The sequence below is a fragment of the Lycium ferocissimum genome, chromosome 10, assembly GCF_029784015.1.
Source record: "Lycium ferocissimum isolate CSIRO_LF1 chromosome 10, AGI_CSIRO_Lferr_CH_V1, whole genome shotgun sequence".
Lineage (NCBI taxonomy): Eukaryota > Viridiplantae > Streptophyta > Magnoliopsida > Solanales > Solanaceae > Lycium > Lycium ferocissimum.
In genome coordinates this window covers 44,159,210-44,231,298 of record NC_081351.1, presented here as the reverse complement: position 1 = coordinate 44,231,298, position 72,089 = coordinate 44,159,210, and the positions used below count along the sequence as shown (strand labels likewise).

Genomic DNA, 72,089 nt, shown 5'->3' with positions numbered 1-72,089 from the left:
AACTTCGAAATACCTACACAACACACAAAACACATCAAACTAACACAAACTTGCTCAAAAACAAGTAAAACTTAGAGTTAAAAAGCATTAGATGTGCCATAATTTCTGTTACATCAACACTGACTTAAATTCTTTGCTTGTCCTCGAACAAGTCAATGAGACTCGATCTACAAATGTCTCGTATTACAAAGTAAAATTGTCTACGATGGTTGTGGCAATTAACTTCCGGCATATCATGTGTATCACAATGACCACTCCCATTAAAGACAAAACCAATCAAGGACTGGGTTCAGTAACAATGAGGCTTCAATTTATGACATCTAGTTATCAAAGAAACCATAGCGCACACGAATCAAGACTCACGGCAAACCAGTCAATTAACAAATTCTCATGCCCTCACAAAGACCAAAGAATTTCCCAACATATATGTACACCCAGAATGGGACCAAAGACAAAGGAGAAGAGAAACACTCACACTCACAAAGAAATTCTCTAGCTAAGCATGCAATTACCATAAGCTTGCCCTTATTTTCAGTGCCTCGACTTTGGACAGTTCGGCTGTGATCACACCATGACTTTTTAAGGTTGTAATGTAGGCTTGGGGACGGGTATGATAGATATTTGGATAACTGTGACTCACCCTCCTTGAACACTACATCTTATTCTGTTTTTTTTTTTAAAAACCCTTTTCGCCTTTTGTTTTCTTTCCTTCTTTTTTTTTCTCTTTATTGCCTCTGTGTGGTTTTATTGCTATTCTGCTTCTATATAACTTTTTTTCTTTTTTCTTTTTTGTTTTCTAATTTTTTTTCTTTTTTTTTTTTCTTTTTCTACACTTACCACATTGATATCTTTTACTAGGCAATTCACTTCTACCCCACTTCAGGCTTACACCTCATGTTCCCCTTATTCCACCTATCACCCCGCGTTTAGCCTCAATCTTATTATTTTAGTACCAAGGAGGGACCGGGTGCAAAGATATGGATATTCAAAACGAGTATCGGCTTATTACGGCTAGTCAAAGAATAGGTTTTAAGGCTCAAAATGGCTAACAAGGGATATTAATCTATGGGTAGGTTTATATTTAGGCAAAACAGGGGTTCCTGTAACACCTCAGACCTTTAACTTAAGCCTTGATCATGATCCTAGACTTAGAAAACCAGATAAAGAATGGGGGAAATTGGAAATTTCTCTTCAGCTGTAAGATAGGGATTACGCCTCAGAATATGAACTGGTAAACCAGTATACGGCCCGTATTTTAAGTCCTAAAGTGATACCCAAAATCACTGTGCATTTTGGAATCTGGCATATGGAATTTTATATTGTTAAATACGAACCGTATTTTGAAATACAGCCCGTAAAGTGTGATCGTATTTAGGAAGGAACATAAAACAGTGATGTTGTTTGAAGTATGTTGAAATACGATCCAGATTTATGGACCGTAAATCAATTTACGGATCATATTTTTAGAAAACGTATTCCCGGCCCCGTCCAGAAGCCTATAAATACCAACCTTCAGTTATTTTTTTTCGTTTTTGATAATTCCAAATACAAACGAAGTGTTCTTCTCTAACAATCAAAAAACAGGTAAGTCATTCCAAACTCTTCCAAATTAATTCTATCATATATGCTCTTAATCTAATCATGAAACCATGTTCTTAACATAGGGTTTTGGAACCGGGTAGGAGAGCCAGATAGATTTCTATCCACTGAACTCATCAATCAACCTTGACCTTGACTCTCACTACGTACTCCAACTCTATCTATTAATGAAGACGCTTTATCTAATGAAGCAGCATTGGGAACCCCCATTTTTTTCTTCGGAGCCATTTCTTTTTCTGTCCCCCCGCCCCGGTTGGGAAAGCTTTATTATACGGATATTCTTCTCTACATTCCTTTTTTTCAGCTACTTCATTAGGATAAGGAATGGGACCCGGCCTTATAGCAGTGAAATCTGTCAATAGTAACATAGTTACACTACTCCAATGAAAAAAAATGAAATCAAAATAATGAAAGTCAAATACTCTCTTAAATTAGACATACGTCGACGAACTTGAGACTTCTGAGATGGGCCGGAGAAAACGCACGGAGAGCGAGAACCAAGTATTTCTTCTAGAGAAACAAGAAAACCCAATTAAAGAGCAAAAAGAGCAAAACCTTGAACTCTTTTCCAAGACGGTTATTCAAGTTTAAGAGAGAAATTCCGGGTATGTTAAGCATACTATCTACATGGTAACATTGTTTAATCATCCTGTACCTCGATTATCATAATTCTCGAGAAAACCGGCAGTTCATGATTTTGCCCTAGTTCTTGATTTTCATAACCTAGGGTTAGAGCTCAGTTTTCTGATTATGTTCATACTTGTTATGCATGCTATGAACCATAGCTTAATCTAAAAGACTTGTAATTCAATCTATGAGTCTCAGAATAGAGTCGAAAGTCTCGATCGGAGTTCTACGAACGTTAGTCGGTTTGTTGCTTCATGTTTGATTGGGCCTAAGGCCATAGTTATGATTCATATGCATGTGTAATTATTTTGGGCCTAAGGCCATAGCTTTGAGATCTCATTATTTATTGGGCCTGAGGCCATATTTACGTGATATTTACACATGTGTTTCGGGCATATGTCAAGGATTTTCTTTGCTTAGTTGTGTCTTGGTTGAACGATTTTTTTCCTCCATTTTTCTCATTCGTAAGGTATACAATGCATATCACCATTCCTTTCTGGTCTTTTAGTTGTATATGTGCATGCTTCATTTTGATTTTTTTGTCACAATCATATGAGTTGAATAAGTGTTAATCTTCTTCACTTTCATATCTTTTAACACTTTAAGTGGTGGCACTCTCTATGACTATAATATATGTCTCTTTTTTTTTTTCTTCTATTCTTCATCTTCTTTCTCTGATCTCTTCCCTAACTATTACAATGGTTTAAAGTCAAATATTTGTACCAAAGTCTTATTTCTATTAACGCTGAGGTTTCTCATTTTAACTTCTAAGAAGAAAGTAGCCAATGATAATCAATAGAAAAATAGAGTCGCTTTCATGTTACTAAAGACCCAATGTCCAGAAGATTGGAAAAAACAAGCCATCAGTTGTAGTAATAGTTCAATTAATATTTTTTGAGGATACAAAGTATTGAGAACAATAAAATCAGTATGAAATGCCAAGATGACTGGTCATGGTATATTCTTACCGTAACTTAAATATGAATAGAGTTCACCTTATGAAGAAGTTTGCTAATTTATATTATTATGCCATATAATTTCTACATATATTGCACTATTGATTTGATCTTTATTAATAGTTTTAATTAGTTTTCTAAGTTTCATTTTAATACTGATACATATATCTTCCTTTCTAGAACAGTAATAAACTAAACCCAAAAATTTTTTGTTTTTAACTTTTTGGTTTTATTTATTCTTTTTTTTCCCTTTTTGATTTTCTTCTATTTAAAAATTCCAAATTTTTGGGGGAAAGGCTTTTTTTTCCCTTGTATAAAACATTAGTTTTTTTTCCCTTTTTTTGTATAAATTTTTAAAATTTTCCCGTTTTAAAAAAATTTTAGATGCAAAATTGGGTTTTTATTTAAAAATTTCCCTTTTATTTAATTTAAATTTTTTACTTTCCCCTTTTCGACCAAAAACCCAACCCCCAAAGACAATTTTTTTTTACTTTGGATTATTTTCTAAAAAGGTTTTTTTATTGTGATGATCCATTTTATTTTTTTGGTATTGTTTTTTTTTTTGGGGGAAAGTATTTTTGGGCCCCCGGGAATAAGCTTCTCATTTGTTTCAACTTACCTTACAAAATATCATTTTCAAAATCTCGCGGTAAAATTCACTAGTTTGGTAAATGACAGAAAACTCCCACCTCGTAATGTGCTACTAGTAGGGTTGTCAAATATGGCCCAAAAGATTATGACCCGCCCGACCTGCCCAAAATTTTATGGGTTGGACTCAAGATAATTTCATATTGGGCTGATTTTAGCCCAATCGAACACAGTCCATTTTAAAGTGATCTTCAACTTAGCCCAATTCTAGCTCATTTTAAAATTTTTAATTTGGGTTTATTGTGAGATATAGTTTAGTTTTTATCTATACACTTTTCTTTTATCATAAAACATTTTCCATGGAAAACGTTTTCCCTCAAAATATTTCACTTAGAAAATGCCAAAAAAAAAATATTTTCCACAAAAAATGTTTTTTTAAGAAAACAGACCCTTTAAAAAAACTGGGTCAAGTTGGGCGGGTCATTGACCCAGCCCATTTCATCCCAAGTAACTTTTGGGTCATTGTTAGCCCAAACCATGTATTACCTCGATCCATTTAGTGGGAAAATTCATTAACTCGCCCCGTTTGAGCACCACCCAGCAACTAGTGTCTTTGGGTACATTCTATTTATGTATGTATGTATGTACACACTAAAACAACTTAGGCTCCAAAAGTTGAAGAGTATTTGAAGGTGTTATCCAGGACAAAAGTATTAGTTTTTATAAATCACAATATTAACCATCAAAACATCTTAGGCACCAATAATTTGAAGAAATAGCTAATTACCAGAAAGGCGAAACAACAAACCTGTGTGAAGAACAATGCGAGAAGAAAATAACAGCGAGAGTTTGTAGAGCTGAGAATAGAAGATACACCAAAGTAAGATAAAACTTTATCTTTGAGGGTAGGCTTATAATGATCCTTTAAATATGCACTTATCAGTCTTAGTCCTTTAAGTATTCAAAAACATAAACCGTGTTGTCTCAGGGATTAATTTTGGATGATATGACAGTACTGATAATCGATCCGAGTCATTTCAAATCCTAGTTTGGTCTTGCTAGTTCCCGTCATCCTTAGGATGTTTCGGTTATATACCTCAAAAATTAGCCGCCAATGACCATTCCTATTGATTGTGATCCGGGTTAGATGCCAAATAGAAAATATATGATTCTTTACTTCTTAGAAATTGTCATGTATGAAATAACAACAATAATATAGTTTGGAGATAATGGTCAAAAACACACCTTAGCAAAGCGAGCCAGGATTTTCACTAAAGGGGTTCAAAATATGAAAAATTAAACATACGAAGAAGCCAAAGAGGGTTCAACATCTACTAAATATACATAAAAAAAATAATTTTGACCATGTATAAACAGTACTTTTTTCCCTCTGAAGGGGTTCAGATGAACCTCTTGGCCCCATGTGGCTCCACCCCTGACCTTAAGTATCACTTTTCTGTGAGTTTCCTACCTGAACTGTTAGATGTTTGCATTTCCTACCTCAACTATCCCAAACTACTTATGAAAATACTTTTTGCCAGTTTCCAGCACCATCAGTTACTAGTCGAGGTGTATTTTGATAAATAGTTTGTGATAGTACACGTAGAACGCGTAAACACTTGATAGTTCAGGTGTGTTTTAATAAATAGTTGGTGATAGTTCAAGTAGGAAACGCAAACACCTAATAGTTCAGGTAGAAAACTCACAAAAAGTGATACTTAAGATATCTATTTAATACAAAAGTATTAATGATGACAAGTTTGTGAAATCCAATTTTGAATTGGAGCCACGGGCAAAGTCCATAAAATGGAATTTAGGAAAAAAGGTTCATAGGTGATGTAAGTATCATAATAACTCATATGAGAAAAAAAAAAAAAACTCTTTGCTGAAAAGGTGTGAGACTGTGAGTACAACACCGACCCAACAGAGAAAATACATGAATCTAGTTTATCTTTTCAACAAAGCTGAAAGTGGATCACTGAAAAACAGAACTCACAAAAGAAAAATGAAAATGTTGGCAGAAAATTCATGGCACGCCAATTTTGAGAATATCGATCAATCTAATGCAGGGGTGACTTTTGGGTGAAGCCACTAAAGTCGAGGCTTTAGGCCCCTCATTTTCGGGATCCCCACTTTTCATTAATATAAGCTATATATATTTATTTATTTTGAAAAATTACTGTTATAGTAAATGGAATTAGTTAACTAATTGACGGAAAAGAAGGCCCCAAATTTAGTAAGTAATGTTTACTAATACAAATAAAAGTTAAGACCCCTCATTGAAGTTTGGCTTTAGGCCCCAACAGTATTGAGCCGCCTGATCTAATGGTCTATCTCTCGCCTGCTGGCCTACATCAAAAGTTGTCATTAATAGAACCCTTTGATTGAGTCAGCTTACTACTATGGAAAAGTAAATCGTGTATGTTTTCTTATCACTTCAGTTACCAAAGAGGGAAAGGATTACTCCTATAGTTTTACTTTTCAAACATTCCCATATTATATAAACATAAAATATTGGTGTAGACGGATGGCTAGTAAAAATCTAAGATATCTCAAGTTCAGTTGTAATTGACATGGATTCTAATTTATCTTTCAATTCAAATTTTTAAAAAAGTTTATCCTTTAATTCAAAATTTAATGTTGCTAAATAATTTAATAATTTATTTGTCACATCCCAATTCTGATAGGGCATGATGGGCACCCGACCCTTACTTAGAGCCGAGCGAACCCGCTGGTTCTCGTTATACTCATAATCTTACTGGACTCTTAATCATGAATTTATATGCATAATGAAATCTTTTCAAAACATTCTTTTCGTATTTCTTAAATCGAGTAAAATCTGTAATAATATGAATCCGTAAAGTAATGCAAAATGATATGTCGGCTTACATAGCCGCTTACAAGACTGACATATTGTGTACATGACTCTGTCTGCAAAAGTCTCTAATGTAGAACATGATATCAAAACATAATTTTGGGACAGGGCCCCAACATACCCATAATGCATCTAACTCAAATCATAAAGAAATACTCGACTCGCCATACTCCGAATGAAATGGAGTTTACCAATAAAATTCGATAGCTCGGGAATACCCTACTTGGCCGCCCCGTATAATCTTTCCTACAAAATAACTGTGGCATGAACACGGCGCCCCCTGTGCAAAGGGATGTGACGAACAATGTACCGAGTATGTAAGGCATAAGAACATCAAGTACATATGAATCATGAAAACCAGTCTCAATATTTGAATGCATCTGTGGCTAACATCTGAGAATATATGCGTAACTCTATATGACTGAAACTGAGTCTATGGCATATGACAGGCATAGGTTATAATATAACTGATAGTACTGTGGAACGTACAGCCCGATCCATATATAATATAATAGTGCCGAGGAACGTACGGCTCGATCCATATATAATATAATAGTGCCGAGGAACGTACAGCCCGATTCATAAATAATATAATAGTGCCGAGGAACGTACGGCCCGATCCATATATAATATAATAGTGCCGAGGAACGTACGGCCCGATCCATATATAATATAATAGTGCCGAGGAACGTACGGCCCGATTCATATATAATATAATAGGCCAAACCCATCGATAGACATCTATGGTCGTCCACTTCTTTCACTTGAGCACCTAAAGTGACCCTTGTTCCATTTAAACACTTCAGGTGGGTCATTTCTATTCCACTTAGACACTTTTTGCACCGTTATCGGAGCAAAACCAACACCAAAGGGGGCGCCACCTCATTGCACATCCAACCAGCCCAAAAGCCCCAATTTTTAATGGTCAAAACTCCACGAATTTACAAGTTAGTGAATTTACAATTAAAATGAGTTGACACAATTTAATTGAGTTGGCACAATTTAAAATGCTGACACAATTTAATTGGCTACTTAATCCACGTAGGAGACGATCGGTGTTGGTTTTGCTCCGATAATGCAAAGGCAAAAAAATTGTCTAAGTGGAATAGGAATAGCCCACCTGAAGTGTCTAAATGGAACAAGGGCCACTTTAGGTGCTTAAGTGAAAGAAGTGGATGACCACAGATGTTTGTCGATAGGTTTGGCCAATATAATATGTATAAATGCATGTAAGACTCGGAAAAGGATACTTTGAACTCCTCTGATGACATAAGAAGCTAGTATGATAAGTCTCTGGGAGTTATGGACATAAAACATAGGAGGCCAAGGATACAAATATCTCTACACTATCTAAGAATAGAGTCTTTGGAATTCGCTCGCTCATTGTGTTCGTTCATATGATAAGGATCATGCCAAAATGAAAGAAAGGGATAGCCTTAACATACCTTGTCCGCTTCTTAAGCTAATCCAAACTTAAGTCTCGGGCTTCCCAAGATCTATAACAACATCAGTAGATACCAAACATTAGCTATAGGTACTTAGGAATCCAACCCTAAGCTAGCACGTCATTTATAGAAATTCGGACAACATTTCCTTTATAAATTCAACAAACCCCGAGAATTCAACTCGGCCCAATCATCACCAACAATACCAACAACCATATTAACAACATCAACAATTAATCCCATCAATCCAGCCCCCCAACGATATAAAAATAGTTTCAATAATTCAAACAATAATGCGACGCGAGGCAAGCTCGACTTGTCAATTAAACAATAGTTTTAAACCCCATCTTCATTCCGAAATTTCTCAACAATATTAACAACAAACAACACCTCCGGGTTATTCAATTAATTTCCAGTAATATAATTTCATAAGAACAACCTCCCAAAACAGTCCACCGAACTACAGCACCAATTTATCCGATTTCTGATAAAATTTTCGTATTTCTTTAATCTAGCAATATAGACACGACTTGGATAAATCAAATACATCTAGGAGAGAGGATTTCTTACCTTATATGCCAAGAACTACTATTCTTCCACCTTACTTCACTTTGAAGAAAGTCCAGATCCAACAACATGACAAAATGGAACAACGAGATCGAAGCGGTACGCAAAACCCGTACGTTGTTCTTTGAGAAGGATTACACTTTTCTTCCATGAAATAAATAAAGCACAACATTTTTTGTTACAACATGAAACATTGCTGCACACCAAATGGAAACTATGTTGTACCCTTCTTTATCTTATGCGAAATACCAAAAGCAAATGCGATTAAAACTTAAATGATCTTTTGCCCTTTGCACGTGCCACTTGTTGGCCAAACTTTTGTAGTAATCATCCCTAGACTGCCACAATAGCACTATGTGCATGCCACAAATGAAGCTACAGCCCACTCAGAAGTTGTCTACGTGGACTATGTCCCCCTAGTACTTATCCAAACAAATTCCAATTAATCTATTTCCACTACCATTTTCAATTTAATCAATTACACGCATAACTAATTTCTTGATCACAATTCACTTAAATAGTAATCATTTTTAATACATTTCATATAGTAATTGTCATGATCATGTGATATAGCACTAGTCCATGACCTCATTTACCACACATAAAATATTATTTACAATTATCGTCGTCACCCTTTTCCATCTTAAATCATTTCAGGACTTCATCCCTTGTATACACCGAGTTCTTGATTGTTATGCCTGAATATGACCAAATTCTTCGGGCTCGGATAAATTTGCACATGTTGGATGGTTCAATTTCCTATTCCAAAAATACGGGATGTTATAGCTTGGATCGTACTTCATTCAAATAAATTTCGAACCTTGACGAAACTTATTTTCTTCGATTTGTTTAACTTTTAATCCTTATGATACATATGTACTCACTCTAACCACCTATAAGCTTGGGGAATAACCTCGTTTCCGTTACGAGCGTCATTTAACTCGCACGCTTTCCAACGCATGAAAACACGGGATGTAACATTATTAAACATTTTCCTTAATATTTTTCAAGTGACTCGTTATTAGTTATAATATTATGAAATAATTAATATTAATTATTATTAAATGATTATTTGATTTGACAAAAGATAAGGCAAAAAGAAAAAGAGATAACATCCGAATTTTTTAATTTGAATTTGAATAGAGAAACACTCCTTATTGAAACTCTTTGTTTAATAATCTTTTTTTTTTTCATGTCTCAGGCCTTATGTATTGAATTTTCTTTGCTTGCAGTTGTGCCTTCAGTTGAACGATTTTTTCCTCCACATTTTTCTCATTCGTAAGGTATACAATGCATATCACCATTCCTTTCTGGTCTTTTAGTTGTATATGTGCATGCTTCATTTTGATTTTTTTCTCAATCATATGAGTTGAATAATTGTTAATCTTCTTCATTTTCATATCTTTTGACACTTTAAGTCGTGGCACTCTCTATGACTAGAATATATGTCTCTTTTTTTTTTTTTCTTCTATTCTTCATCTTCTTTCTCTGATCTCTTCCCTAACTATTACAATGGTTTAAAGTCAAATATTTGTACCAAAGTCTTAAATTTCTATTAACATCAGGGTTTCTCTCATTTTAACTTCTAAGAAGGCGGCAACAATGATAAACCGAAAAATGAAGGTCGCTTTCATGTTACTAAAGAGAACTAAGTAATCGAGAAGAGATTGGAAAAAATAAGCCGTAGTTGTGGTAATGATTCCAATTAATATTTTTTGGGGGGGACTTGCAAAAGTGAAAATTCGGAACAATAAAATCTGATAATAGGAAATGTAAAGTCCCCAAGGAAAAATGATCAACAATTCTTACTTTTCTGATAACTTCTAAATGTGAGATAAAGAGATTAACATATAGAAAGAAGTTTTGTTTAGTTTGATAATATTCATGGTAACTCCTTCAAATTCTCCCAATATGTGCACTAACTGATTTGATCTTTGTAATAGTTTAATTAGATTTTAAGTTTCACGTTTAGCACCAATACACATATATCTTCCTTTCTAAGACATGATGTTTAAACTAAACCGAAATTATTTTGCACTTAGCATTTTAGATTCACACTTATTCTCTTTGTTTCTCCTTTGATTTTCTTCTATTTACAGGATTGCACTAATAATTTTGGGGTAAAACAGTTTGTCTTATTTTTCACTTGATATGCAATAATTTATGCTTATATAACCTTTTCTATTTGTATGAATATTTAAATTTCCGTGTTAACTAAATGCTAGATGCAAAATTAGGATTTTAGTTAAGTTTACACTTTAGTGTAATTAATTTTTACATTCCTTTTCGACCGGACAAATCCAATCCAACAAGACAATTATTTTTACTTTGGATTATTTTCTCCAGCATTTTAACTTATTGTGATGATCCATTTTAGTTTTTTGGTATTGTTTGTTAATAGGGGAAAGTAGTTTTGGGTCTAGCAAAATAAGCTTCTCATTTGTTTCAACTTACCTTACAAAAGATCATTTTCAAAATCTCGCGATAAAATTCACTAGTTTGGTAAATGGCGTAAAAACTCCCTCCTCATAATGTGCTACTAGTAGGGGTGTCAAATATGGCCCAAAAGATGATGCCCGCCTAAAATTTTATGGGTTGGACTCAAGATAATTTCATATTGGGCTGATTTTAGCCCAACCGAACATAGTCCATTTTAAAGTGATCTTCAACTTAGCTCAATTCTAGCTCATTTTTAAAATTTACCTAAATTTGGGTTTATTGCTTGTGATATAGTTTAGTTTTTTTATGTATACACTTTTCTTTTATCATCGAAAACATTTTCCACGGAAAATGTTTTCCTCAAAAATATTTTCACCGAAAAATCCGCGAAAATATTTTCCACGAAAAATGTTTTTTTTAGAAAACAGACCCTTCAAAAAAACTGGGTCAAGTTGGGCTGGTCATTGACCCAGCCCATTTCAGCCCAAGTAACTTTTGGGTCATTATTAGCCCAAACCATGTATTACCTCAGTCCATTTTAATTGGGAAAATTTCAGCCCAACCCGCCCATTTGACACCCCTAGCTACTAGTGTGCTGGGTACATTGCTATTTATGTATGTATGTATGTACACACTAAAACAACTTAGGCTCCAAAAGTTGAAGAGTATTTGAAGGTGTTATCCAAGACAAAAGTATCAATTTTCATAAATCACAATATTAACCATCAAAACATCCTAGGCACCAATAATTTGAAGAAATAGCTAATTACCAGAAGGGCGAAACAACAAACCTGTGTGAAGAACAATCTGAGAAGAAAATAACAGCAGAGTTCGTAGACTATAGAATAGAAGATACACCAAAGTAAGATAAAACTTTATCTTTGAGGGTAGGCTTATAATGATCCTTTAAATATACACTTATCAGTTTTAGTAATATACACTTATCAATTTTAGTCCTTTATGTATTCAAAAACATAAACTGTGTTGTCTCAGGGGTTAATTTTGGATGATATGACAGTAATGATAATCGATCCGAGTCATTTCAAATCCTAGTTTGGTCTTTGCTAGTTCAGTCATCCTTAGGAAGTTTCAGTTGCATATACCTCAAAAATTAGCCCCGACAACAGATTCCTATTGATTGTGATCCAGGTTAGATGCCAAATAGAAAATATATGATTCTTTACTTCTTAGAAATAGTCATGTATGAAATAACAACAATAATATAGTTTGGAGATAATGGTCAAAAACACACCCTAAGCAGTGGCTGAACCAGGATTTTCACTAAGGGAGTTCAAAATATGAAAAATTAAACATACGAAGAAGCCAAAGGGGGTTCAACATCTACTAAATATACATAAAAAAAATAATTTTGACCATGTATAAACAGTACTTTTTTCCGTCCGAAGGGGGTTCAGATGAACCCCTCGGTCCCATGTGGCTCCACCCCTGACCTTAAGTATCACTTTTTTGCGAGTTCCCTACCTGAACTGTTAGATGTTTGCATTTCCTAACTCAACTATCCCAAACTACTTATGAAAACACTTTTTGCCAGTTTCCAGCACCATCGATACTAGTCGAGGTGTGTTTTGATAAATATTTTGTGATAGTACATGTAGGACGCGCAAACACTTGATAGTTGTGTGTGTTTTAATAAATTGTTGGTGATAATTCAAGTAGAAAACGCAAACACCTAATAGTTCAGGTAGAAAACTCACAAAGAAGTGATACTTAAGATATTTATTTAATACAAAAGCATTAATAATGACAAGTTTGTGAAATCCAATTTGGAATTGGAGCCACGGGCAAAGTCCATAAAATGGAATTTAGGAAAAAAGGTTCATAGGTGATGTAAGTATCATAATAACTCTTATGATAAAAAAAACTCTTTGCTGAAAAGGTGTGAGACTGTGAGTACAAAATCAACCCAAGAGAGAAAATACATGAATCTAGTTTATCTTTTTAGCAAAGCTGAAAGTTGATCACTGAAAAACAGAACTCACAAAAGAAAAATGAAAATGTTGGCAGAAAATTCATGGCACGCCAATTTTGAGAATATCCATCAATCTAATGCAGGGGTGACTTTTGGGTGAAGCTACTATTCCAACCCGATTTTCGATAATCATCCGACGTCCGATTTCAGCAAACGAAATATGCATCCACATGTAAAAACACGCTACGAACACACCCGTGACCTCGGATTTCCCAACGGAGATATCGTTGACTAAGTCAACTCACAAACCTCAATAACCATTCCCAAACCTCAATAACCATTCCCAAACCAAGTTCCAAAATGCACCCGAGTGCATTAGGAGCCGAACCAGTCCCACCAATGCGTCATAAATCAGTCTATGAACCTTTCGAAATCGATGGATCTCCAAATGAAATCCATTCACCCAAAAGTCAACTTCCGATCAAACTATTTTCGCTTAAAGCCAAATTTTTCTAGAAAACATTCCAAAGCCCAAAACGATGCCTAGGAAGTCATGACAACTATCTTCTCAGGTCAAAATGGTTCTAACGAGACTTAGGAATTGGTCAACGAGGGAAAAAAAGGGAAGAATCACGGTAACGACCAAACGGGTCGTTTCATCAAATACCAATTAAACAGTCGCTCGTCCTCGAGCAAAGAACGAGAGTAGGAGAATCTTACGGTAACTAACGAAATCATATCACAACCAACACGAAGCTCTTACAACAAGAAGCAAACCCAAACCGCAATCTGTTCGCACTTAGCCAAAAGACCCAATTACTATGTCTCTAAAACACACAACGGATCTCTCATAGATAAATCAAATAGCACGAACCTTTAGACATAACTAATCATAAAACATTCGGGCGGTTAGATATTCTGAGCTAGTCGCTCCTTGAATCACAATTTCTTAGAAGTACACAATACAAACCGAAACCATGACTTATTCTTTCCAAAAGAGAATCCTAAATCTTCGTAAAACTCTAAGCTATTTCATCGAAACTTGTCTTTCTCGTAGACAACTTGGTCAGTCTTAAGTCTCCTTAACTCTTCAAACCACTTATCTAGGAACTTACCATTGAGTATTGCAAAGAGCAAGATCTGCCAACATCCAATGATCAGAACGGAGCCTTATCAAAATCTTAGAATCTCTCCGAAGCACAACCATTATCATTATGACCTATTGTACTAATCGAAAGGCTGACTCTGGTGAAATACCACAAGGACTACTAATAACAAATCTCAAAAATCAGGCGTTCCTTATCACATCCGTCTAAACTGATTTACTGGGAACCCATAAGTTCCCTTGGAGTTACAAACTCGATTTAACCATTTCCATTCAACCCATAATGACCCCAAATGAATGCATCATTTCAGAATATACCAATAATCACACAAACTGATTCCAAGATCCAAAACCCATCACACTCTTACCGTGCATAGCAAAAGATAAGTTACCGCTCTTGGCTTTAAAAGCTGAAACTTACCCCAATTGTTCTAAAGGTACCGGATGACTAAATCTTGCGAATGCGGCCTCAAATTCCTTAACATTACCCAATACACATACCTGGTACAACCCGAATTTTCTGATGCTAAGAACATGCAGTCCCATAAATCACTTCTAGTCCATCAAGTCCAAAGTCGTTCTATCAATATTACTCATTTATAGACCTCTTAGTACAACTCAGTAGTATTCCTTAGTCGAACTCACCGCTTTCACAGACTATACAAAAGATCCATCACAAGGGTATCACAACTGATTCACAATTTTGGTAGAAGTGCCGCCTCAAATTCGAACCTATGAATTATAATCCTCAAAATCAATAGTGATACATCCTATCTCAATCATTCTGTATTCATAACACATTTAAGCCACTTTCATTACCGCTCAGAAATCATTCAAACCATCACGCTTCCCATTGCGCCACTCTAAGGAACTTTACAATACTAGCTTCAACTAGCTATGCCAACATCCCGCTAGTACTCTACATACCACATCACAAATTACGACACAATAATGAACTCATCTACTTCATGCCAGACCAGAACCACATGAAGTCATACGACCCCGCAACCAATCGAAACAATCAAGGTGGTTGATTGTTGACAGCTGAACCCCCGTCAATAAGTATGCGATTCAGATACTGCTCTCGAATTGAACCTACAACGAACAAGGGCCTATTATGAGGCTTGGATCCCAAAAGAAGATCATCATCCGAGAAGGTTATCATGGCACAACACGTGATATCCTCGATGTCAGCCTTGGAATGTTGAGGTACCGCTTGATTTTGCTTGGCTTCGTCCTCCACCGAGCTTGACATTACATGAGTTGTTCTGACATAACTCTCATCAAGAAATTTTTTAGGGAAGAATTCTCGCAGTGTGACAGGTTTCACACACGTTTTTGGAGACGCGTCGTTGATCTTTTTTGTAGAATTTTTTGACAATCTTGGGTTTGATGGTTTCAGCTTAATTTGTTGCAGGTTTAGAGACTTTTGGTTCCTTCATTTCTTGCGAGTAACCAAAGTCCAACTTTCACCTTCATCATCATCACAATGATTGCTTATTTCTTGACCATCTTCGGGTGTTTCCTTACAGTAGTCAATTTTTATTGGCTCAAGGCTGCCAAACTGTAGGAGGAAAGTGGCAGTAACATGATTTGTTTCTGCCATTTCATCAGTGTCTATGACGATCTTCCCTTCTTTCACCAGCATCATGATCTTCTCTTTCAAGACGAAACATTTTTCGGTAGGATGTCCAACAATGCGGTGGAATTTGCAGTACTTGGGTTCACAGATTGTTAACAAACGTGGATGTCCAACAATCTAATTTCGTTGTTGGATGAAACCACAAACTTATGTTTCCTTTTCGTATGGATTACATTTACTTAAGCTATGTTCGAACTTATTTTATGTTACGTTGGAATTTGACATAAGAGTATTATGTTAAAAAAAAATTGGATTTTAAATTTATGTTATATTTTCGGTTCCAATTTATTTATTTTAGTAGTATTCATGAATTGTTATTTCACATTGCACACTGTTCATTTTTGAATTGATTGATTATTTGTTTGTCAAACATTTAAATAATGTTATGAAATTATATTATAAATATTAATATTTTGTCAAGCATGCATCCACGATAAATCTAAACCAAATCCACGAATATTAATCGCAAATCCACGCATTCATAAATCTAAACATACTGATAAAGATGTCATTCATAAAGCTATACGAGTTCCTATAACCCAAAATCATACAAGTTCATCTATGTAGTCTCTGTGAACGATTAAATGATGGTTGCGGGCTTAACCTGTGTATTATACAAAAAAGAAAAGGAAATCCAATGTATGATCAACGATCTCAAAGTGCGCTCACCAAAAATGAGGGCGATGCAAGACCCATTGTGTTGAAAGTTGTTTGTACTATGATGCGATTGAGATTTTTCGTGTGATGAGGAAATGTAAGATTCAACCGGATGAGACAACCATGGTGGTTTTACTTTCAACTTGACCTGAGTTGGGTGACTTGAGTTTAGGGAAATGGTTTCATTGTCAAGTGATTGAGCAAGGTATGTTTGTGAATAGTCAATTAGGAACTTCCCTTGTTGACATGTATGCTAAATGTGGAGCATTGGATTATGCTCGTTTGATCTTCGATAGGATTAGTGAAAGAAATATGTGGAAATGGAGCGCAATGATTCTTGGATTAGCTCAGCATGGATTTTCTGCACAAGCTTTGGAACTCTTTTGGAAAATGAAGGATTATTCTCATGTGAAACCTAATTATGTGTCATTTCTTGGTGTGCTTCGTGCTTGTAGCCATGTTGGAACGGTGGAAGAAGGGCGTTGTTTGTTTCAAGACATGAAAAGTGCCTATAAGATCAAGCCTATGAGCACACTATGATGCCATGGTAGATATCTTGAGTCGTGCTGGTTGCCTTGAAGAAGCGTACAAATTCATCATTGACATGTCTGATGCATATATGGAGGATATTGCTCAGTGCATGCCATATTAGTGACTATCCTGGAGTGGGACAGAAGGTGAGAAGGAGGTTGCTTGGATTGGAGCCTAAAAGGAGTGGGAATTTGGTCATGGTAGCAAACAAGTATGTTGAAATTGGATTATGGGAGAAAGCAGCAAAACTGAGAAGAGTTATGAAAGATCAACTTAAGAAGTTGGCTGGAGAAAGCTGTGTATCAGTTCTTTAGGATCCATAGAGATTGTTATCAAGTTGCTGAGTAGTAGGACGTTTTCTTATTCCTAAACACTGTTCACATCACATTAACATGGTTAAACAAGACGGCTGTTCCAACGTCCAACATGTTGTTAAGTATCATCTTTAATGAGATTCCATGGGAAGATGACACGTTTTCCTCTATTTCAGTCGATGCAACATATAAATAGATTGTGAGATACCTAAGCAACCACCATTGACACCCTATAAAGTGTTCGAGACGTATCATTTGGTTCCACCTTGTTTCCATAACTGATTCTGGATCTACCTGGAAACATATAATCACGTACCAAAACCGGTGTCATGGACGAATTTTTTCCTGCTAATTGAGAGAGAATTGTTCCCTGCTAATTGAGAGAACCCCAGTCATTTTAGGATTACAAATCAGTTGGAAAAAAAAAAAAAGAAAAAAAGAAAAAAAAAAAAAAGGAACAAAAATGTCAACCACCTCATATGATTCAAGATATAAATGTCATGTCAACTACACTATCACTCACCTAAGGGCTGAAAACCCAGCCGGAAATAGACCAGAGAGAGCAGCTCAAGTAATCCATAAACTTCAGTCCTCTTTACTAATATTTATTGCTACAAGATGTAAAAGTTGATATACACCACCACAAATTATTCATATTTATTAAGTCACTTAAAATGATCTATTGGTTGGGTTTGAAGATGAAGAAGACTTGGCTTTTGCAAAATCCACAAGATCTTTGAAAAGTGCGTCCTCAGGTTTATCTGGTTTGGATGGGGAAGAAGTAGAATTAATCGAGAGATTCTTTGTTTGTCCAACTAAGCTGTCATAAGAACTCGTCGATCCAGTTCTTGAGGGAGGGGAACCGCCAGAAACATGTTTCTCAAAGTATTGCTGTCTCTGATCATATCTGGCAGGTGGTGGAGGGAGTGGGGTAGTAATAGGAGCATCCCAAGGTGCTGGAGGCAAGTTATCAGCAGATTTGGCCTTTGTATCGGATTCATTGTGGTGGTTTTTTCTAGTAAACAAAGATGCAGTGGGGTTCAGGAAGTCATCATCAGCAGTTGGGTTTAGCAAATCATCCGGAGGGGGTGCAGATGAAGATGGCTTGGGACTTGACCGTGGGATGGGGCTTGCATTGTTTGAATTAGTTGAAGCAGCAATAGGTGAGGATCCTTCTGTTCCAAAAGATCTTTCAGATTCAAATCTGTCACCACTGAGATAATCAACCATTTTCCCATCTGTAAAAACTGATCTCTTTGATGAAGGCGGGGGAGGAAGAAATGGAGTAATTCGCGTAGGTTCACTCTTCACATCAATAGTCTTCCGCCCCTGTCCCTGTGATGGATCTCTTGAAGATCTGCATATTGAGTGACAGTAACACATCAAGAAAGGGAAAAAGAAAAGCCAAGGACCACACCATCGAAGGATACTAGTAGAGATTTTGGGGAAAAAACAACAAAACATCCCTGCACTTTTTGGAATCTTTGAGTAAATTAAAGAATAAACCTACACTCTAGAATGGCTATAAAGATACTGACAATTGTAATTTATAAGCTCTCTTTATCATAAAATATCCCCCAAGGGACAAATTATTGGCAATTATATCTACTCAGGGACATGTAGATCATGCAAGATCTCATACTCATTGCTCAAGAAATTCTCACTCAAAGAAGATTCTTAATCAAGAAACAGTGTTATGCATATACCAGCACACAGATCACAGAGATACTAAATTGCACAATTTCTTAAGCATGCTGGACACCAATAAATTCTCCTCTGAATTTGAGAACACTATGAAGTTATGGTCACGGCAGAGGCAGCAGCAGGAAGAGTAGGTCCAGAAAGGAAATTAAAAAATCAAGAATTGGGTACCAATACCATGGACTCTTCTACCCCAAACTTTCCCCTCCAAGACTTTTGAAGGCCTTTGCCCTCGCAAGTACTTATGGTAATATAATCAGCCCATTATTCTGTTAAAAAATGTAAAAAGGAAATGAAACACTACCAATTCCTCTTTTTTATCCCCAAAATTTCATATTAAACAACTGGACATATGTTTATGCTGGTGGAAAATAAAAATCAGAAGCTAATTATTATTTATATGAGAGCTTGGTAATGAATGATAACCTGGTAATGATGTTGCGAAAAAGCTTCATCAACTCTTTTATGAATTAATCACTATGAATGTTTGAAACCTTGGTGAAACCCAAAGTCTGAAACAATATCACAATTCTAGTCTCTTTTCAATAGCACCAATGGAATTAACTACCCACTGTTTTTTAGTAAGAAAATCTGAAAGTAGGCAACCTCCGATGCATGTCAAACAGGCTAAATATCAAGTGTACTAACTACCTAACCAGCTGAGAGAACCAAAGTGAAAATGATCTCTAGGAACCATTTGACATAAAATTCTTCCCCCCAAATGAAATCCAACTTCCCTTCATGGAGAATAAAGGGAGTTAATTTATATTCTCATATAAATGACCATCTAAAGATCACATCGAAATGTATTTACTGCATCACGTACTCTTAAGTGGCAATATATGCAGTAAGAACAGAGAATACGCCTGGCAAAACTTAAAAAAACTTACTGTGCGGGTGCTGGGTGAGGAGAGAAGGAACAGTATAGCAGCAAAATGAACAAGCATTACCTCCGTGCTAAGCCAGAGAAATCATCTTCTGACTCATCATCCTCATGATTCACATTCATAAGGGGTGCAACAGGAGTTTCTCTCGGCGGTGCAGTAATGGTTGAAGTTCCGTTGGCAATATCATCATGTTTACGAATTACTCGCTGCAGATTGTCATTGAGTGCCAATCCTTTACACAGCAGATCCTCGTCTCTAAATTTGCAAAGGAAAACAAGTTAAGGGGCTATTTGAAATGAAATAAAACCACAAAAACGACAGGTTCTTACACAGTGTTGTTCACAAGAATCATCACACGCTTTTGGTAAGAACGGCACTGCTCGACAAGATCGACTATCACCTCCTCCTTCACGGACTGCATAGATGTCACGTAATAAATTAAAACAAGAATGATAATTCATCTTGAATTCTTAACAAGTACAGCCAGACATGAATTGTATGTAACAATGATGATGAACCAATATGGATTAGCACTCAATTATGGAACGGAACATCACTTATCCAAAAAGGGAATACAACATGAAAGCTCCTATCTCAGCTTACCAAAGTACTGAAAGGAAGAATAGGGTATCTATAATTGACCATATGGACTTAAACCTACAAGTTTAGAGAAGTTTCAAGATATCTGTAATAGGAACATAAAAATATCTCAATCAACATTAAAATGACAGATTCCCAATTGTTCCCAGTTTCATGTCCACAAGTACTTCAGCATATTGGTTTTCACCCAAAAAATGTTTGATGCCTTCTACTTTCGACACTCAAATCTTTAAACCTAAACTTATCATTCAACCTTTATGTACTGCAGCAATATTTTTCTTCAAAAACCTAGATGCAGCAACATGCCCCCACCAAAAAGCAGAGAATAACCATGCCAGAAATGTTTACATTAAAGGACTTATGAAGGTACAATGTCTTTTTTTGTCTATTAATTTTGTTTCTTTGGGGAGGGGGCAGTTAATCTTTTTAACTAAGCTTCTCTTTTCAAATAGTGAAGGGGTGGGAGGGAGAACAGAAAGTGTAGTTTTCCACTTGACCCAATACAGTGGCCAAAGACTATCCAAAAAAAGGAAATTCATTTGACCTACGAATCATTCATTCGGCCCCTTCCAGTTTTCAACTTTATAGTAGTGAATGAGGACAAGTAACCACTATGAACCTGAGAAACAAGAAAAAAACAAGTTCTGACCTGAGGATTCTTTGGATCCAAGGCACCAAGCATCTCCGTTAGAACATTTGCTAGCCCGTCAGCACTTTGAATCTCCGCAACACTGAAAAGACAGGAAATGGAAATGTCGCTTACTTGAAATTACCAGTTCTTTTTTCTTTCTACATTTCTTTTATACATGAGGTCTCGTTAAACAGCAACAAGTGACAGAAGGCATTGGACAAAGTTGCAATAAAGTTTGACATAAGTCGGATAAAAATCCACAGTAATTAGAGTGCATAGTCTCTCCAAAGGCCATATAGTACCACCTCCGCTAAGATGGGAGCGTATAATACCAACTAAAAAAAGGTGACTGAATCAATGTTGTGAGCAGCATCCAAACTGGCAACATCAAAACTGTGTTTCGATAAAAGTTGCTCTATTTCACCAAAAATTCTTAATGGTTACTACATTCTTCAAGTATCAATGCATCAGCTACGAAAGGATCAGATCTACTATCACATTGACATAATGTAAAAGAGAAAGGAAAAAAAAAAAAAAAAGCAATGCATTGTTCCAATCAAAAATTTCACTTAGACTTTAACAAGGTTGCAATTAGGGGTCGCAATTTTGGCCCAGACCCAATTGACCCGCCCAACCCGCCCAGATTTTCATGGGTTTGGGCATGACATACAATTATGATGGGCTAAGTTTGGGCTAGCCCAACTTAACCCATTTGTCCAAGGTAGCCCAAAGCAGCCCATTACTTTAGCCCAAATTGACCCATTCATTATTGGGAAAATGACATAAACTACCTACTTAAGACTCTTTATTACAAAACATAACTATACTCTTTTCTTATTAACACTTAAGACTCTTTATTACAAAACATAACTATCCTCTTTCTTATTTACAAAACCTAACACTACAAAATATAAGAATCTTCATTTATCATTTTTTAATTATTTTTTATTTATTTTTTTAAAAAAAAAATTATTATTTTTTTAAAATATTTTTTTATTTATGTTAAAAAAGTATTTTTTAAAATTTAATTTTTTGAGTTTTTTTTTTTTTTTTTTAATTATTTTTTTTAATTTTTTTGCTCAATGCTTAAAAAAATTCGTCAAAATTTTGTATATGAAAAATTGAGGATGCATTGTGTCAAAATTTGAGTATAGCTTGAAAAAATAAATTTATAATTTGTTTTTAAAAAATATTGATTTTTGATTTGTTTAAAAGTTATGAATATTGTAAAGAATTGAATCAACTTGGGCGGGTTGGGTTACGACCCATTATTTAGCCCATCTTGACCCAGCCCATTCTGGCCCAAATACACTTTGGGCAGGGTTGGGCATTAGCCCATCTATCTATTCAGCCCATCTTGATCAGCCCAAATGGCCCATTTGCCACCCCCAGTTGCAATAATTGCAGGTTACCACAAGTACTCGCTCATATTTTAATTTCTAGATAGTTAAATTGAGAGTCTAAAAGAAACGCTTATTGAGCTCTAAAACACAGAGGTGCATATAAACAGTATTGGAGCACCTTTTTTTGTGCAAGGGTAACCACCAATATTGGAGCACTTACTGAAAATAGAACGGTGCAATACCTGAGTCCAGAAGGATCGGATTCAAGAGAGGCCTCAACTGCAGCTTCCTCATAAGCTGAAGGCGTGTGGACTATTGGATGGGTTTGTGGTGGTGTAAATAAAGGTACACTATTTTCCTCTCGAGGTGGAAACTCAACACCCGCGGCCTGCAATATTCATTTTTAAGGAAAACATATGAAGATTTGAATGAATTTATAATAGGTGATCAATCAAATTGATAAAAACTACTATTATCTACATAACCAAAAGCATACATCTTAGTGCTGTGAGGTTAACCTTTTCTTTTTCTTTTCCTATTAGACAGCAGCTATATATGTTTTGTTAACGCTCCATCTAGAAAGTACATATTTCCAAAAAGGGCTTCTATGATAAAATATCTAAGTTATTAACTTATTAATACCAACTGCAACTGAAAACGTGAACCTTCGCGCTACATTAAGGGAAAGATCAACCAAGAACGATGTTGCACAGGCTTTCACCCAAAGAATCACCTTCAGCTCATTATATGCAGCATAATACTGGGGAAATCTTCCACCCGGCCCTCCCAAAGCTTCTTGCCATGAATCTATCAAAATCAAAATCTTCTCCCTCACATTTAAATCAGGCTGTAATCAAATACAATAAACATAGTTATTAGTGATCTCAAAGAGGCATACCAAGTTGAGGAAACCACATATATTAGGAAGTTGTTACCTTCTTCTTCACAATTTTGACCATGTCTTTTAAAATGTCACGCTCCACAATTTGCTGAAACACATTTTCTCCACAATTTTTGCTCAGGGTCTCAAGAACCTGAATAAAAAGTTCGAAGAAAAAAATTAGAAATAATCTTCAATTCAAGTTTCTGTTTACAAAATTTTGCAACTTCAAAGGGCAAATCCCATGACGAGAGTCACATTTTAGAAGTGTTATATGCACATGAACAGATATACTCCCAGGATATTCATTGAATTTGTTACTGACAACTTAAATGTGTCTTGGGACACAAGCAGTCAAAACATGATGCGTTGATGAAGTGAATTGCTATGGCCAATAGTTATTGAGAATTTCTATGGCCAATAGTTATTGAACTATCTGCAAAATGCCAACACTATGAATGTGCTGAAACACAGAGGAGATATTTCAACATAGTACACCAGCAAGCTAGAGTTTGATAACTTTATTCACCTCCTATCAGTTATACGAGTTTCACAGACGATATGTCAGGAACGATAAGTTGAGACCAGTACAACAACAACAACAACAACAACAACAACCCAGTAAAATCCCACATCGTGGGGTCTGGGGAGGGTAGAGTGTACGCAGACCTTACTCCTACCAAGGTAGGACGGCTGTTTCCGAAAGACCCTCGGCTCAAGAAAAGCATAAAAGCATAAAAAAAAGTCAGATAAGGCTAAGAAATTCAAAGCGACATGGAAAAGCAATAATATAAAATAAAATAATGCAATCGACACAGGTACCACAGGATAATGAAAGCACAGGAAATAGTAGATAATAGCATAAATTGGAGCATAAGAAATTATATTGCGATAAGTTGAGACCAGTGGCATGTAATATTTGTTTGTTGAACTAATGATAAGTGGACACTAGGATATGGGACGTTAAATTTTAGATCTGTATCTCTAATCATAATTGGGGAAAGCAAGAGAACAATAATCTGGAAGATACCTCAGCAAATTTATCTATGTAGCCTAAACAAAAAGATGAAATCTAGTAAAAGTATGTGCAAATGAAATGTACTTACGAATAGTGTAAGGAGCTGTATTTTTGGATTCTTACTCCCTAAGCGTTTCTTGATAATCTTAAGAGCATCCTTTGCTTGTCTGCAAAAAGAATTTGATCAGTAAGCTGGTACGAAATCAACTATAGAAAAGCTCAACCTGGCAAAACAAACTAGGACAATTTGAAATTAACCTACACGAAGACAAAAAACTTCAGAAGATCATTAGATGGAAGTACATGAACTGACAGTGAAGAAATACCATTCAAGTGAAAAAAAAAAAAAAAAAATGGAGTGCATCTTAAGCTTTTATCAGCCAGAAAGTCTACCTCCAACTTTATTGTTGTTTTACCTACTTCACTGATATCATGCCCTGGAATTTCTTCAAGAGACTAAGATGGGATGCGTCAGTGGGTCATTTCAGGTTATAGTTGAAAGTGTGCTCACTTAAGAAAATGTATATAAATGTATCATGAATCATGACAGGCAGTCCTTGAAACGACCTCTACAAAATGTGGAGTGAAAGGAACACAAGTCTAATTCATCCTTTACACCACATTGTAGGACTAAGTTCAATGGAAAATCCTTACATAGTGTTCACTTTTTATCTTTTTTTGTTCAGGCAGGCGGGGATAGATATCCTTCTTAGATAGATCTTGTTTTTTTTTTTTTTCTATATCCTTCTTAGATAGATATAGAAAACCAAAAGCATGTTTTCCATCAACAATAAATGTCTTCTCAAAATCCCTTCTTTTGTGTTATGGCAAGAGCTCACGACAAACCACATTTTTTATAATAAAAAGGAACAAAATTTCTGCACCTACCATACATCAAATCTCATACTAACTTAAGATTTTTGCTCAAAAAAGTTCGATTTCGGTCATCCCCACTACGTAGTATAAGCCGATGAGCCTCCCAAGGTTATAAAATTCATAATGACCTAACTGTAACAATGATTTGGACTTCGTCAAGCAAGAAGGCGAGTATTTATATGCCATTACCCTAACTAGTGAACATTTAGAACTGCAGCAGTCAAAAGAGAAGAATACAACAACAGGTAGGTAGACTTAGGTTCATAATGCTACATAGAAGTGCCAGGGGTGCCACATACTATGTTACCTAATAAGGACATCAAAGCCATTTGAGCACAAGAAAAAAAATCTTCTTAAACATTTTTTTAGTGCTGACTGGATAGTCTTTGAGAGAATCACATTTTTCCAGAAGGTTCTCAACTTTGGTATTACGTCTTCTTTTCTGAGGAATGGACACATAGTCACAATTTCAGTCCCCGATAAAGCAATTACTTGGTGTCCATTCATAAATAACATATCACTACTTATATATTTTCACATAACAGCTTCATTTGCGATAAACAGCAGAGGAGTTTCTGTAGCTACACATTCAGCTTCTACAGTACAGCAAAAACAAAAAAAGGACCTGTTTTCTTTTCCTACACAAAGGAGGCAGTAGAACAATCTTAAAAGTGGCAACTGCCTAAGAGCTTCTTCGTGCCATGCTATGAAGAGCTTGGCGTAGGGATTGCATTCATATTCTTCTCCTCCACTTCAACCAAGTATAGAAAATCTAGCCATTTTTTTCTAAATCTGTTTGGAGTGCGTTGGGTTATGCCAAGGGAAGTGAAGAGTGAAGAGTTTGCTACCTTGCTGGCAAACTAAGAGATCCAGTAGAAAACTGAAGATGCTATGGAAGGCAATCCCATTATGTATTTTGTGGATAGAAACAAAAGATGTTTTGAAGGAAAGAAAGACCATATTTCTTCTCTAACGAGATGCTAAGAAAATTTATACTTTTGGTGTAAGGGCTATACGATAGAGGATATGACACCCCTGAGGATGTAATGGAGGAATTGTAACATTTTCTCTGTTTTTTGTAACTCTTGCAGTACCGATAGTTTTCTTTTTTTGATTGATACCATCCTGGTACCGATTTTTGATAAAATTTTACTTTACCTGATCAAAAAAACTTCATAAAGCAATAGCCAACTCGAAGGATCTCATTTAAAAGCAGTATTAACTTTTAATTACATAGTACTTCAAGCACAACATCAAAACTAACAGATTCATGAAGTAGCTTTGATTTCTTGATAAGAGATGCTCTATTCAAGTTCTACGACTGGGTTTTCCTTTGACCAATTTCCTCCATTCCATCTATCTCCTTACCTTAGGGTCTTCATTCACGCTTCTCTTACTTTCCCTACTTCTAGTGAGATTAAAGAAAAAGAAATTAAGAACATAATATACGAGGGACCTTCAATTTTGACATCGTCCATTCTGAAAATAGTAATGAGCCAGCTATGTTGTTTCCTCTTAGTAAATCATTTAGCTCCCGACGCATCTTAACCTTGAAAAGATATTTGACTAAACTAACGGATCAAAAAGGATAATTGATTATACTAATTCAACCAGATTCGCACCAATTTGGCTACAGATACAACAAACAAGCTGTACATAGCAATCGTGTTCAGTAGAAGTATAAACACAAAACAAGAAGATGATACTAATTCAAAAGACTGAACAGAAAAAGAAGCGTAACGATATGGTTAGTGGTAGCAGCTTCCAGCATATATTAGCTTTTAATATGAACCTATTGAAGCACAATCCCCACTTGACCGTCTATATAATCCTTGCTGATGTAGATAAAAACACAAAACCAGCCTCGATATTAGAAAAATCTTGATATTTGTTTTTTTTAAATAACCGTGTTGTCCGGGCCAGCATGTGCGCACTTCGACTTATTACACGGGATACATGTCACCTTCCACCTGCATCAGGTACCCAGTAACTCTGTCCACCAAGGCTAGGACAGATGGAAGAAATCACCTAGTATTTTTGTCTAGGCTGCAATTTGAACCTAAGACCTCATAGTTTTCAACCACTTCATTGACCAGCTAGGCCACGCCCTTGGGTGCACAAAAAGAATCTCGATATTATGACCAACGAACGAAAAAATTATGTACTTCACCTTCAGAAGCCCGTGCTAAGTTCCTTTCAAGTAATCTTTAATAGAATAAAACTAATTTTTCAACTAGAAATCATGGAGCATAGTGCAGTCAATATTCAAAACAAATATGCTAAGCTACAAAATACCAAATGAGACAGATAGGCAAGATAGTTACCCAGGATTCGTGTTGATAATATCACAAAGCTCAATGTTTATAGCCCAGTCTGGACCAATCAACATATCACTAGTTGCCCTTTCTGCAACAGCCGCCGCATTGTTAGCCATCTTTTCTACTTTCCACCCTTTCTTCAAATTGTTCCACCTTTGATCTCCCTAAAAGGAAAAAAAATCAAAATGAAATGATTTTTTTTTTGTTTTTTTTTTTTAAAATTTTATTACAAAGGGGTGGGGGAAGGATATGACAAGGTGGGAATCGAACAATCGAACTCTCACCAACAAGGTGAAAATTCAGTTAGCCAACCAACTGAGCTACTGAGATCCCTTAAAATGAAATGATAAATTCAAAGGTAAGAACATAAAACACAACCTTTAAACACACAAAAAAAAAAAAAAAGAACAATAAATGAATCAAAGTAGAACCTAACCAAGAATCAAACTAACCTTTGATTAAACAAAAGATACCAAGAAAATCACCAAGAATCAAAAAAGGAAACAGATGATCTAAATTCTCAATTCTTTACCCAAGAAAATTCTAATCCTAAAATGAACAGAAACAACACCCAATAATAAGGAAAGCATCAAGGTCAAAAATAGACCAGATCAATAATGAAGCCAACCCAAACAAGAATATTTTCAAGATCATGACTTTACAGAATAGAAATGAAGAAAGATCAAAGTAAAGGGTGTCAAAATCATATAGAAAAGTAAGAAATAAAGCAGTCAAGATCTTGACATAATTTAAGTAATTTTACCTCTGGGAAAAGAAAAAGAACACAGAATCTAGTGTAGGTGACTGCAAAGTTAACGTCTATGAGAGAGAGAGAGAGAGAAATTTGTTGGATTTAAGTGTGGGTTTTTTTGTAAAAGGATTTATACGTGTTATTTTAGCTTTTCTTGAAGTTTGACGGGGCAGGCTATTGTAAGCGCGTTATTGAACCCACTAGAAATGGACCGGTGGTTTAGTCTTAGCTTAGGATTGACCACTAGAACAATTGTGTGGAATGGAATTACCACAACGTTTTTTTCTCAACTACAAGTGTGAACCCGCAATCGCTATCTTTTTTTCTATTCAGTGTCTGATATCCACGCTAAAACTCGATTATATCCGGATTTGCACTGCGTAAGGCTTCATTCGGGGAAGCGTTCCCTATCAAGGATCTTTCATACTCAGGGCTCGAACCCGAGATATCTAGTTAAGGGAGGAGCAGCAGCGTCATCCGCTCTTGTGCAAACCACACAGGAGAGATAATTACTAGAATATGGTGTATTAATGTGATCGTTTGACGAAAATGCGATTCGTTAAAAGAAAAAGAAATGTGATTCGTCGATTCTTAATTAAATGTTTTGGATTCGATCGAAAAATTGGAAAATGTGATCGTATATATAAAAATCATGCTGAGTTTGATCTTGAAAAATAGAAAAGTTTCTCATTAGATGGATCAACTCAATATTAGATAAGTGAATCTGACCAGGGGCGGACCTATATGATATCTGGAGATTTCATATGAATTTGCTTCATCCAAAAATTACATTATGCATACAACTAGATCGTTTTGTATTTTAAAAATATTACTCCCTCCGTTCACTTTTATTTGTCTAGTATTCTAAAAATAGATTTTCACTTTTACTTGTCACTTTTAGCATATCAAGACAATGCAATTTCTTTTTTCTATTTTTCCCATAGTATTAAATACTCACTTCAAATCATTTTCAAATCCAATAAAAATATGCACTAATTAATATGGGTATATTGGTAAATTATGCACTTCATTTATTATTTCTTAACGGGTGTGTATAGTCAAAAGTGAACGGGAGGAGTATAATTTAAATTTGACCCTTAAATCAAAGAGAATGTCTTGGGCTACACGACGAAGTGAGTTCAACTCTTCTAAAAGACCAAGTTCAATCGAATAATACATTAAATGCTCTCACCTTTGAAAAGTTCAACTATAGAGATCCACTACTTTAGAGATTGTTGTAATAATTTATTTTGTTGTTTTTAATTAATTAAATTTTATTTTATTAGTAACTTCTTTGCACATTTACTACTTCTTATATTAAATTTCTTAGTGAAAGTTTTGAGTCTGTCATTAAATTCCACAATTATACGATTAAGAAAGGACGAAAAATTGTTAAAGTCAATGACGATAATTAAGTCCCTTTAGAAGAATTGTCAATTAAGTTTCATGACTATTCTTTTGTATAGTTCCACCTCTAGAAGATTTACAACCAACAATTGTCAGAGTCAATAACAATAATAAATAATACTCCTCCGTAATGGAAATGATATTCAATGTAGTTTTGTCCTTTTTTGCCCTTTTAAAATTTTGTTCAAAGATAAAAGACAATCGAACATGAATGATGAACCCAACCAATGGTAGTAAATCAAAGGACAACAAAGTTATTTACACCTATATGCTTTGATTTTCTTTTTAGAGCAAATTGAAATTTATACACCATATAAATTCATGTATTTTACTTACTAGTTGCATGAGGCCCGGACTTATTCATGATGAAAAAATAGTAAATTTAATTATAAAAATATAACTTATATCACATTCTTCTATTGTATAATTAATTTATTTTAGTGGCACGTTAATCATGTCTTGTTGGCAAGTCTTCATAATTATTAAAGTTTCTTAGTCATAATTGAATAATTTTTAAAGAACAAGTCATTTATGAGGAAGGAAGTTTTGAAGGAAAATTAGCAAATACCAATTAAATGAGAAAGGAAGTTTTGAAGGAGAATTAGCAAATACAAATTAAAGGGACAAAATATTCTATATTCACTAAAGAAGCAAAATTTTGGAGGTTTAAAACAAATAAAGGGTGTATTTGGTACGGAGAAAATTTTTGGAGGTTTATTAGAAAATGTTTTTCAATTTTTCCATGTTGAATTGGTCAAAAATTTTGAAAAATATTTTCTATAGGAAAATAAGATCATTAAAAATGAGGAAAATGACTTCCTTAGTGGAAGTTGAAAAATCAAGTTCCACAAATGACATTCCACATTCATTGTGTCTTCCCCGCCCTCCAATACACCACCCTCGTAGCCCCCATCCCCACCCCCACCACCCACTACATCCCCACCTCCCATAGTACTTGTCTAGATTATATACAATTAATTTTAGGATAATATATTTTGCTTATGTACTGATCCAAGAAAATAAGTAAGAACACACATATTTTCCTGAAAAACATTTTAAAAATAATATTTTTCTTCATAAATACACCCAAAGAGAAGAATATGGGATACTAAGTAGTAAGATCTAATAAATGTTCTAATTGAAAATGAAACGGTGACTCCAAAGTTGCATAAATTTTAGCAAAATCTATAATAACAAATAATGTAAAAGGCACTCCCTCGATTCTTTTTTACTTGTCTCTCGTTAACTTGACACTTCCCTTAAGAAATTATTTATTAGGAGTAAAATATCCTAATTAAAATTTAAGATTGGCTACTAATACTCTAATAACGATAATGATAATATAGGAAGAATTATTAAATCTTTCGAGATTTGCTAAAATAGATAAGTAATAATATATTTTTAGTATGACATAAAAACGAATGGAAGGAATAATTTAATAAGGGATAACAAGAGATTAAAGAAGAAGAAGAAGAAGAAGAAGAAGAAGAAGAAGAAGAAGAAGAAGAAAAATATATGGTCCAATTACAAAGGCCCAAGTGGGCATGGCTATGAAAGAGAGCAAAAGTAAAGATATGTAGGGTAAAATCAGCCAAGTGGTGTAACATCATAGGACAAAACATAATGTGAAGACTACAAAAACCCCCATATTAGCTCTTATACATAAGGCCAAATCCATCGACAGACACCTGTGGTCGTTCACTTCTTTCACTTCAAAGACCTAAAGTGACCTTGTTCCATTTAAACACTTCAAAGGGTCATTTCTATTCCACTTAGACACTTTTGCACGCTTATCGGAGCAAAACCAACACCCAAGGGGGCGCCACCTCATTGCACATCCAACCAGCCCAAAAGCCCCAATTTTTAATGGTCAAAACTCCACGAATTTACAAATTAGTGAATTTATAATTTAAATAAGCTGGCACAATTTAATTGGCCACTTAATCCACGTAGGAGACGACTGGTGTTGATTTTACTCCGATAACGGTGCAAAAAGTGTCTAAGTGGAATAGGAATGACCCACCTGAAGTGTCTAAATGGAACAAGGGCCACTTTATTTCACATTTGAAAGAAATGGATTACACTACTCTGTCGTCGATGGGTTTAGCCTATACATAATAGTAAAGTAATTACATGATACTCTTACAGGAGTCTTGACAGCGTAATTCCGACATGACTACTTCTACTTCGTGAACCAAACAACCCCTCTACATATGCATAATGCAATCCCTTATAATTTTATGCGGTGTATAACAATTCGTGTATTATTGTATAGGGGTACTAAAGTCTATATATCACTTCCTATATCATAACCTTTATACAATCGACCTAACAAAAGTATAACAATTCACGCATTACTATGAGCCTGTTTGGATGGACTTATTTATAAGCTGTTTATAGAACATAAAAAAAAAAAATAAGTTAGACTACTCTAACTTATTTTTTTGGCTTATGTTCGCTTTTAGATAAGTTAAGTCAAACGCCCAATTATTTTTTTAAGCTTATTTTAAGACAAAATGACTTTTGTTAACCAAACCCAAACACTCAAAAAATTTGAAAAGCTTTATAAGCAACTTATAAGCCAATCCAAACGGGCTCTATATAACAATCTGTATATCGTAGCCTCTGCACAATCGACCTGACAAAAGCTAGCAGCAGTCATGCTTATTTGTGCAAGACATAATCAAAATTTCTCCTGTAAAGATGGTCTAATAACTGGTATGCAGTATGCACATATGACAAAATGAATGCAATTTATATTATGGAAATCTGTTTCCACGGGAAGAAATGATTGGATGTACGTGCGATTTAATTTAATTTTAGGAGTATTAGTAGCAATTTAAATGTACTCCATAAAATAAGCAATCGAATTGTAATAAAACAGTAGGATCGAAAAGTCAGGAAAATATTTAGCAAAAGCACAAATCAGCATGACGAATTCTCAACATAAATAGAAATGAATTACCATTTCAATTATCATACTTCTGTAAAAATGAAACATGCTATAATGTAAGTAAGAAAAATAAAAGAGATGACAAGTCAAAAAATACGAACACAAAACAAACGTGAATGGGCAAGTGAACAAAAACATCAAAAAACGTTTATGTTATCAGTTAACAAAACAAACATTACTACCAATGAACTACGTGAAATTATCGCCTTGCAAAAGATCTAATATCAACCAGAAATGACATATCTGTTCCCATCGAAGACCAACTAAAGAAAGGTAGATTTGAGCTAGGACCTACAGCAGTACCTCTAATAAGAAAACTGTTCCAGCAAAAGCTCGGATCAATCAAGTAGGCAGAAAATTCATATATATTGCTGGAAAAAAAAGGAATATTATCTTTTGCAAAGTCTGCAGAAACATCCCACAGAACAGAAAACAAAATTTAGAATGCTAACATTTCACGATAAGAAAACTACTCGAACGAAACAGCCAATAACAACATCTAATCAATCAAGCCTGAACCCCCTCAGGTGCTGCTTCCTCAGTGGCGTAGACAATAACCTTGTTGGCAGGTTTACCCAAGATGTCAAAGTACTCTTGGAACGGAGATTTGGTGAAGCGAGTCTCCTTCCAGAAGTCTGGAGTCAGGAACCCATAAGTCTTCATTAAACAATCAAAGGTAGCCTGCATTTATAAAGCGCCGCGTTAGCATCCAGCAAATTCAAGTAAACCACCAATAGATATATTGTAAATGAGCAAAACATAAGAAAAGAGTTTCAGCTTATGCTGTAAAAATCATCATCCCGCTGGTGGATAAAATACAATAGCTTGTGTCACAGCAAAATTCAGTTTAACTAACGTCATTTTTAACAAACAAAAGTCTAATTAGAGTCATTTTACAGCTTTCTTATCCAATTTCCTAGTAACAAATGCTTACACCACACTTGGAGCATGTTCACATTCACGAGTTAAACTTAACCAATCTATAGAAGGAAAGAAAAAAAACAAGTATTCAGGAAGTGATGGGAATAAAGAATGTTAGTCCCATAATTAAACTTGTTTGCATACTCGATCACAAACTCACTCTATCACAAGTTAAAACAGTTGTTCTTAATACAAACATCCTTTTGGAACTAAAACACAACAATTGATGCTATGTCTATCCTATTCTACCAAGGACAGCTGTTATTCCCTAAAAAAATTGGATATAGTGAGGCCAGATATCGTCAAACACGATAACAATGCTCTCACTTGTAATATTGATATACAAATCTATCAAAAAGGTCAACTTTAAGCAACATAAAAGCTACAAAGTTCATAGATATTTAAAGCGAAGACTCCTCAGTAAACATACTTCACATTAATCATCTCCACATCCCTTATTTCGAATTTATATCAAACAACATGCACAATCCAATGATATTATGGTTCAATTATAACGTTGACAAAACAATTGCATTCTTATCTTAAAGTATCAGTAGATATAATAAACATATAATAATTTACTCCCTGCTGTTCAAAAAGTGGGTGCACTTAGCCTTTATTTTTGGGTTCAAAAAGGGCGTCCAATTACCAAATCGAGAAAGAATTAACCTTATCTTTCCAGACTTGCCTTTATTAAGTGTTAAGTGACCAAATCCCGAAACCTACGGGCAGTTTAGCCAAATTACCTAGTCTTCTCTAAAGAGGGGTGCAAATGGATAAGAGGACACTCTTTTTGAACCGGATATTAAAACATACATAAAAATAAATCAAACCTAGTATATTCAACAATATCACAACAACATATTAAAACATACATATAACATAATTATAAAAGACATTTGCAAGATCTGTTAATATATCGAACCTTAACGAAGTTTCCAAGGGTTTTGGTAGATCCACGAGAAGAAGTAAAAACATCCTCAATACCAGCAAACTGAAGCACCTTCTTAGGAACACGTGCAGCAACAATACCAGCACCACGTGGAGCAGGCACCATCCTAACAGTAACAGACCCACATTTCCCAGTAACCTTACAAGGCACAGTATGTGGTTTCCCAATCTTATTACCCCAATACCCTCTCCTTACCGGAATAACCGACAGCTTAGCCAATATAATAGCGCCACGTATCGCAGTAGCAACTTCCTTAGAACACTTAACACCCAACCCAACATGTCCATTTCCATCACCCACAACAACAAACGCTTTAAACCTTGTTCGTTGACCGGCACGTGTCTGTTTCTGAACAGGCATGATTTTCATTACCTCGTCTTTAAGTGATGGTCCGATGAGTAAGTCGATGATTTGGAATTCCTTGATTGGGAGTGAGTGAAGGTAGATTTGTTCAAGCGAACCGATTTTGCCGTCTTTTACGAGACGGCCAAGTTTTGTGACTGGAACCCATTTTTCTTCTTCGGATTCCCGACGTGGACGGCGGCCCCCCCGACCACGACCACCACGATCACCACGACCACCACGTCCACCGCGATCACCTCCAAAGCCTCGGCCAAATCCTCCTCTTTCCGCCATGATTGGTTAGGTTTACGGCTAGGGTTTTGGTAAATACACAGAGAGAGAGTGTGTGTGAGCAGGAAGTGTGAAGATGATGAATAAGAGGTTGCTTTATAAGGGTAGGGTTTCGTGAATGGGGGTTGATATTGGGCTTTGAGGGAAAGCTGATTTGGGCCTGGGTAAGACTGTGGATTGAGCTTGGTATGCATTTGTAGGAGGGTTATTCGTACCTATTTCGGGTGGTCTTTAATTTTGGTCCCTCAACTTTGTGATCTTTAATTTTTGTCCTTCCGTGTTTTTCGCGCGGTATAATTTTAGATTTATTTTGGGCTTAGTTTTTTAGATTTTATTCTGTTTAGTTTAGATTATATTATACAAGTTATGTCGGACATGGGAAAACTTTTAAACTCATATGCCGAGCGAATTTAATTCCTACAGAATTTATGTCACGTGAAAAGAAAGGTCAGTTTTCGAAGATAAATGTAACAGAACTTGTGCAGGGCGAAGCAGATATGGAAATTTTCATTAAATAAGTAGCAAGGAAAAAAACTACGTTTGAAGGGAAATCCGTGCAAAAACTTCTTTGTAGGAACTATGGTGGTTATGTCGTAGGGTTATTTGCACTTTCGGCTCTATTTTGTGCTGGTCTTTAATTTTTGGCTATCAAGCCAGATAAGTTTTTTGCGGGGCAGAAGTTCATATTTTCACATTATATGATTATAGTAATTATGTCGCGGACCCTTAAAAAACTTATGACAAGCTAGACATAAGTTCGAAGTTTAAGGATAGAAATTAAAGACCAGTCATTCGAAGGACAAATCGAGCAATTTCTTCTATGTCCAATTCTACTGTGGCTCACATGTGTACCTTTCCTCAAAGCCCAAATTTAGATTTGAGGCTGTTTGGTACAACATAAATTACTTTTCTATATAAAAAAAAAAAAAAAAAAAAAGATCATGAAAAAGCTTTTTTTTGGTATTTGGTTGGAAAACATTTTCTATCAAAATGAAAAAAAAAAAAAAAGATTTTCCTAACTTAGGGCGGAAGTCATATTCCGCAAGACTAGTTTAACATTTATTTTATCTTACTTGCTCCAACTAAAATTTAGATATTATTTTTATGAATAGTACTCAAAAGTTTCACCAAACACTCTTTAATTTACTGAGTATTTCCTCTGTCCCAACTTATGCTATATAATTTGACTGGGCACGAAACTTAAGAAATAAAGGAAGACTTTTAAATTCTGTGGTTTAAAATAAGTTAAAGATATTTGTATGGTTATAGATCATCTCGTTAAGCGTAAAATGTAAAGTTTAAAGTTAAATTGTTACCAAATAAGAAAATGTATCATTTTCATATATTTTCCTTTTTTGACAGACTAAAAGAAAAGTGTATCACATAAATTAGGACAGGGGGAGTACTACTATTATTAAAAAAAAAAAAAAAACTGGAAAGTAATTTTCAGTCACCAATCAAATATGAAAAAGATACATATAAAAGAACAGTAACAATAACATATCCATTGTAATCCCACAAGTGGAGTCTGGGAGGGTGGTCTATACGTAACCTTATTCTTACCTTGTATAGATAATGAGGGTTTTTTTCGATGGACCCCCAAATAAAGTATATAAAAATCATTATGAAAAGGAAATACAATAATGAAGAGAAAAGAGCAGTAGCAATAACAATAATATGATAATCGAAGTAAAAGAAACATGTAATAATAAAATCGACGAATAAGATAGTAGAAGAGTAATAATAATACTGATAAGGGAAACAAGACAAAGCTCGACTACCTGTTAACCTTCTATTCTAATCCTCGACCTTCATATCCTCTTATCTTGGGTCATGCCCTCGGTAAAATACAGGCATGATGTGTCTTGTTTAATCACATCGCCGCAAATACTTCTTTGGCCTACCTCTACCTCTTCTCACACAGGGCCGACACTAGGGGGAAGCCACTAAAGCAACTGCATTAGGCCTCCCCAAATTGAAGGCCCCAAAATTTTATTTTATAGGAGTATATTATAAAATTATGAATAAAAAGGACTAGATTTTATATTTCTATTCTTGAAATGTGATAGGTTATTGAAATAAACAATTCAAATTTGATACTCTTTTGGTTCCCATTTATGTAACATTCATTTCTTTTTAGTCAGTCCAAAAAAGAATGACACTTTTCATATTTGAGAAAAATCTAATTTTAAACTTTTCGTTTTAACCTTAATGAGATGATTTATAGCTACAAAATTTCTATAACTTGTTTTAGACCATAATTTTCAAGAATCTTTCTTTTATCTTAATTATGTGCCCAATCAAACATCTTCACATGAATTAGAGAGTAATAAACGATATGTAATATCTAAAAATGAACAAATTGATGGCGACTTGAATAATTTTAAAAAGATGAAGTCTCTTGTAGAGTTGAGTATTTCTTATAAATAGTGGATTAAAACCTCTTTTTACTTCAAAGTATTGAATTATTCTAAATGTATGAAATGAAATTATTTTGACATCTACTTAGTGGTACAAAATTGAGATTATTAGATTATGAGAATTTATAATTATATTATCGTAACCGCCATATATGTTTCTTATACAAATATTCATTTAAATTTGAATGGATAGAGTTACTAAATATCTCTAATGGTGGGAAGTAGCATGTAACACAGTGAATATTAATTTAGAAAGGTACAAGATGATCCATATACCATCTTTACAAAACAAAGAGAAAGAATAAAAGTAAAACTATATAAAATTTTATTTAAGTAAATTTAAGGTCAATTATAAAGATTTGATTTTAGGTCACAAATATTATTGAGCCGCCCTGCCAACACGCAATAATCCCTAATTTGTGCCAACACGCAATAATCCCTAATTTGTTAGACTTAAGAGAGTACTGGGTAGTCCATTCTTGGCTAAAATCAGACATCAAATAAAGTTATGCCAATTTAAATTAATTAAGTCGCAGACAACACACCGAAGCTTGTAGTTTCATGAAATCCAATTATAGTTTGTCTCTCTAAACTATAATTAAACTCTATATACATCAAGAATTCAGTACTCTTCCATGCAACTAGTTGCATGGGCATAAACGCCGCATCCGTCCTTAACCACATCATTAATGGCGAACCCACAATCCCACACAACTCCAAATTTCCAAAATCTCAAGAATCCAAAGCCTTAACTACAACAATAATCAACCACTTACGTTTAGGTAGACTTGGAAAAGCTGTATCTGTTTTGTTCTCAGCTCCAACACCTTTCCCTTTTGCACTCTATGCTCATCTCTTTAAACTATGTGCCTCAAATAAGGCCATTGTTGAAGTCCGTAAAGTTGAGTCACATTTGGTTAGTTTTGCACCAACCCCACCTGTGTTTTTGCTCAATAGAGCAATTGAAGCGTATGGGAAATGTGGGTGTTTGGTTGATGCCAGAGAACTGTTCGATGAAATGCCTCAAAGAGATGGTGGTTCTTGGAATGCTATGGTTACTGCTTATTCACAAAATGGGTATGCTGGAAAGGCATTGGGGGTCTTTTTTGATATGCATAGGTGTGGGGTTTTTGCTTCTGAGGTTACTTTTGCGAGTGTTCTTGGTTCTTGTGCGTCTACGTTGGCGTTTTGGGTATCTAGACAGGTGCATTGCCTTGTTTTGAAGTATGGTTTTGGTGGTAATGTGATTTTAGGGAGTTCACTTGTGGATGTGTATGGGAAGTGTAGGAGAATGAGTGATGCAAGGAGAATGTTTGAGGAAATTAAGAGACCGAATGATGTTACTTGGAATGTGATTGTTAGAAGGTATCTTGAGATGGGTAATGGAAAAGAGTCTGTCTTTATGTTTTTCAAAATGATTAGTCTTAATGCGAGGCCGTTGACATTTACAGTATCGAATGCTCTAGTTGCTTGTTCTAGTTTTAAAGGATTTCGTGAAGGAATTCAAATTCATGGATTCAGTATCAAGATTAATTATGAAGAGGATGGAGTGGTTTCGTGCTCTCTGATTGATGTGTATGTCAAATGTGGGGATGTAGTAAGTGCTCGGACAATTTTTGACCTGTTGTCCCATAAAAATTTGATTCATTGGACTTCTGTGGTGTCGGGATATGCTATGAGTGGGAAAACTAGGCAAGCAAGGGAGCTTTTTGATAGGATGCCTGAACGCAGCATAGTTTCATGGAATGCAATGCTAGCAGGATATACGCGTAATTCACAATGGGATGAAGCAATGGAGTTAATCATTTTAATGTGCAATGATACGAGCGACATTGATCATATGACACTAAGTTCGATCCTAAATGTTTCTGCTGGGCTTTCAGATGTTGAATTGGGGAAGCAGGTTCATGGATACATGTATAGGCATGGTTTCTACTCCGACTTGTGTGTTGCCAATGCGCTTCTTGATATGTATGGCAAATGTGGGAACTTGAGAAAGGCTAGAGCTTGGTTTTACGAAATGAGTCATTTCCGAGATATGGTTTCTTGGAATGTTTTGTTGAGTAGCTATGCTCGTCATAGGATGAGTGAAGAAGCTTTAGTGATTTTCTGTGATATGCTAGGAGAGGCAATGCCTAGTAAATTCACTTTTGCTACTATCTTGGCGGGTTGTGCAAATATTTTTGCTCGTGAACAAGGTAAACAAATCCATGGGTTTATGATTAGAAATGATTATGATTTGGACATCGTGATGAGAGGAGCTTTGGTTGATATGTATTCCAAATGTCGTTGTCTTGACTATGCTCTGAATGTTTTCTTTGAGACTCCTGTGAAAGATGTTGTTCTGTGGAATTCTGTGATGCTGGGATGTTATTATAACAAACAAAGTGAAGCGTTATTGCAATTGTTTGAGTTGATGAAGGAGGACAGAGTGAAGCCAGATAGTACTACCTTCCAAGCTGTATTGCTTGCATGTATTTCTCAGGGTTGTGTGGAATTGGGTGGAGAGTATTTCAATTCAATGAGTCATGATTACTTTATTATACCACAGTTGGAGCATTACGAATCCATGATTAAGCTATATGGTCTGCATGGATTCTTTGATGAGCTTGAAGATTTTGTTAAGAAGATGCCATTTCAACCCACAGCCCTTATGTTAACAAGAGTTTTTGACTTTTCCAAGGAATATGATAACACACGGTTAGGAAAATGGGCTGTCAGACATCTCAATCTTCTGAAGGACTGAAATTTTCTATTCCGTTCTGCTTCAAAGTTATGGACAAGATCTAACTTGTAACAAGGTGGGCCAAGGCAATTGTCACTAGAACATGTAGACACAAGCCTGCTTGTGCACTTTGGAACTTTTTCAGTGTGCCAGATTGCTGAATATTGCTCTCAGACTAAATATTTCACTGGGGCCAAATACTGCAGAGAAGCAGATCCCCAGAAAGTGCTTGAACTTATGAATATATGCATAATTCGAGCACAACAATATTTTTGAACTGTAATGCATAGAAGTTATTTTTTAGGTGGCCGCCACATAACTCCTTGTGTTATGAAAGATGATCATTTGTGGTGGCTTTGGCATTTTCCACAAGAAGTGGCTGTGTACAGTCATAAGTTGATGGTGGTCTCTAACGGATATATAGGGAGCACATCTTCCTTTCCCAGGTATGCATGCTACAGCACTCATTTCGCCTTGCCCCTTTGTGTACTGCATTTCTAAACATGTGATGAGAAAATTGGAAGTTTTAAAGTCTTTCTTCTAGCCTCTAGCATTTGCCCATGAATTGTGTAGCATGGGATGGTTTCCTAGTAACACACTTGAAGTATGGAGCTCCTCTTATATACCTGATAAAAAAAAAATAAAAAAAATCCTCTTATATTATGGTTACAACAACAAAAACACAACAACAACAGACCCATGTAATCCCACAAGTGGGGTCTGGGGAGGGTAGAGTGTACGTAGACCTTACTCCTCTTATATTATTGTTCACTATAATAATAGAAGGGATGGGTAGAAGTGTTAGTATTTTGATTTAGGTGTATAAGTGTAGGCCCTTGCATTATACAAGTTAAATGTTCGTCTTCTGTTTTGTGCTCTCGTGTATTCGCATTTTTTCCAGTAACTTTTGGTTGCTTTTTTGTTCTACTTACAGCCTCTTTCTTTAACGCAGGGTAATTTGGGTGGAAGAAAATGTGTTTGCTTCTTTTTGATGCGTATGAAGTTGTACCTACGGCATTTAATACGTGCTTATTTATGAAATCACTTTTTTTTTCCAATAAAACTAATTTAATTTTCTCGGTTTTCCCAGTGCTCGGCGACCGTTTCACCTTTACCTGAAAGGTTTTACTGAAATGTTTAGAATAGATGGTTCTTGAAGCCAGCACACTTTCACGTGCATTATCCTGCTTATGGGACATAGCGCAGCCCACCCAATTTGAGACTTCATTTCACAATTCATGGTTCATGGGTTGACCTTTCATGGTCAAGATGGTATTTCAAAGGGATCTCTTGAGTTCTAGGAGTGTCATATCACAAATGGGTAGGTTGGGTCAAACTCTGTTGGGTTAAATTGATTAGTCAGTAAAATGTTATCTTTTCAAAAAGAAAATTGATTAAGTCAGTGAATGGATCATGACTCAACCCGTCCAAGTTTTGCTTGGATCAAGGTGAGCTAGGTCAAGTTGCACTAAGTTGGTCATAGCGCAACCCACCCAATTTGACTCTAGTCTCCCGTTATACCAAGCACTAAAACACAAATTAAAAACTTAAAATCTATCTCCTACATTAGCAGTACCTTTACAAGTGGAAACATAAATTCTGCATAAATCGACAGAAAGAGGGAGAACAATAGTATGTTTTTCCATTGCATGTCCATTTTTCACAAAATATAGGAGTATATTTTACCTTACAAGATTCATTTCAGTGTGCAAGAATTCTACAAACAATGATGTTTGAGAAAGGTTCTTAAATATTATACTAGACAACATCTTGCCGCCACATTACTGACTTGCTTGATTTACTTCAAAAATTGCATTCATATTCCTTTTCTTAATCTCACTGCTTGTCAAAGTAGGTAATCTGTTTTGAAGTCTAGGGGAGTGACTTAGATATCTTATAGTTATGTCCACAACACCCATGATTTTTTTAATTGTTTTCAGCAGCTACATTTTGCTAAGTACTTCTTAGTTTTATTTTTTTTCACCTTTTTAGATAGGCTGGTATATTGACCTGGATATGTATGGATATCTTTTTAATAGAAGAGAATTTAAAAATTCTGATTGGGAAATATACATCAAAGTTGGGTAAGGATATAAGAACAAAGTTTAAGGAGTACTTCCAGATTTATGTCTTTGGTCACATGGCAGATGAAAACCAAGCTGTCTGACTATCTTAATCTTCTTTTCTCACTTGCAACAGGGTATCGTCTGGACAGAAGCAGACCGATGACCAATGGAGAAGGAAAGCTATTCAATTAAACAACAATTTGAGGTCAATTCCCTACAGATGGTGGATCTATTATTCTGACAAGGTTGCTTCAAAGAAACTGGGGACAACAGGCTTTTCGCTTGAGCGTGGTAGAACTAGTCTAAGGTGATCATGGGCGAAGAAATTGGTTCTTAATTAAGATGTATAAGTTATGTGTGTGAAAGAGCCATTGTATGAGGATTGCACTCCCGTTGCTATCATTGAACCAGCGGAAAAGACTACTCGCATAGATGGGTGAAAAGATGATGTTGGTTAAGCTGACTTCAGGATTCTTCTTACTTTATCTGACCGGAGGCCAACAGACGAGTTCATTGTAGTCCTGCAAGCAGTGGAACAAGGCTGGGTGATCGCAATAAGTCTAGTTCTAAGTCATGTCGGAAGGTAAAAAAACAGCAAACGCAAGTGCATTTAGGAGCTACAAATCTGCTATGGGGGAAGGGAAGGTCTTTAAATTTTGTTTTGATTAAGTTTAAAGTGATTTTTTACTACAAGTTAGGCTTCTTTTTCTTTCTCTACGGAGAAAGAAAACGTAGAATTTTTAAGGGTGTAGAACACCTTTTTCGTAGAGTTAATTTTTCTTTTTTGCTATTTAGACTTTAGCTCATTTTTATGCTGGATTGGAAAGATCATTTCCTTGCTACTTTTGTGTTGGCTAGATATCAGAGGTAATAGTGTTGTTGTCGGAAAGGATGATGGTTTTTGGTGATTGTGACTAGCATGACAAAGTTAAACGATTTCTATATGTTGTTGGAAGCAAGTGATATGAAAGAGTTAGAAAAAACGACATAGGGAATAGTTGCAGTTTTAGAAAGATAGTAGATATATACTTGGGGAAGCATTTCATAGTTTAGAACAACCAAATTAGAAGACAAGATCTAAAGATAAAGAAATGAAGAAAAAACATTAAACTTTGTTATCATTCAAATCTTTTCTCATTTAAGAGATTGTTCAAGCTATTACTGCAAAAATCAGCAATACGCTCATCAAAAAGAATTTCCATCTTTGGAGCAAAGACGAGCTGCTACTTTATACTTTCTAGAATTAAGTCGATTATGGGTGTTTGGTAGGAAGGAAAATGTTTTCCTAGAACATGATTTCATCAATACATTTACATTATTAGGTCACAGAAAAAAAGTCCGGTGCACAAAATGTCCCGTCTTCAAGCAAGGTGGGGGAAGGGCCGCACCCAGAGGGTGTAATTTAGGCAGCCTACTCGGACGCAAGCATCAGTGGCAGATTTCACGGTTCGAAACCATAACCTATAGGTCACACGGAGATCACATAAACCTGATCAAATTTGCTACCTGCTAATTTACAGTCATTGAAAAACAAGTTTGATCATGTTGAAATCTGAAAAAAAATGAATCATGAATTCAACAATCATCCACAATAGCAGTATGCATTTACTCTTCAGGGTGATTTTGGGGTCCAAGAAACCTGTTTCTGATTGAATGAAGTCTATCAAGAACTTGCCTCATATTCATTCTGTTTTGTGGATATTCGCTGAACATGTTATTCCAATTTGAAGAACAGAAACCAAGCATTCAATCCATTCAGTCTTGAAGTTTACCTGGAATGCTGCTTCTTCTGGAGCTGATTCGTCAACAATTTCTAGCACGTGATCTGGTAATGAACATTTGACAAAGTTGTGAAGGTTGAAACCATCTTGAAATGTTATATTGATGGGACTTTTTCCAGTGAACAGCTCCAACAAGAGAATTCCATAACTGTAAACATCTCCCCAGGTTGATGCAGCACCTCCCATACCATAATCTGAACAAAAAAAGAACAGAAAAATGCATTAGTGCTATCGTACGGATTAATGTTCTATCTAAACTAATCTTCATAACCATACTACAGTACATAACCTGGAGCTATATATCCAATGGTTCCTTTAACCACTGGGGAGCTGAACTGATTCACATCAGTTTCCCTGTTGAATTTTACAAGTAGCCTTGCTATCCCAAAGTCACTAATATGAGCTGTTAGATTGTTGTCAAGAAGCACATTGCTAGGCTTTAGATCACAATGAATTACCGTAGTTGGGCACTGGTAGTGAAGATAATGCAGTGCAGAAGCAACATCTGCTGCTACGTTTATTCTTTGAAGAATATCTAAACTTGCATATCCACATTGTCCTTCTTGAGGATGCAGCCACTTATCCAAGCTCCAGTTTGGCATAAATTGGTATATAAGAGCCTTGAAATCGTTTCCCTGGAAATCAGAACTTGAGCATACACTTAGAACCTTCATGAGGTTTCTGTGGCGAATGTTCCTTAATGCTTGGCATTCAGCTAGAAAGCTTTTGGAAGCTCCTTTGTGCTGGAGATTAAGAACCTTAACTGCAATAGCTACTTCGCTTGGTGGAAGAGCTCCTACGTACACTTAGCCAAAGTTACCCGTCCAATCAAACTCTGTGATGAGAATCCCCTAGTTGCATTATGCAGGTCCTTGTACGTTATTTTGGGGTGGAAGTGGATATCCTCTGTTGATGGTGTTGGAGGAAGTTCAGTTCTTGAGCGTTTTATGTTCTTCTTCTTTTTCAGGTACATGAAGGTTAATGTGTACAACACCAGAAGCAACAAAGAAAATGCAATGACAACTCCCAGCGTGACCTTAAACGCAGCATATTTCTTTCTTGTTTTCTCTATGTTCTTTACGAGGCATGGATGTAAATGAAGCTGTGGGATTCCCCCACAAAGGTTGTTGCCTCTCATTTCAGCTGCGCCAAGATTCCTAAACACACCATCTAAAGGAACATCGCCCATCTAAAGGAACATCGCCTTCAAGATTGTTGAACAACAGGTTCAGATTAAGTAAAAAATGCAACTTTACCAAATCCTGAGGCATCTGACCACTTAACCTGTTATTCGAAAGATATAAATACTCTATTCTTGCCAACTGACCCGTGTATGGAATGGTTCCTTGGAAGAGGTTGGATTGAAGATAAAGCTTATTTAAAGAAAAACATTGGCCTATCTCATTAGGCATGTCAAGATAAAGCTTATTTAAAGAAAAACATTGGCCTATCTCATTAGGTATGTCACCAGACAATCTGTTATATGAAACATCAAGTGCGGCCAGAAATTGCAAATTTCCAACATCACTAGGCAATGCACAGTCAAGGAGTTGTGTGACAAGTTAAATGTTCTGGAAAGGCTGGAAAGACCGATAAATTGTTTGGAAATGGTCCCATTTAAGCTATTGCGAGAAAGGTCAACTTCTTGCAGAAACTTGAAATTGCCAAAACCAGAAGGTATGGTTCCTTCTAGACTGTTATTATGCAAGTATAGGTACAGTAATTGTGTAAGGTTGCCTAGGGAAGAGGGAATTTCACCAGTTAATTAATTTGAGCCCAAGTAAAGTACTTTCAACATTGGAAGTTTTCCAAGTGAAGCTGGAATATTACCTGTCAAGAAGTTTAGGCCCATCCCCAATGCTGTTAAATCAACAAGATTTGCAAACTCTGCAGGAATGCTCCTATGTATAGAGTTATTGTAAAAGTTTAGCCAACTCAACTGGGATGATAAGTTACTGATCGATCCGGGAAACTCTCCAGTAAACTGGTTGTAGGCAATATCTAGAAACTGTAGCCTGCTACAATTTGTTAAAGGAGTAAGAAAGTTCAAATCATCACTTCTGAGTTGATTAGGATTGACATTAATGACAAGAAGAGACCCGAGATTTCCAAAACTCAAGGGTATGGATCCAGTGAACTTGTTAGCCGACAAATCTAGCTGTAGAAGATTTGAAGCATTGGATAATGGGACGGATATCGCGCCCGTGAAACCATTACCACCCAAGTAGAGCCTCTGAATGTTAGGAAAAATAAGCCCCAGATCCTCTTTCAGGTATCAATGAAAATTGTTCTAGCAAGCTCCCGAAGCTCCTGTTGCATCTCCTCAAGCTCCAGTATCGATCAAGCTGCTTCCAGTAATCTGCCCCAAGCCAGTCAGGCGGTAGACCCTCTTTTTGAGCATCAGAAAACATGTCTGACAACCGAGCACGCGCCTCCTTTGTAAAATTGCTTCTAATAACATGATCCTCGGCAGGGCTCCATGTACACTTTTTCTGCAAAGAGTAGTAATATCAACACTATTTAGAACCTGATTCTAACAAAAATGGATGAGCAAATTCACACTAGAAACAGAGAGATGAGAGTAAACTGACTAAATGTTTGCCTCTAGAGGCAGGAGAAATCTCACACATGTATTAAATATTGCTACACAGATTGAGCTGTCCCAATAACTTTGTGCAGATATTTCCATCAAAATGCAGGAGAGAACTGATTACAAACATAGACTGCTAAATTAATACAAAGAGAAAGTGCAGAGGCAGATCCAAACTACCAATTATAACAAGGCTCCTCGTACTAATAAACATTAAGACCCTATGATTCTTTATTTCAGTTAAATAAACCTACATTATACACCATATAAACCTTAAAAAGCAATTAGCAGCACATGGGTGTCAGGCAAGAAACACCAAAAATGCTGAAAATAGAATGGCTCAAGCAAGCACTGCTCCTGCTTTTTCAGTTTTTTTTTTTTTCTCTGAATCCTCACTACCAAGCTCCCAAGGTATAATTTTCCCTCTCTTTGTAGATAGTTTGTCTTACTTTCTTCTGGTTTCATATCACATATATTGCATACTAAGCCTACAAAATTGGACTCATTGTCAATTATATGTGAATGCATCAGTTGTACTTGTATACCACGATTTTTCCACTTACCCTATTTGATCTTCAATTGTTTATCAACTCTATATCTTCTCTTAGTATAATTACTAGTAAAATAGCCCGCGCTTTGCGCGGTCATAGAAAAAATATACATTTGCTTTTAAGAAATTTTTTACTGAATTTGCTTGCGCGACATGAAATGCATCAATAAATTCAACTTTTTTTTTTTTTTTTTTTTTTATAGATTCCATCAAAATAGGAAAAAAATAAAATCTCAGATATATCCATACAAATATTAATTTTATCCATACAAATTTTTGCAACCTTATGTGTTTTACTTTGTTTTTTGCTTTTTTTTTCTTACTCGTTTCTACCGTTCTTTTTATTACCTCTTTTCCTAAAGATAAAAGAAAGGGTAAACTGACTTTGTCTTTTAAGTCTAGGAAACTATATCAACAATCTTTCATCAAAACTATTGTAAGCATAAGTTGCAAAAATATAGAACACGAAAAAAAACAACTTTTGAAACGCCAAACAATTATTAGGTGCTCTTGACTAGGGTTGTACATGGACCAGGTTGGTTCGGATTTTTTAAACACCAAACCAAACCAATTGCGTCGGGTTTTTAAATTTATACACCAAACCAAACCAATAAAATTCAGGTTTTTCAACCTCGGGTTATTCGGTTTTCTCGGTTTTTTCGGTTTTTTTTTTCGGAATAGTCTTGATACAAAACATATAACTTTTACTTCAAATATTTCTTTAGTCCTAGTAAGATACAACTATATAATTAAGGTGTTTCTTAAGAAAATAACACAAAATGTGAAAAGAGTGATGACATTGTATTAAAATATTCAACAAAAGCTAATAAAGTCGTTTAAAATAAATATTGCTAATTAACAAGCCATAAAGAAAATGATCATAATCTAAAAACACTAATAAAGAAAATGACCATAATCTAAAAACACTAAGTCATGCAAAAATAAGTATGTCTAATAAGTATTAATTACATGACAAAGGAAAAAAAAAACTTAAGTTATGTTTTTTCACTCTCTAAATAAATTATGCAAAACTAAAGAATAGATATCCAACATTATTGTCATTCCTAGTGGTAAATTGAATTTCTTTTGTTAGCATTAGTGTTGAGTTGGTTTTGGTTTGGACTTTATTTGAGTTACTAACATCCATAGGATATAAAACTTATTGACATTCAAAATTCTAAGTTCAAGCTTGAATAATATGATAATAGATAAAAAAACTACGAAAAAATTTAAGAAATATTTATAAATTACATTAGAAATAAATATTTTTATGTATAAAATATTTTAAAAATTGAATACATGTAATGTCGGGTTGGTTTGGTTCGGTTTGACTTTGTTTAGTTAAAACCAAACCAAACCAATTACGGTCGGGTTTTTTTTTTTCAACCCCAAACCAAGTTAAACCAAACCACTAGTCGGGTTTTTTTTTTCGGTTTGACTCGGTTTATTGGTTTGGTGCGGTTTGTCGGTTTACTTTGTACGCCCCTACTCTTAACCGTAAAATCTATAATTCATCTATAACTTACATCCATGAACCAGTGGCGGAGCCAGGATTTTGACTGAGGGGGTTCAAAAAGGGTTCAAAAATATAAAGAAGTAGACAAACGAAGAAATTGAGGGGGTTCAAAATCTATTATATATACGTAGAAATTAATTTTCACCTTGTATATAAGGTATAATTTTTCGTCGAGGGGGTTCGGATGAAACCCCTCAAGCCTTACTGGCTCCGCCCCTGCCATGAACCAAGTAATCACCATGTGTTCAAAGGTAAAAACCTTTTTAGCACACGGTGTATATACCAAGTCAATGGATGCATAACGTATTTGCATATAGAAGTTTAACATGATTAATTAACATGCATTCTCTCCTCATTAAATCACTTAATTATATAAGTTACGTAATTTAGTGTAAACACTGGGTGGATATATAAGTACTTAGAGAGTGCAAATATGTATTTTCGAATACCACTATGATTGCTTATTCAATACATTTGAAATCAGCGATAGAAACATAATTGGAGCACATGAGTTTGTGATCAGCTAAATTAAAAAGATACCTGTACGATATACTCATACCTTGCACCTATAGGAAAGCATAAGACTATCATTAGTTCAAATGAAACAAACTAAAAGGATTTATACTTTATAAGTATTTAGTTGAAAACAAAAAAGAGATGAAATCCACTTACCTGTATGAAAGCAAAGCCAAAAGATAAGTTTATATATAGAGTTGAGTTCAACATTTGATGGTAAAAAATCCTTTGGAATTCCACAATTAAGGGTGGAGTCTTTCCATTTTCCAGACTAATTGAAGGAAAGAATGTGTTCGTGCTAAAATTTCTGCATGAGCTTTAACGGTTATCTGGATTTTAAAAGGCAAAGCAAAGGTGAATCTTTATGGGCATGCAAGTAAGTACTCAAAAATTAATGAGCAAGTAACTGCAAAACGTAAATAAGAAATGACAACGTAAATTCTTTCCATATGGCCTGCTTGGAAGGAAAAAAGGATATAATAGAAAAAATAGTTTGCTGCCTTAAGTGATATGCCATTTATTTGTTACAAAACGTTTCATTCATCGAAGTAAATACTTAAGCACATTTCGCATAATAAAGAAAGTTTAATGAGTGATTAGTATGCTTTTTTTACTTAGCATATAAATGTGAAAAAATAGGAAAAATGCCAAAAAAATGAGAAAAAAGATAAATAGAAATGGTGGCCAAGCATAGAGAGTCTTGCGATCAAGCATTTACATCTTGAAATTTTTATATTATATATACATTAGCAAACTCTCCTATGGTCTCTGTCTGAATGTGGAAGTGTATACGCCCACCTTACTTAAATACTGAGCATTTGAGGTGAGGGTATATGGTTCTTAGTGCATCTGGACTAAAGAATTGTGAATAAGGACTAACTAATCAGTGACCTATGGATCTTGTAACGAACGGTCCCGTGCTTTGATACGAAATCCATCTGATGCAAAGCAAAATATAAGCATGAGAATTGGCAAGATACAAATTAAAAATTTTACGAGATCACAGAAGGAAGGCAGTACAATTTGAATTTCTTAAGTTGCAGTTTTTTTTATAAACATAAAAACCCCACACGTTGTGAAAACCATCAAAATTTTTCCAATTCTTATACAATCTTACCAAATGAGTAAATCATAGTTCATAATAAAATTAATGCGCTACTAGAAGGCCTTTCTAAAAAATACAACATCAATTGATCAAACTTTAGTTCAATAAAAAAGGAAAACTTAACATGAATAGTAATGTCACTACTCTTTAATATAATCCTCCCACATGGTAAACATGATTGGTAAATATATTTTACCAACTTGCAGATTAATATTTAATACAAATGGTTGGTAAACATGATTGGTAAATATATCTACCAACCTATGAGTCTTTTTTTACAAAATATAAACGTATGAGTCAAATTTTACATTTATATTTTTTGAAATCATGATTTCAAATCCCAAATCATGCCTTTTTGGATGATTTGAGATTTCAGAGATGAAATCGCATGTCCAAATGCCGAATCGCATGTCCAAATGCCTACTAATTATCATATATCATATATATATATATATATATATATATATATATATATATATATATATATATATATATATATATATATATATATATATATAGTTGCCAACTTCAAAGTTGGATTACGCTTTTTGCTCCCTACCGTAAATTAATTATTAATTAAAATGTAATAAAATATAAAATATCTAATTTAATAAATATTAAATAGTAATATTATAATTACATTGATGATAATTATTAAATTCTTTACAATGAAATCCAACCACGTTCTGTCCTTAGTTAATACTATTATTTACAGATTCTTCAAATCCCATAATTCAATACTCACGATCCTCATGTTTCTCTCCTCCCTCTTTATGCTCATCAATTTGTTCTCCTGAAATTGCTCCCCACCTTCTACCATTTTTTCTACTACTTGTTTCTATCAAAGTATGAAGAATACTAAGAGATGAAATTCAATGCATGCACACCACATCCTTTTACTTAATAGGTCATTTAAATTTGCCAAACCTTTAGACTTCTCCAACTGAACTACTCTAAAATAGTGTAAATACCATGTCTTCACTTTAAAAGGATAGTGAAAGTAGAGAAGTTGAATTCCATGTGGTAGCCAAACCCAAAGGAAAAAATAGCAGCTATTCGTCCAATTATTTACAAGATGATAATGTTAGTTTCATCATTTAGACAAGATATGTGGTAATAATATCAGTTAAACTCTCATCCTTTATTTAGGGAAGAAATGATTCTCATTTTGCCTACGCAAGTGTGTTTAGGTACCATCTTTTTTTTTTTTTAAATTAAATTGTCACTAAGCGGACTTAATGGATGTTTTATTTATTTAAAAAAAAAAAAAAAAGAAGTACAAGTTCCAAAGCTGTTTAGGTACCATCATCTCCATAGTTTTTTTTTAGATTTTTGCAAAACAATGACTATATATGTCAATTGTTGCTATTTATTGTAATTAGCACATTAATTAATATAGTGTAATTTTCTAATGAAGAACATCCTAAGCTGCATGTACAATGAGGATAAAGGTGGACCTCATTTGAAATTTATATATATGATGCAGATTTTAATATGTCAAGAATATGTGCAAGGCGTGGTGTACACCTATTAAGATCGTGACTACATTCATTCGCTTATTTTTGTACTTATGTTTTGATTCTAAATTCTCATTTTGATAAGTTCCTAAATTCTCATTTTGATAAGTTCCTAAATTCTCATTTTGATAAGTTCTAGAGCTTATAGAAATGAACACATACAATTTATATTGTATCTGGATTGACAATTAGACACATAAATTTAATAGTGCTTTTCATGTTCAGCCGCTATTACAAGAATCTGATAAATACTTATAAGAAGAATTTATCATTTCGGTTTCCTCAAATATTATTGCACAAAGATGTGAAAATATTGCTTAATAGATAATAATCATATAGTATGAAAGTTATACATGATTATCTTTGTACATCAATTACATGTGTTTGCAAATGTATTTTCATATAGAATTCATATGCAAAAAAGATAATACTCCTTTGTAAATTAAGTATTTTAGAATAGTAATTCTATAATTTATAGGAGACATTAAGTTAGTTAAAACCTTTTGAAGTGTTGGTCGATGACTCGAATCGGAGTTTGTTGAGTTCAATTACTCTATTGCAAAGTAATAAAAGAGAGTTGGCACCGTCTGAGTATATGATGACTTATGTGCTATCAAGATAATTTCTAAAAATGCAATATTAACACCAATGACATTATTAATGTTTGCAACAAAAATTTTGATCATGATAAAAGTAACTTAAGTAGCAGAAGACACACCAATATATAAGGATTTATATACTAAATAAGTTGCCTTATCATTACTTCTACATCATTTAAAATTTTATAGATATTTTTAAAATATTCTAGCCTTAATAAACTAATAAAAAAATGTAAATACTTCAAATGTTTGTTTATAATTACTCTATATACATTTAGAATGTACCCAATTAAATTTTAATCATAAAACTTTCCTAATAACTCAAACGCATAATATAAACGTGCGAAGCACGTGTCCAGCCTAAACAGCTTATGCCAGCATATTGACCGCGTTCTAACTCTATCCTCTGAGATATCAAGTCAAGTTAATTTAGGCAATTAGACACAATTATCTGTGAACGTAGCTAAGAGTAGAGAAGGCAGGTGTTGCTCCCAAACGCACACGCAAGTATATGCGGTCGTACAAGTAATATAGGATTTTAAGTCCAGATATCGTACCCACAGAGACTTATGATTAACTGTTTACTAAATTAAACTAATGCTAATTATCTAAAAAAGAAGTAAAATCCAAAGTTATATTTATAAACTAACTAAAAATAAAACAAATGATGAACTTTAGCCAAGAAAGAGCGGATTTTTATCGGAGAAGAGATAGATTTAGGGCTATGACCACTAACAATGCAGTTGAGTCTTCAAATCGTTCTACCTATGGGTTACTAGTTGACGGGTTAATTATAGCTTTATGATATTCTCTCGAACTACTCACAAGCTCAGATGCTACTATAACGCCGTATCTCTATGGTCATCGTGAGGTAACAAGAACGCATTTATTTCTCCGTATTCAACTATGTAGGGCTAAAGGGTATATCTCTATCCTCAGTAGTAAAACGATTAAATCGAACAAACTCTATTTATTCTTATTACGTACGTGAATTCCCTTTCTCAAGTTCAATTCCCGCACCACAGATAATGTTCAATTAGTGATCAAGTAATCAAACAATTAAGCACAAGAATAAATAAGCAACCCAAAAATATGAAAATTTAATAGATAGAAACGATAATCAAACATCAACTTTCATGTTTGTGTCAAAGTCCTATAACTAAAGATATAGCTCCACATAGATATGGAGGAAAAATAACAAATCATCCGAATAAAAATATCAAAATAAGTTTTACAGAGAGAGAAGGTAAAACCCCGGGCTCCAAGCTCTCTCTAAGGGGGGGGTTTAAGTCTCAAAGTTATCCCAAAGTTATGTAAAAACCCTATAGAATATGTATTTATAGAGTACCAAAAGACTTGGGCTTTTTTAAAAACCAAATCCAACTCGGACTGGGAAAAATTAACGGGCTCGCATCACACCCGCATCGCGGGTGAAACGCGGAACCAACAGAGAATCCAAGAACGGTTCTGCATGCGTGGTCACGTTTTTCCTTTTGTTTCTCAACTCCAATTTGACTCTTCTTTGCTTGTTCTTTTGTTTTGTAGTCTCTTGGGGGGGACAACTTCAAAGGAGTGTCCCCTCCTTGTCTCCCCCTCTTTTTCTCCTTTCTTTTTCTTCTCTTTTTTTGTTCAATTTTGATCCAAATTTCTTTAACTTCACACCGCTTTATTCCTACATAGTAAAATTATAATATTAAGCACAAATCAATATATTTTGTACTCAAGAGACAATTAAAAATATTAAAATGTGAGGCAACAATAGCTAAATATATGCAATTTATGGCCGAACATCACCACCCCACACTTAGACTCTTGCTCGTCCTCGAGTAAGCATTAAAACCACTCTTAATAAATCAAGCCTATGAATACCACCACTTTGGTTGATACCAACAATTAGGCCATATACCAACTCAGAACATCAAATTTACACTTCCTGATCATCATGCAAGATATACAAATCAACAAACAAACAACAAACCTCTAACCTCCCAATCTCAAAGATGGACTCTAACTCATCAAATTTAAGCTCGCTCACCTACTCTGTCAAAGAAATTTAATCACATCACCTATCTATCATGAAATAAGTGCCCTCACAAGAAAAAATAGTCCACACACTCAAATAAAAGAATCGAATGTAAATTAAGGACTTAGCATTAAAGCACAACTCTCACGCTCACAAAGAAATTCACATGCATGCACAAAGAACCATAGGCTTGCCCATTATGTACATCTCTACTAATTAAGTGTGCTCGTATAGAATCAAATAGGACTTTAACGGGTTGTAATGTTAGCTAAGGGACGGGTAGGAAAACTATATAATAGTGACTTACACTTCCCTAAGTACTTTGCACTTTTAAACTTCATCACCCATTATTTTCATCTCTTAACTTTATTTTTCAGCCCTCTCTTCATCAATTATTCCACAAGTAATTCTCATCATGTCAAGAACGCTTCAATTTTTTTTTTCAAGCAATTTTTCTCTCTTTTTTTTTTTTTCATGCCACATTCTTTCTAAGAGGGCCTTTTTATCACTTTGCAGCTATCATTGGTCACCATTTTTTTTTTTTACTCGACCATCCCTTTTCTTCACATTTATCAATTATATTACAGTCTAAGCTACAGTGCTCAAGGAAGCAGGGTGCAAACACTAGGGATTCAAACAAAAGGGTCAAGGCAAAAATATGGCTAACAAACAAAAGGCTACAGGCTCAAATGGCTAACTAGTGGTATAATATCTGAAAAGGCTAAAATTCACAAGACATATCAAAGAAAGCCTATAATCATCTTCTAAACAAAGCAGCACTTTTTATTTCGCTTCAATAACATTCAGGGCAAATTCTAGACTAAGATGCAAAACATGGAATATGTGCAAGAAATCCTTACCACACATGGCACAAGTCTCAATCAAGATGGATCAATTCTATTCTAAGACAGATAGGATCATGACGAACTACACAATAAGAATAAGTTATATACAGAGTCAGAACCATGAGTTAGGTGTCAGAAAGTCTGCTATTTTTTTATTTTTTTTTCATTACTCAAGCACTCACAGGAAAGTATTACTCAAGCTTAGGCCTAAATATGCTAGTATCAAACAAGTCACAATGTCTTTCTTCTCTCTCCTTTACTACTCCTAAAAAAACTAATCCTAAAAATAAAAAAAAAATTACCCGGTTCAACCCCCCCCCCCCCCCCCCCCGCCGCGGGAAAGAACCGAGGCCATAAGAAAACTCAAGGGGTGGATGATGAATGCCACTAATGAGGGACTTAAGAAGTTACTAAAGAAAATAAAAAATCTTTTTCGAATTTTTTTTTTTTTTTGACACTAAGACTCAAAACTACTACTACTACTACTAATAATAATAATAAAAAATTCTAAGGCATATTAAATCATCATCCTCAGCCTTACTAGGGACGTATTTCCCACCCCACACTTAAAATCATGCAATGCCCTCAGTGTATATAGATGGAAAAATTAAAAACTAGTAAAGCAAGAAATACTCCCTGGGGCCCTTAGCCTAGCTAACAGCGATGCTCTCATCATTAAGGGTCGGCACGACCCCACACTTAAGCTCAAACATGCTCCTTGCCTTTCAACTTTGGGTACTCGACTTCCCTAATCCGCAAAACCAAAACAAAACAAAACAAAACAAAACGTGACACTATAAAAATAAAAATCTATAATTATTACACATTGGGTTGCCTCCCAATAAGCGCCTTAGTTAACGTCGTGGCACGACGTGAATCAACTTCACCACTTTTCCCTCCACTTCGAGGATATGAATTGCGCCCCTAATTTTGCATCAAATTTTCTGCTCCGCTCCCGGCGGCGGTGTGAAAATAAAAGAACCAAGAAATAAGTGTCGCATCTTGCACTTCTCTCTCTCTCTAAGTGAGGAATGTCATTTTGTCTCTTTGATGTGACAAGTTTCGGGATGTAAGGCTCTTGTTCCTCATCTATACACATCTTCACCGCGCGGAGGGCTCGATTTTCATGTCGCCAACCAAACATAATGTAGAAAAATGTTTAGAATGAGGACCAACACGCCCCAACTCTAAAACTGCATTATTTCTGACATCCTCACTTTTGTACACTTCCTCAATATAGGCATCATCAACAAGGATCGGATCGAATGGTTGGAATTCCTCTATTTGCTCCACAAGTTGGCCAGTATCCACAACAATTGGTGGTTGGGCATCAGACACCTCAACCTTTTTATTTATTTGAGCCTGCAAGTCATAGATGTCTGAGCCAAATTGGTCTATCTCTTGTCCGAGCTTTGTTCTTTCTTCCATGAAGTATGTCATGTCACTTGTAATTTCATCAAGATAATCCCCCCATACATCTAATCGGTGAGCTCGAACCAATAGCCAAGTATCACTCACAACATCCACTTTGTGAACATCACTTGAGAGCCTAGAACAACACTTAGGACACTCTTTCCACAGACCACCACACTGGTTACAAAAGTTCCAGTCATAGAATTTAGAAGGGTCACACATCACATCCCGTATGCGCCAAATTTTAGAACAATTTTCCCATAAGTGGGGTCCTCCACAAAGTGCACAAAAATCATTAAAACATGAATACCCAACATTCGATAAATTTTCGTTCAAAGATGCCATGTCAAGAAGAATACCAGAATATTAAACAAAAAATTAAATAGACAAAAAGAAAAGTCTAATCTAGATAAACAATTAATTTCTAAGTCCCCGGCAACGGCGCCAAAAACTTGTTGCTCCCAAATGCACACGCAAGTATACGCGGTCGTACAAGTAATATAGGATTTTTAAGTCCAGATATCGTACCCACAGAGACTTATGATTAACTGTTTACTAAATTAAACTAATGCTAATTATCTAAACAAGAAGTAAAATCCAAAGTCATATTTATAAACTAACTAAAAATAAAACAAATGATGAACTTTAACCAAGAAAGAGCGGATTTTTATCGGAGAAGAGATAGATCTAGGGCTATGACCACTAACAATGCAGTTGAGTCTTCAAATCGTTCTACCTATGGGTTACTAGTTGACGGGTTAATTATAACTTTATGATATTCTCTCGAACTACTCACAAGCTTTGTAGATGCTACTATAACGCCTATATCTCTATGGTCGTCGGAGGTAACAAGAACGCATTTATTTCTCCGTATTCAACTATGTAGGGCTAAAGTATATATCTCTATCCTCGGATTAAACGATTAAATCGAACAAACTCTATTTATTCTTATTACGTACGTGAATTCCCTTTCTCAAGTTCAATTCCCGCACCACAAATAGTAGTTCAATTAGTGATCAAGTAATCAAACAATTAAGCACAAGAATAAATAAGCAACCCAAAAATATGAAAATTTAATAGATAGAAACGATAATCAAACATCAACTTTCATGTTTGTGTCAAAGTCCTATAACTAAAGAGTTTAGCTCCACATAGACATGGAGGAAAAATAACAAATCATCCGAATAAAAATATCAAAATAAGTTTTACAGAGAAGAGAAGGTAAAACCCTGTAAATACGGCCTCCACGGCGGCTCCAAGCTCTCTCTAAGTCTAAAGTTATGAACTAAGGGTTTCAAGTCTCCAAAGTTATCCCAAAGTTATGTAAAAACCCTGTAGAATATGTATTTATAGGGTACCAAAAGGCTTGGGCTTTTTTAAAAACCAAATCCAACTCGGACTGGGAAAAATTAACGGGCTCGCGTCACACCCGCATCGCGGGTGAAACGCGGAACCAACAGAGAATCCGAGAACGGTTCTGCATGCGTGGTCACGTTTTTCCTTCTGTTTCTCAACTCCAATTTGACTCTTCTTTGCTTGTTCTTTTGTTTTGCAGTCTCTTGGGGGGGACAACTTCAAAGGAGTGTCCCCTCCTTGTCTCCCCCTCTTTTTCTCCTTTCTTTTTCTTCTCTTTTTTTGTTCAATTTTGATCCAAATTTCTTCAACTTCACACCGCTTTATTCCTACATAGTAAAATTATAATATTAAGCACAAATCAATATATTTTGTACTCAAGAGACAATTAAAAATATTAAAATGTGAGGCAACAATGGCTAAATATATGCAATTTATGGCCGAACATCAGCAGGCTTATTTCATCAGACACAAAACTAAAACATAACAGATACACCATCCGGGGGGAACCAACTCCACAGGGATAATATCATGATGATTTAAGTATATAAAGCTAAACTGCAAGGGATACAACAGCTTGTGTCTGAAACTAAGAGTCACCAGGGGAGCAACAGTATTCAAATTATTTGATGGAACAGCAGTCTCCAGCTAGAAAGTAGCCCAAAACTAAATTTCAGAGACAGCCAAGCATACAAAATTTCTAATTGAAAACATTACATAAATGAACCACAATAATAATCTATCTTTCAAATGATTTGACATGAACCAAGCTGTGTTGTCCTTAAAAAAGCGTACTGTATTAAATCTGTAAGAATAACATATAGCCAATCAGCTTGGGTTACACTTGTTAGTGAAAACATTACATATTAAATTTGAAAAGTTGTGAGAACTTATTGTTGAGTTGAGAAAGGCTTGTTAATGCTTGACATCAGTGGCAAGATCCTTGATAGATCCGGCAGCTGCAACAAGTGATACTATGAGGCAAGTCCAGCTCAGTATTTTCAGCCATACCCACGTGAAAGAATACTTTAGTATGTTTCTCTGGGCAATATGCATCTCTATTGGGAAGTAGACGGTTAATGGATAGAAGGATGCTGCCCCGATCAAACCCAAGAAGTCATTGAAGAAGGGGAATATCATGGAAATCACGGCTGTCACTACAACATATGCTGTTCTCCACACCAACCAGTGGCGGAGCCAGGATTTTAACAAAAGGGGTTCAAAAACATAAAGAAGCAGACGAACGAAGAAGCCAAGGGATTCAATGTCTATTATATATACATAAAAAATAAGTTCACCTTATATATACAGTGTAATTTTTCGCCGAAGGGGGTTCGGATGAAACCCCTTGGCCCTTACTGGCTCCGCCCCTGACACCAACCTGAACAAGTTGAGGTTGTAATTAGCGCCACAGCAGGGAACTTGCACAGCGTTCAGAGTTGATGAATTTGCTGTCTGGCCATTGCTGGCTACATCAAGCCTCCACAAACCTATATGAAGGTTGGCAGAACACCTGGTAAGCTCCGATAAGGTGGATGGCAATGCAGACGTTGGCCAAGTCAATTAGCCAAAAGGGTTCATAGAAACCAAAACCAGTGAGGAAATTTCCTGGAGCTTTGTTTCCAAAGGCTGCATAGCCAATGGTACCACATAGTATACAGAACAAGGTTGTGGTGGAAACTCCCGCTAGTGATGCTCTCTTCATTACCTTGCTTTCTGGAGTTGATGATCTCAACGTGTCCTGTTTTTCAATGAGAACGGTGCAATAAGCATACGCAAATGCAATATCTCCAATCGCTAAAGCTTCTCCATACTTTCTCTGATCCAGGTACAATATCCACCCCAACTACCACCCCTGTTAGGCTTGTCGTCACATGGTTTCCCACACCTACAGCTTTGGCTATGGAGAGTCCAAGACCAATTGAAGCATAAGCAAAAGATATAGCAGCAGCAAGAATTGACAGCCATGAGAGCTTGTGGAAGTTTGGTATTTGGCTAAAAATTATTTGAATCACTGCAAATATGATCATATATGGGTAGCTCTCAATTGAGCAGCTAGCTTCCTCGCCATTTTTGTGAAAACAATTCGACTTCTTTACAGCCACCATACTAATAGATGCTGTTATTGTGTATCCAATGGGAACTCTGACGAGGATTGATGGAATACAGGCATACGCAGCGGAAGCAAATAGCCAGGATCGAACTTGCATGTAATATAGACAATACATAATTAAGATATTAATCAAACATAAAATTGATACTTATCTCTTGAAGCGTGACCGCGATCAAGAATCTAATCTTCAACCACGAGCACACACCATCCAGTTGATCGTCATCCTTCGCTACACACGATCTTTTTTCACCGTGTAACCCGAATAATATCAGAATTTGTGAAATTCGTGTGGGCAAATTTCTATGGAAAAAGAGTAGAAACTTATATAACCCTTTTGCCTCTTTATGGAATAAGACCCCTGTTTTATTACTACAGGTTTAAGGGTTTTCACCCTTTTCCAAAACCTGTTGGGTCTTTATTTTCCACCAAGAAATAATATTCCATTTAATTTTTTATTATTCGGGCACAGCAGGGACCACGAATTTAATTAACGAGGTTTCCTATTATGGAATTAATTCGAAATATCTCGAATTAATCTTACCATAATAAATTACGAATTATTCCACTAAAAATCGTAATCGCACTCCTCGGCTCAATTTCGAAATCTCTCATTAAATCTTATTTAACTCCCCATGTTAAGATTACAGATACTAATCAATTAAATTAAATTACGACAATTTAATTCATTGACTAATTGAATCCCTTTATATTTCCGCTTAACTTATATCATGTGACGGATACAAAATCCACCTGCAGGGTTTTCACATGAGACTTGTAAGCATCCACAAAGGGGTATCATCAATCTCAAAGTCGAGACATGGATTCTATCAACTAATTATTACTTCACAAATGTAATTTGCCATTATCCGATTTACCAGAAATACATAGGCCCGCAATTGAGTCGTACCTTTTAATAAATCAAAATAATGAACAAATCACATTGATCATAATAATTATATCAAGATTAAGAGTATAAGTACATTTAATGAACTAGAGAATTTGTTTTATATATTCAGTACAAAAAACACTTATCTCTATTTGGTCCGTTCAATACATACAAACTGTACTAGCACAAGAAGACGGAACTATCTTGTTCCCATAATGAAAATACATTATATTAATCTTGGGCTACAATCATACGATGGCTTTGTCAATTCCATCTTAGATTGTAACATAAATTTTATACTTATAAGAACCGACGATTTAATCTTCCGTGTATAAGCTAAACTCTATACACTAAATCATCTACTATATAAGTAAAGGACACACATACTAGTACATGATCTATTTAATTCTTTATTAAACAATGAATAAATAATTGTTCTATAATAAATATTATATCCAAACACATGGTTAATAGTATATATATCCCAACAGTTAGCATATTGCACAATTCCACAGAGTGTCACCTTCACACCTCCTAAGTGAGACGGACAACGTCCATGTAAGTGTAGTTTCTCTTGCTGGAAATAGGGCCTGGAGAACGGTAACAGTAGGCAAGAAGTGTAGAAGTGAAGTAATTAAGTGATGAAAGAAAAAGCAAAGAGAACAACAGGACCAGCCACCCATCATAATTTTGCTATTGCCCATGCTAGAGATAGCACTCTAGAACCAATCACAGCAGTAATAATATGTGCACTTGCAGTCAACAAAGTTTCTGTTCTTTTCTCGCGTCCATCATCATCAAAGTTTTCTTGAACGTCTCCACTTTCTAGCTCTGTTGGCACGTATGTGGTTTTCTTCTGAAACTCAGGTGCCATATTCAAAGTGTTTTTCCAAGTTAATTTGTGTCTTGTAACAAGAGTCTTATTTATGTGTCTAGGTTTGATGTAGTATTCATACTCTCCTCTCCATTTCTCTTCTCTCCATTTTCCCTAAGTTCTAGCTTAGAATAGGGACACATGACATTAGTTAAAATTAATGACTAAGATTTAATTTATTAAAGTAAGGCTCCAACCATGATTTACGGACAAGTTATTAATTATCTAAATCATGGTTGGGGCCTTACTTTAGTAAATTAAATCTTAGCTATTAATTTTAACATATGCCATGTGTCCCTATTCCAAGCTAGAACTTGGGAAAAATGGAGAGAAGAGAAATGGAGATGAGCTCAATCCGCCATGGAACCCTTTATATAACATCATCTATAAACCTTTTTCCTATTTGGTTAAGGATTAGAATTACTAATTGGGATAGAAGTTAAATTCCAAAAATAAACATATTTTTCCTATGGAAAATAGCAAATCCCAATCCAATCGGGTACGTGCTTGATGACGGCCGTGAGTAGCACAAGTCCTTTTATGGACGTGCTTTGTTAACCATTCCATTACGACTAAGCTGCTACTTGAAGTCTTACTACAATATTCAGCGTCAAAAATATAAATAAATAAATAAGAGTAATGTTATTCTAGAACTCTTGGCTTAATATTGGAAATTACTTAGATGCACTTACTTGATTCCCTAAAAACGTTTACTGGAATAACATTCCTTCACGTAAACTGTTTTTATGATTGGGGTCCATGTTTTGGAGGTCACATAAACTATTCCTTCATGACCCCGTCGGGAACTGAATTTTTTATTCAGACAATATTCGAAATATTAGTATTACCCACCTTGACGAACTCTACTCCACTCAACTTATATCTTGTCCTACACAAACTCCTACAACATTTCCACACTATCTCACCTTAGAAGATCAACTTACCATTATCAATTGCCGCTGACAAACTCGGAGTTTACGACACCATTATGTCGTTCAAGCCTCTGAAAGCTCCTGGGCTGGATGGCTTACACCCAATTTTGTTTCAAATTAACACTAGAATGGTATGCAGTCTGCAGTTACGCAAGTTTGTCATAACGCTTTTACTAATTCTAAAATTCCCGAAGATATCAATACCACCAATATCACCTTAATTCCTAAGGTTAAGAACCCTATAAATATTACCCAATACATGTCTATAGGCCTTTGTACCACCATATCTAAGATTATTACCAACATTATATTTAATTGTATTCGCCCTCTGCAACATAAACATATCAGTCCCACTCAATCTAGCTTCCTTCCAGGACGTAGGGCTACTGATAACACTATCATAGAACAAGAAGCTTTACGCTCACTATGAAAATCTAAACGAAAGTAGGAAGCAATGATTCTCAAATAGATTTAGAAAAAGCTTTTAACTGCCATGAATGGTCCTTTATCCACTAATCACTTCAACAACTTAATTTTCCTAGAACACTCATCCAATTAATCATGTCATTTGTATTTTTACTTCTTCTTCCTCACTACTAAAAATTTTCAACCTTCCCGAGGCATACGCCAAGGTGAGGTGACCCATTATCATCCTATTTATTAATTAATTACTACTAGTATTTGGATATTTGCATTGCACGTGTATCCATGTATAATGAGAAAAAAAAATATTTGAGAGGAAAAGTACAAACTGAATTTGGTGAACAACCCTTCTATTCAAGTGATTTGATTGTTAAACTATAAATGATCAGATTCAGCAGTTTGATAGGGTTGAAACACATTATTATTTTTGTGGTTTGATTATTTGTCTTAAGTGGGTTAAATAACCTTTATTTTTCATTCATACAGAAAACCCCGTTTTGTGCAAATAAGGGTTAAACCACAAATAACAAAGAGGAAATAGTATAAGTTTAAATTCATTTTTATTTTCTTTCAGACATCCTTAAACTACAATGGAGGGAATGTTTACTGTTTCGCCCTATGAATATCTAAAGTTCTCAGACATGGAAGAATATTCGAACCAAGAATCTACAAGACCAAATATTAAAGCTACACTGAACGTTATTTGTGAGCATTGTCATGTTTGTTAGGAGTATATCACTTGTATGTACCCTTTTATACAAAAAGCTTACAAATACCACACACATTCATTTTCATTTTATTCTCGCCTCATAACTCAGTGTCCCTCAATTAGAAATTCATGGAATTCTTTGCAAATACTTCATGGGAAATTAATAAAACTTGGTTTTAACAAGAATACTTTTCTTGGTAATTGTTGTCTTGATTTGTATAGCAAAGTTGGAGCAAAAAATGATGCTTTAAAAGTATTTAATGAAATACCCAACAAGAATGTTGTGTCATGGAATATGTGCTTGAAAGTGCTTGTGAAGTTTTGTGATTTGCATAGTGCACGAAACCTGTTTGATGAAATGCCTGAGAGAGATGTTGTGAGTTGGAATTCGATGATTTCGGGGTATGGTTTGTATGGGTTGTTTGAGAATGCTTTGGGTGTTTTCTTGGAAATGCAAAAGTATGGTATTAGGCCTAGTGGATATAGTTTTTCGATATTGATTTCGTATGTTGAGTTTGCTTTCCATGGCAAGGAAATACATGGAAATATGTTAAGGTATGGTGTGGATTTGTCTAATGTTGTTGTTGGGAATACACTGATTGATATGTATGGAAAGGTTGGGCTAGTGGATTATGCTACTGGTGTATTTTTAGCCATGGAGACGGTCGATGTTATTTCATGGAACTCGTTGATTTCGAGCTGTTGTAAATCAGGGTATGAAGATACAGCTCTATCTTATTTCTGTTTGATGAGAGCTTGTAGATATTTTCCGGATGAGTTTACAATGTCGTCTGTGCTTATTGGATGTTCTAACTTGCGCTGTTTGGAAAAGGGTAAGCAAATCTTATGTCTTTGCATAAAGATGGGATTTTTGTGCAATACGATTGTTTCAAGTGCAGCAATTGACTTGTTTTCTAACTGCAACAGAATTGAAGATTCAGTTTGCATATTCAAGGATTCAAATATTTGGGACACAGCTTTGTGCAATTCGATGATTTCGAGCTATGCTCTGAACAGTTTAGAAGAAAATGCCTTGCGTTTATTTGTCCTAACTTTGAGGGAGAATATTAGACCTACGGAGTTTACACTTAGTTGCATTCTTAGCTGTGCTACAACCTTCCCTGTGGATATGGGGATTCAAGCTCATTCTTTGGTCATCAAGTTAGGCTTTGTATTAGATCCAATTGTTTCCACTTCACTTGTAGATATGTATTCTAAACATGGATTGATTGATTCAGCCTCAAATATTTTCAGTGACCTCCTGACAAGAGATTTAATATCGTGGAACACCATGATCTTTGGGCTGGCTATCAATGGTGAACCTACCAAATCACTCAGCCTTTATTATGAACTACTTGAAGTCGGCGGTCAACCCGATCGAATAACGTTGACCGCTGTTCTGTCAGCTTGCAGTTATGGTGGTTTTGTTGATGAAGGTATAGCTATATTTTCATCAATGGAAGAGGAATATGAAGTTAGACCTGGCATTGAGCACTACACTTGTGTTGTGGACATGATGACCAGAGCTGGTAAACTTAAAGAAGCCGGAGATATATTACAAAATATGCCTCATGAGCCCAACAGTGAAATATGGGAATCGATACTTCTTGCTTGTGATATTTATGGGGACTTGAAAGAAACTGAAAAGGTTGCAGGGAAGATAATGGAGTTAGCACCAGAATCATCTCTGCCTTATTTGGTGCTAGCGCAAGTATACGAGTCCAGGGGAAGATGGGAGAGCCTTGTTCGGGTCAGGAAGGAGATGAAAGAGAGAATTGAAAAGAGAGTAACTAGTTACAGCTGGATTAGTGTACGCAACTGTGTAATCACATTCGAAGGAAACCAAATTCTTAGTTGTGGCAGTAAGGACATAGGTATCTATTCAACATTGAGGCTACTGACGGAGGACACACGGGATAAAGATTTATGCCTAGCAGTTGCAACTGGGAGTAATAGCTGCTAAACAGATGAGTATAGTAGCACTGATGAAAAAGCTAAATTTGATATTGATTCTTAAACAGTGGGCAAAGCTTCACTGTTGATGTGTGGGTTCGCTTTAAGTGCATTCAAGGTCTGAATCTGATTCATCTTTGTCTTTAAGCAAATCTAGAGATAATAAGTGAGTATAAAAGAAGGTTTTGCATGACTTTGAAACTAGGGAAGCACTTTTGCTTTGACATCTTGATGAATCAAGTTAAACTGACGTGGATAAAGATGGAGAGATATATCATGTGGCAATTTGCAATGATGTGGTATAAGATTGTATCTTTCATTGTACCAAAACGGAAACAAGCTTTTCCAAACTTCAAATTTCCACATGTATACAATGGGGACCCATTAAGGGTAAAAGGATACTCTCTTTGTTTCAGAATGCAGAATTGGAGCAATTCCATAGAACTCAGAATGTTGCATCTGACAAAAACCTATATTTCGAAACTTAAGCTACCTAGCTGTTTTATTTTGGCCCATTAGAGAGGTATTCACTTCATCAACATGAGATCATTCTTTCAGCTAGAGCAGTTTTATGTGTCTTCATCAAGCCACAAACATCTTTATAGAACAGTGATTGTCAAGTAGCGGATATTACTCATTGACCTCTCCATGTCTTGGATGCCTCATGATAGAGTTTGAAGGGTGAGAAATGCTGGGCTTGACTGGAAGATTAAAAGGTAATCTAGAATCTTAATCTAGAATCTTATCTCTCTCTAACCTATGAAGCTAGCATGTTTAGAAATAACTGAGTGTCCTCTATTTTGGGCGTAAACAAGAGTTTTTAGAAGATCTGGAATCTATTTTTGATGTATTAGAAACCTTGTGAGAAGACAAAGGATTAGGAGTTTGTTCCCTTTCTTTCACTTTAATTATGGGGGACTAGACACCTCTTTTGTAGTTTATTATTAATATACAAATATGTTTCCTTCTCAAAATATAATAGTTGAGTGTTTATTTTCTATGTTAGTTTGCCGCCTTTTTCATTCTTTACCTTTATGATAATCATTCTTTGATAGATCAGAATTCAGAAATTTCCATTAAAACCACACGGAGATGATTTAAAGAATAATGTACAACGAGAATGAGTGGCTCAATCACACTTAGCTAACGAGTTATCCCAATGATCTGTGCAAGTAGGGATCTTCACTTTACACCAAAAGACTAAATGAAGACTTTTATCTCTCTCATTATGGTGGAACAGTTTTCTCTTTCCTTCTACAGTATACTAAAAAAATTTGGAGCTGCATATTCTCCATATAGCCTTCCATTCTTTTCCAATTCCTATACGCCTTCCAACTCGTAATTGCCTCCTCCACTATCCTTGGTGAAGCCCGTCCAACATTGAACGATGAACACGTGAGATTTCATAGCTGTTTAGTGAATTTGCAATGCAACAAAACGTGGTCAGTGCTCTTCCCCACTTTCTTTCCACAAATGACACTAACTCACTACAAGTCTCTTTCTATACGTAAGATTATCACGTTGCCGATAATGCTCCTTTACAGCACATGTGAAACAAAAATACGTTCCATGGTGCTTTAGCACCCCAGACATTCTTCCACGCCACACTTCGACCCTCCTCCTCTGTTATCTCACTGTAGTATGATTACACCGACTAGATTTTAGTATCTACTCCTCCTTTCATCTTTTTCTTCTCAATCCCAATTGGAACCCTTCAGAAAACTCCATCCGGTGTGATTCCCTGATTTTCACATACAGGAAGAAGATAACTAAAACCATCCGGTGTGATTCCCTGAATTTCCCTTCAAAAATGGACACGGGTGCGTGTCGGATCCTCCAAAAGTAGTGCATTTTTTAAGGATCCGACACGGGTGCGGCATCATTTTTGGAGAGTCCGAGTAACATAGATTGACATCATTATGCATATATATATTGACAATGTTAGAAAAATAGACTTAGAATGTGCCCTAAATCAAGATTTACTTTTTATCAGTAATTTTGATTTTGAAAATAATTGAAGTAGAGCACGATGAGCCTGTTTATGGTGTTTTTTCTTTTGTGATTAATTCTTCTTCTCTTCTTTGTACTTAGAAGCCTATAGAAGTGTTCATTCTTGATGACGGGTGATAACTGTGCAAGAAAGTTGAATTTGATACTTCATTTTCTCAGGTACAGAAATTTCCAGTTCTCCATTTAACCGCCAAAAGGATCTGGATGAATGCTGCTTTCTATTATCGGTAGCTTCTTCTTCTTAAGTTTGTTATCCTCCTATCTCCGATCAAATTGTTTATGTCCTGAAAGATCTATTTCCAAGGGCATGGAAAAAGGGGACAAAAGAGGTCCAATATAGTTGTTATTCTTGTTGTCCACCTCTTGGAATAAGTTATCTTATTAAATACTGTTTAATTTGAACTTACTTTTGGCTAGAAATTATGCCTCTTTTGTAGATGTAATGTGAAATCTATAGAACTCTAAGTTGGAAAGGCCAAAAAAAAACATTGATAATATCGAAGAGGTCTAGAGGACAGTTGAGACCTTCAGAGAACTTGTGCAAAATTTATGTAGAAACCCTAAAGTTTAATGACTCTTTGTATTTTTCTTTTGTCCATGCATATATTGGAGTACTATATTTTTCATTTGAAAAAAATACGATTATTGCATAACGTACAATAACCTTCTACGTACATTCAACTGGATAGGAATACTCGTCATCTTTGGAAAACTTAAAGCTAGGGGGTTGGGCCCTAGATCATTCTGAAGCTTCTTCTGGAAATGCTGTTATGAAACCATAGGGATATGGCCGGTTGTGAATTCATTATGTTAAGAATATGTGCCATGAGCCGTATTTATAAATGTTTGTTTTCCTGCCATAGATTCTGATATATACCTGCAGAACAAAATATTTGGATGAACTGGAATTCTTGAGAGCTGGTTTTCTTGTATGTTCTTTGGTCATCAGAAAAGATTTGAGCCTTTGTCAAATTTTGCTATGTTTGTTGAATTCTTTGAACAGCTAACATATTCTAGGATTGGAAAAGTAACATAATTATTTTTTGGTTGATTTATAAAGCTAGGGGTTGTTGGTTTAAAGAAAAAAGAACTTAGAATTACGCATATTTTAATTGAAAATTTTCAATCAGTAATAAATACCTCCCTTGCGATTTTAGATATTAGGCAAACCTTCTTTCGACACAAAACTATGTGGGCAAGTAGGGCATGGTCTTCTTTTTCTAAATAGTTCCACACTAGTAAATCGGAATGCTTGAGAAAAGTAAAGGAAAATGGAATTTTTTTTTGGAAACAAGTCCAAATAAGAAATTCGAGAACATCTATACTGATTATCAGAAAAAACTAGGGGTGGGCGTTCGGTTGTTCGGTTCGGTTTTTTCAAAGTTCGGTTCGGTATTTCGGTTTCGGTTTTTTTAAAGTGGAAACCGAACACCGCACCGATATATATATATATATATATATACGGTGTTTTGAAGTTTGGTTCGGTTCGGTTTCGGTTTTCTAATTCGGTTTTTTGGCATTGGTTAAGCAATAGCCACCCGTTACTAAATGATTCATGTTCAACAAAGAAGAAGATACCAAGAAGAAATAAGAAGATCACCAAAAATTTCAAGAAATACCAAGAATAAGAAAGAAGAAGAAATATCAAAAGGAAGAAAGAAGAAGAAGAAAGAAGAATACCACCAAGAATTCAAGAAGAAGAAGCACAAGAAATTACAAAGAAGAAGAAGAGTGGAAGAAATAAAAGAAGGCCTTCGCAAGAAGAAGAGGCCCAAGAAATAAAAAAAGAAGAATGGTAGGCAACTCAAAGCCGGCTCGGCAGAAGAAGATAAAGAAGAAATTACCAAGAAGAAAGAGAATCCAAGAAAACCAAAGAACCGCAATGGTAGGCAACCAATAAAGAAGAAAGTACCACCACTATAATACCAATCATTTGGGTTCCATGAAAGGGTAGTTCACTTCTCTAAAACACGATATAGCGACTCATGCTATAGATAAGCGTTTCAAAGGTTCATCTTAACCGAAACTGATCACTGCGATGTTTAATTAGAAAATATAACCTAACTGATGGGCACAAACAGCAGAAAACCGAGGATATAGTAAAGAATCAAAACTGGAGCTGTGTCTCAACTCTCATCAAGAGCCATTTTCTCTTTCTGAATCCCCAAAAATTCAATTTGAGGAACAACTTTACATGCATTGGAGACAAAAAAATAGCTATAGATAGAGGCGGTAAAATGGCTAAATGGTTCCCCATATCTTACACCTAATACATCCTTCCTCGAGTGTGCAATGCCAGTATATAGTACTCCTTTATCTAACCGAAGCATTATAAAGAAATAGAAGTAACATCAAGAAGAAATGGCCATAGCAAAGAAGAACAAAAACAAGACTCAAAAGACTACCAAGAAGAACAAAGAAGCAGCAAAGAAAATGCACCAATCCAGTAAATAAAATCGACCTTAAGTCCTTAACAGAGGAGGAAACCAAGAAGGCAAGAATAACAACATGCAAAGAAAAACAGGCACACGGTAAAAAACTAAAAACGAGCAACACAAATAACATAAGTTTAAAACAAGCAAAGATCCAAACAACACAAATTTCTTAAAATCTAGCTCCAAATACAAAACATTAGTCATGTCACGAACTAAGTCTTAAATCCATCGTCTTAACACAATACTAGCAATCACAATTTGGTCCGAAATTCACCAAATTCAAAACATAAGCTTAAATTTGAAGGCGAATTTGCCTCTCTTGTTGACGCTCAAGACATTTCTCAACATGCTTCAACAAGGAACTTGTGCCTACCACTCTTGGATTATATTTAATTATCATACCGCATGTCAAGCACCTTACTTTACGCCCTTCTTCATTGTCTTGAACTATCGCAAAGTATTCCCAAACATGTGAACGAGCTTTAGGAGGCATGGTTGAACTTGAACTGTTGAACATGATAAGAAGTAAGATAAAACCAAAAGTTAGAATATAACTTTCAAGATAAAAGAACAAAACTACAAAATAAAATATTGAACTTACCACTAGTAGCAAAAAATAGCAATTTGCAATCAAACATCAACAATGCAAGGATCTCTTCCACTATTTGCCATCTCTAAAGATAATTTAATCAAATATGTCATACAACATAAATAAGAATATGATTTTTGCACTAAAACACACAAAACTATATAAAACCTTACCAAGTTCAAGTTTCTCAAGATACTCCAAACTTTCTTCCACACTAACGGGTTTAGTCTCTTCTCTAAGCCAATCTTGAGAACAAATAAGAGATTGCACATATTTAGGAGTTAATGAACTTCTAAATGGATCAAGAATACGCCCACCGGTACTAAATGCACATTCCGATGCCACACTAGAAACCGGAATAGCCAATACATCACGAGCCAACTCTGAAAGAACGGGAAATCTAGGAGCATTTACTTTCCACCAATCTAAGATCAAAAACTCAACACGTTCATCTTCAAGCTCTTGATCTTCACTAAGGTATCTATCCAACTCCGATTTAGCACCCGCACACCCAGAATCTTCTTTTTGTTTCTTCAAGTGAAGCTTAGCTCTCAAAGCTTTTTTTTTCAAAGAGGTGTCAGAATTAGAAGATACATCAGATGAGCATTGAGATGAAGAAGATGTAGATGGAGATGATTTATGATGAAATTCTCTTGAATAATTTTTTAGATACTCTCCAAACAAAGATTTCATATAATCATACACTCCTTCGCTTACTTTCTTTCCTACTTCCTCACCAAATAGCTCTTCAAGCCCAAAGTTAACATACACAAACTTATTACGAGGATCCAACACGGAAGCAATAAAAATCATTTTGTTCATCTTTTCGGGATCCCCCCAATACTTTTTGAACTTTTGTCTCATTCGCTCAGCCATAAGACTCAAACTAACATCTTCACTTTCTAAACACACTTTCAAATGTACATCAAGCTCACATATATCCTCAAAATGAACATTAGAAGTAACGTAATGTGAACCTGAAACCTTTACGGTGAGCTCA

General features: G+C 35.3%; 4 protein-coding genes and 2 pseudogenes across 10 annotated transcripts; 3 read left to right on the top strand and 3 right to left on the bottom strand.

Annotated features, from left to right (window-relative positions):
- Positions 1-16,238: 16,238 nt before the first annotated feature.
- LOC132034943 (pentatricopeptide repeat-containing protein At2g36730-like) lies at positions 16,239-17,275 on the top strand (annotated as a pseudogene).
- A 464-nt stretch (positions 17,276-17,739) lies between these two features.
- On the bottom strand, positions 17,740-28,452 carry LOC132034015 (TOM1-like protein 3). Of its 4 annotated transcripts, XM_059424227.1 has the most exons (11): positions 27,982-28,245; positions 27,814-27,852; positions 27,536-27,693; positions 24,424-24,502; positions 23,373-23,471; positions 23,171-23,284; positions 22,680-22,825; positions 21,113-21,194; positions 20,193-20,278; positions 19,927-20,118; positions 17,740-18,632 (listed from the first exon to the last, which is right to left on the bottom strand). In XM_059424227.1, exons 3-11 carry the CDS (start codon positions 27,643-27,645, stop codon positions 17,945-17,947), a joined length of 1,596 nt encoding a protein of 531 aa, XP_059280210.1. In that variant the 5' UTR covers positions 27,646-27,693; positions 27,814-27,852; positions 27,982-28,245; the 3' UTR covers positions 17,740-17,944. The 4 variants fall into 4 exon arrangements, with proteins under 4 accessions (XP_059280210.1, XP_059280208.1, XP_059280209.1 ...); XM_059424225.1 differs by lacking the exons at positions 27,814-27,852; positions 27,982-28,245 and adding an exon at positions 28,293-28,452; XM_059424226.1 differs by lacking the exon at positions 27,814-27,852.
- A 4,535-nt stretch (positions 28,453-32,987) lies between these two features.
- LOC132034014 (small ribosomal subunit protein uS5x-like) lies at positions 32,988-35,222 on the bottom strand. The gene is made up of 2 exons (XM_059424224.1): positions 34,487-35,222; positions 32,988-33,321 (listed from the first exon to the last, which is right to left on the bottom strand). Exons 1-2 carry the CDS (start codon positions 35,147-35,149, stop codon positions 33,148-33,150), a joined length of 837 nt encoding a protein of 278 aa, XP_059280207.1. The 5' UTR covers positions 35,150-35,222; the 3' UTR covers positions 32,988-33,147.
- A 2,765-nt stretch (positions 35,223-37,987) lies between these two features.
- Positions 37,988-43,246, top strand: LOC132034013 (pentatricopeptide repeat-containing protein At3g26540). 2 transcript variants are annotated; one of them, XM_059424223.1, is made up of 3 exons: positions 37,988-40,737; positions 41,244-41,612; positions 42,491-43,246. In XM_059424223.1, exon 1 carries the CDS (start codon positions 38,216-38,218, stop codon positions 40,310-40,312), a length of 2,097 nt encoding a protein of 698 aa, XP_059280206.1. In that variant the 5' UTR covers positions 37,988-38,215; the 3' UTR covers positions 40,313-40,737; positions 41,244-41,612; positions 42,491-43,246. The 2 variants fall into 2 exon arrangements, with proteins under 2 accessions (XP_059280206.1, XP_059280205.1); XM_059424222.1 differs by lacking the exon at positions 41,244-41,612.
- Positions 43,247-58,689: 15,443 nt separating this feature from the next.
- Positions 58,690-62,039, bottom strand: LOC132035495 (amino acid permease 6-like; annotated as a pseudogene).
- Positions 62,040-63,868: 1,829 nt separating this feature from the next.
- LOC132034012 (pentatricopeptide repeat-containing protein At1g43980, mitochondrial) lies at positions 63,869-69,038 on the top strand. 3 transcript variants are annotated; one of them, XM_059424221.1, is made up of 3 exons: positions 63,869-66,771; positions 68,150-68,224; positions 68,755-69,038. In XM_059424221.1, the coding sequence occupies exon 1, from the start codon at positions 64,137-64,139 to the stop codon at positions 66,063-66,065; it is 1,929 nt and encodes a 642-aa protein (XP_059280204.1). In that variant the 5' UTR covers positions 63,869-64,136; the 3' UTR covers positions 66,066-66,771; positions 68,150-68,224; positions 68,755-69,038. The 3 variants fall into 3 exon arrangements, with proteins under 3 accessions (XP_059280204.1, XP_059280203.1, XP_059280202.1); XM_059424220.1 differs by having other exon boundaries at positions 68,147-68,224; XM_059424219.1 differs by lacking the exons at positions 68,150-68,224; positions 68,755-69,038 and adding an exon at positions 68,225-68,659.
- Positions 69,039-72,089: the final 3,051 nt, after the last annotated feature.

Bases quoted from the DNA above. Each gene is read 5' to 3' on its own strand.
- LOC132034015 (XM_059424225.1), bottom strand. From the start codon at position 27,645: ATGGCTAACAATGCGGCGGCTGTTGCAGAAAGGGCAACTAGTGATATG. The intron at 24,503-27,535 runs GTAACTATCTTG...TTCTTTTTGCAG, and splicing joins ATTATCAACACGAATCCTGG to ACAAGCAAAGGATGCTCTTA. The intron at 23,285-23,372 runs GTAACAACTTCC...ATTTGATTACAG, and splicing joins TCAAAATTGTGAAGAAGAAG to CCTGATTTAAATGTGAGGGA.
- LOC132034014 (XM_059424224.1), bottom strand. From the start codon at position 35,149: ATGGCGGAAAGAGGAGGATTTGGCCGAGGCTTTGGAGGTGATCGCGGT. The intron at 33,322-34,486 runs GTTCGATATATT...TTATAAATGCAG, and splicing joins CCCTTGGAAACTTCGTTAAG to GCTACCTTTGATTGTTTAAT.
- LOC132034013 (XM_059424222.1), top strand. From the start codon at position 38,216: ATGGGCATAAACGCCGCATCCGTCCTTAACCACATCATTAATGGCGAA.
- LOC132034012 (XM_059424221.1), top strand. From the start codon at position 64,137: ATGTACCCTTTTATACAAAAAGCTTACAAATACCACACACATTCATTT.